We start from the raw sequence: 62,900 nt of genomic DNA on the forward strand, positions 1-62,900 counted from the left end.
TACGTACTTCTGCTGTACTGGGTTCTGTTTAATTATGATAATTCGTATCCATCTGCTGCAGCTAGCAAACAGAAGAAATAATTAATAGCTTGAAATAATTGAACCTTAGAAAAGAATTACTCATGCACCAAAAGCAATGAAACACTCCTCCTTCCGTCACCATTTATGTGATGCACTTTGACTGGATGCAGAGTTTGAGAAAGAAAGGAAGAAAGATCATATATGGACCGGCCGAAAGACTGTTCCCAGCTTTTGACATTATAGATCATCTTGGACATATATTGATTCTATTCTTCTGGCTCTACATTCATCAAGCTCGTAAATTTGAAATTGACTTGAAACTTGTGTTCTCAAACAAGGCACATGTATATTTGTGTTGACTATATAAATCATTTCATAGGGATGAAATAAAAAGTTTAAAGTTAAACTGTTTTTAAATACAGAAAGGTGGAGTATCAGTTTTTTGGGACAGGCTCAAAAGGACAGTGCATCATAAAAGTTGGGACAGCGGGAACATTAAAAAAAAGATCGAAAATGCATGCAAAGACTTTTCTTATAAATCAAGGACTATGTAATTATATATGTTATAATCTTTTCATAAGTTGTTTCTACATTTCCTACAATGATAAATGAAAAAATCACAGCAATATCCTCTTGACTTCTCTGAGATCAATATAGTTCTGCAAAACAGACATTGTGTCACTATCAAAAAGTCTTATTCAAATCCTAGAAAAATATTCTCTTTTTGGAGGGAGCGAAGCCGTAAGATTCATATATGCAAAAAGTGAAGAACTGGGTATCTGTCAATACATGGGGCTGAGTGACCAAGCTAGCTAAAACTGCCCTCACATTGCATATCTTGATCGTTCTCTTTTTTCGATTTGTCGCATTGTACAAGCAATATTCTTCAAGGAGCAACATCAATAAAGTACTGTCGAATATAATTTGCTTATACCTCATTCAATTGCATTCAAATGTATAATTGAGTTTAAATTGCCAAAGGGATGTTAAAGAAATATGGTTTTCACAGGGGATGGGACTGCAGGGAAGCAGAACTACTGCAGTATAATTAGTAGTATTAAATGGCAAATCACATATGAAATTTAAACATGACAACCAGTCTCAATCTGTCTTCTTATCCCTTAATCCTTATATATTAGGCACTATTTAGTCTTAGATCACAAAATATCACAACATCAAACAAAAACAAAAAAAGAGTAGAAAATTAAAGGAAAGGGCTATACACTCATTATGCACACACTCAATACAGCATCAAGAAACCGAATGATGTCTTTTCCTGTGAAATGGAAACCGACTTTCTGAATTTGCTTTTCCGATTAACGGCTTTGAATCTCTTATGTGGAACATTGCGTTGAGTTTGCTCAATTTCTTGGTGAATGACTTGAATAACTTATTGGCAGGATGTGATTTTACTAGGCCTTGTTTCATAGACACGTGATCTTTTTCTAAATCCGTAAGCCTCATTCTCATTCTTGCTACCTCAAGCTTCAATTCTCTATTTTCTCTCCTGACTGATGCATAATTATCTCTCGGAGACATGCATCCGCTTCCTACTCCACTGCCTGAACGATGAGGAAACTGACTGTTCATTGACCCAAAAAATAACTGATTTTGGCCCCCATTCATTGCATTTCTCAGTCTGATTTGTTCAAAATACAGCACTTGAACTGCCATTTGCACTGGCAACCGCTCATTTTGTGCAGCATGACTGCAGGCTTCTTGTGATAATTTCTGGCAATCAATAGTTTTGCACAGTCTATACCGTTCAGAGTCCTTAATGTTCGGATGAACCTGCAATAAAAAATTTACATATGATGTTCAAACACATTAACACGTGAAGGTAAGAAATTAAACGTGCAGAACTGGCAACCTGATTCATGTATATAGAGGGAACAAGAAAATTTCACATATGGTCACTGAACTTTATCTAATATAACAGTAAAATCAGAAAACAGCATTGAAGTAACTGAACATTATCCACTATAATAGTAAAGTCATAGTAAAGCTTACCTTAAGGAAAATATCTACAGCTCGATACAGTCCATCATCAACTAGACGGGCATGGTCTGGAAGTAACTCTGCCAGTGCTGTAAACTTTGATGGTGTTAGATTTGAATCTAGTGCAACTTCTGTCAGATAACTGTCCAATAATTTTGAAACCTTAAGGATTGAGTTTTGTTTGGGAGATCCAGGGCTGTCAAAGTCATAAACCATTCCGTTTTCATCTCTTAGTTGGTTATTATCTTCTGCATCATCCTCGTCCAAATTCAAGAAAAAGGAAAAGATCCTTAAGATTGAATCAGTGTCATATAGAGGGCTATGGTTGTTTCCATTTCCAGGTATAAGAATATCCTCGAGAATCGCCTGATGCAGTTGAAGACCGATGCGCCTCTCTAGATCAGATCTGCAAGAAGTAGATGCTAATGCTCCTATTGCAGATTTTAACAAACTTGAAAGAAAGGCCATTGGAACTGTACTTTTCCTCGACGGTGTTGGTAGCAAGCCAACTATTGTTTCAACAGTGACTCTTTGTTTCTTTTGTAAATCCAAATCCAAGAAACTTCCTTTAGCTAAATGAGGATCCTTAACAATGAGCCCCTGAAGAGAATTTTGTGCATAGTTAATCAAAATTCTACTTATAATGTCTTGTTTAAGACCTTTCGTCTTAAATGCAGATAAAACCCTCTGAAAAAATTCCAGACTCAGCACTACTAGTGATTTTCCCCACCAGTCCGACGCTGTCTCTATATCAAGGTTTTGAATAGGTTTGGATGGGAAATTATGCTCCAGCTTCAAAAAACCAGATGTAAGTTGCTCTTTACAGGCATTATTTGCAATAGCATTGATTAACCTACTGACAAGGTTGACTTCTTCTGATATTGGTAGTAGTTTCTCACAGCTGTGAAGAACAGATACTGAGTTGGATATGCTTGGGAATACTGTGTCCTTTAAGAAAACTTCGGTTCGTATTTCTAGGTTCTTATCGGCGATGTCTTCTGTCATTTCCAGGAAACTGGCTGCACATCTTAACATTGCAACATTTGTTATGGTAATCTCAATGTTCACTCCATAACAGAACTTTGCAGCGAGTTCAAATGCATCAGATCCACCAGGAAGACCAGAAAGATTCAGTCTTGACATCTTTGAATCTTTTGCCTCCAGCAGCAGCTTTCTAAATTTTCCACTTCTAGAAACCAGAGGAAACTGAAAAAAATAGTCTAAATACATTATAAACGCGTCCAAGTGGTTCCTATAGGAAAAACTCAATGGCTGCAGATAATGGCATTACTTTCTGTTATTTTTCCTTTTAAGACGGTATGACACAAATTGATTTCATCTGGATATGGTAATTACGTGGATTGACAACTTATACAAGTAAACTTTTAATAGTGATTTTTAAGCAACCTGTCTGTAGACAAATCATTCATTGGGTTCCGCTGTTTTAGCTATACTTGAGTAGTTCAATAACTTATGAAGGGATCGGTAGATCAAAAATAAAGGAGCAAAGCAAATTTAGGTACTATGTTATTCATACCTTGTGAAGAGCAAAACTGGCCGCTCCTACTTCTATTGTAAGATCACTAGAAACATCAGAAATTGGCCTGCCACAGGAAATTGGTCAATGGTAAAAAGTTGCAAGAGAAGTCATGAAATAGCACATACGTTGCAAATTACATGTCAAGAACAAAAGACCGGAATATTTTGGAGTCTGAAAGTTATCTTGATTCTGCTGGCAGATTAAAAGTAACCCCAAAAATCTGTAGGAAAGCATAAAAGACCAATCCAAAGCTTGAGAGGCAACAAAATTTGAAGTAAAGCTACAATACTATCTGTGTTCTGTTTTTAGATTCCATCTAGCTAGTGGCATTAACTTCTGGTTCATCCTCTTAAATCTATTCCAATGTTGCGTGTGATGGAAAGGTCTATCATAGTCTAACAGGCTACAGCTAATTATATGAGACATCTGAACTTGCCTAGGGCCCTCTGAAGGTGAAAATTATTGAAAACACTATAGATGTCCCCATACCATTAACACCATACTATGTTGAAACAAGAAAACAATCAGCATGGCCGAATTGAATGCAACCTGTGGTCAATGGTTTCAACTGAACATTTCAGCAATAAGTTGAGTGCCTGTGCTAAAATTTCAACAAATATTAAATCACAAAAGTAGAATAAGTTGAGTGATAAAATCTTAAAGATTGAACCCTCTGTATGTTGGATCCTCTTTGATCTGTCATGTCCAATGAATGCAGCCTTAAATTTCAACCTAAGCTGGAAATTTTCATTTTTTTGTAAGTCAAGTCCTATTATGTTACTGATCTAATTAATATGGACTTTAAACCTTTAATGCACCTTGTTACAACCCAATACAATCAGATTTGTGGAGAATTTATTAATTAGGAAGAGTAAGTAATTAAGAAGAAAGAAAAGAGAAAGTAGTACCATTGGGGTCTAGAAGTGGGACGAAAAGACCTGCTCTTCACAGATATGTTTGTCTTCAATTCAGCAACTCCCATCTTCTCAGCCTGCAAATTGAGTCCACCACTCCAAGCAGCCCTCACGAATTAATACTTATGCTTTTAATTAATTAATAGCTATTCATTTTAACAACACATCAAAGTTGTTGTATGTAGTCCGAAACTATGCTTAATAACTTTATTTGCTGGCATGCTATCGAGTGCGTGTGTGTCAAACGTCTACAGGGGAAGAAACTGGTCCTCTCTCTTGAGTAAGGAGAAAGTCTCATCAACCCATGCAAATGGATTAGGATTCAACTAATTATTTTTATGCTATCAGTGTATTGTAGCAAATTACCTACCTTATTTTTACCACGATTACACGTATGTAATTATCTTTAAGTGAGCTGACATAAAAATTCATTTGGACTGTCAATGTGTTTCAAGTTAATCTCTTAATTAAAATTAATAATGATGGTATAAAATAAAAACTTCAAACGTTAATTATAAATAATTGTCTAGTTGTACATTTAGGTTAAGTGAAAGGATATATAGTGCTACTTTACGGTGGAAAAGTGACTTTTTCATTTTTCACCATGTTTTGTTTGTTTTCAACGATGAGTAAATTCCTGAATGCTTGCGGTGTAATCATGAGTGGTGAAAGCTACATGACCTCTTAAAAAACTTAATTATGGATGAAACTCAATAAAGTAGAAAGACAGATCATTTTGTGATTGTGCTTTTATAGGAAAAGTAGCAGTGAATTAAGGTAAGTATATACTATATGTTTTGACAGAACTCTCGAGACAGTTTGGTAATAGTACAGTAAAGTGGTTTAAATGGGATACAAATTTAGCTTAATTTATAGTTTTTGTTAACTAAAAAACCTTAGAGGATGATGTTTCAGGTGATTTATAATTGGGGCATTGCTTGCGTGAACGCGTAATTTCAATGTGAAGCTCCAAATACCTTTGAGCCACCCACGCAAACTTCTTTCTTTTGCCACCAGATGTAGCTTAAGGGCAAACGTAAAAAATATTTATATAATCTGGTCACTAATAAGGTAACAAAATCTATATGAGAAGTGTCACTCGATAATTTAATAAAAATATAACTAATCTGATATCATAAATTAAATTGCATTGATAGTGTACTCATTATAGTGTTGGGATGAATCATGGAGTGGTCCAACTAACTCAGTGTTGTTCCAACATTGATGTGTTATGGGGGCAATGATTGAAATGACCCCACTAAATTCCAATTCTTATTTTGGAGCTGGCAATGGCTGTGGGTTGGGATCATATGATGGGATCTGCAAACAGCATAGCTTTGAGGAATTGCATATGATAGTGGATCTTTTCTTTTTCTGAAGCTCCTCTTTGTTTGACGATAAAAATGTACTTTCAGTTTGTCCAGGAACACATTGCAGGCTTTCTCCCAACAGGAAACAAACCAAGCTAAGACTAATTAATCTTTAAGTTCTCAAAGAAACAGTTACTTTATATGAATAACTATTATCTGTGTATACGGTAAAAATCGGGTAAAGTTTGTCCGGTGCAAACCGGGGCAGGTAAAAGGAAGAAAACGAACGATAATGTTTGATCCGAAGAAGCTCCGCATAAATTTGTTGTATCCGGAGATAACTCCTCATCGTGGTTGGTCCGGGGTCCGGTCCTTACATGGCCGAGTTGATCGTGGCCGTTCGCCCGGTTCGAATATAGCGGAATCAGTCGTGGCCGTTAGCCCGGTTTCTTTGTGACCGTTCTGATCGTGGCCATTGGTCCGGATAATCAGTTATTCACCCTCCACGTGTGAAAATCTTGTTGTCACACGCATTTCGACGATCAAATGTACGGTGTCGACCGTACGACCTAACCTTATCCATATTAGGTTTTCTTTTTATCCTAAAAGGGCTCCATGATGTATAGAAGGCCCATATAGAAAAACTATAAATAAAGAGTCATTCCTCACTTTTGGAGGTTGATTTTTCGATCCAAGAGCTTTGTACTTTGAATATATATATAAAATTCTTCTCTCGCTTTGATTTCCTCAGGCTTTGGTCCGGTTTTACAGCTTAAACAATTCATTGAATCACTTCTTTCAAACATCGCACGAAACATATATATATATAAGATCTTAACTTAAGCATATAATCCCCATTATCTTTACCTATTCTTTAGCACACTAACTCATATTTAAGCCATTTCATAAGCAAAATATACATTTACATCTTTGTTCACCAAAAAATAGATTAAAGTGCCACGTATCCTATACCTCATTTACAAATTCAACTTATTATCCGATTTCGGGGAAAACAATCTGAACTCTGCTTTCTCTGCCATTATGATAACACTATGGAACTTGAGATCTAACAACTTGGGTGCTTACTTCCATAATAATCCACATACCTTTTCTTATTGACACATTAAAAGCTTTTCCTGATCCACAGTCGATAATAATCAAAATATACGTATTACTAATGAGTTAATACTTGCATATTACAATGTAAGATTTTACAAAATGTTTCCTTTTTTCTTGCTCTTCCATTGAAGGGGTTGTTAAGATTTTGGATATAATGAAGAGCAAGACCCAAAAGGGATCTGTCAAACGATATTTTTTAACATGAAAAGGTCCAGATTTGACCCCACCGCAAAGGTTTGTCGCTATAATGATGTGTACACAAAAGATGAAACCCCACAAACATATTAAAATTTTAAAATTTTCGGAAGAAACAACTAGATAATGCTCCTATTTTTTTTTTCGTCTCTCTTTTGTGCATGTGAGATCCATAGATTTTAGAGGCAAATAAAACTTCCTCACATTTTCAATCGAAAAAAACATCTAGTCTAGAGAAAAAGAAAAGAACAAGATGTGACAGATCTGTATAAAACTTGATATAGATTTCTCAAATGGTACGGTCGAATATCAACCTCATACGTATGCCAAACGTTTGCAAAGCAAATAGCCGACACCATTAAGGGAGAGGGGAGAAGAAAAAAAGAAATCGTTTTGCTGCATCATATGTTGCCCGGATTTATAGTTAGTCTACTCCAAAAATTTAACAACTTTCTCTATCTGGGAATTCTATCTATATCTATAAAACATATCTAGGACCCCACAAATAAACCCTTACCAAAAGGGTCTACTTAAATTTTGTACCGTACAAATTAAAATGGATGTAGCAAGCACAATCGGATAAGATTAAAGAGCCCAGACTTGACCATGAGCGAGCTGATCCAACTTGAAGAGTGAACCTGGGGAGGATCAAGACGCTTGATCTTAATCGACTCCTAAAGTAAAATGCCAATACAAATGCAGACGTGCTTGGGCTGGGGATTTTCAGGCGTCTCCAATTTTTACTAGAGAATATATCCTTTTAACATTGCATAGACACAGATATTCATCTGGTTAAGCACTTTCTGGGAAGAAACACTACCATCCGTCAAGTTGAACAAATGATAAAATTTACTCAAAATAATTTCCAAGTTACGACTATAAGAAAGATAGGAGCCTTGTGAAAATGCCTTACAATGAAGTAAAACAATTACTGTCATTTGAAATTAATTGTTCAGTAGAAAACTAGCAGTACCTTGGACAAGTTAATATTTGGATGCACATATAGAAACACCAAAGCATAAGATTTATACAAAGATGCGGCACTTAAGTGGCAATCAACATCAAGAAAAAAAAAAGTGCACGGCTGAGATATATACTGCAAGGAATTCAAGTGCCACCTACTTCTGAAAAAGTGTGGTGATATACTAACAACTGCACAAGTTGCCAACTCAGGCAAGGTCAAAAAAAAATGCTCTGCTATTGTCCTTAGCTAACAATCAAAATCCAGCTGTACTCACTTCAATGTAGTGCCAAGAGCAGTCAATATCACCCAGGTATCCGCTTGTTGCCTCAGGCCAAGTACTTAAACAAGTTTGGGTTCTCTTTGTCTCTTTCCAAGTAGTCACGAGTGATCAGATCTTCAATCCTCTTCTTGATTGCTTTGAAATCAGGCTACAGATAAAAAAGTTATTACATTAGGATAGGCACAATAGAATATTCAACAATTAGAATAGACAAGCTAACACGTCTCTCCAACTAGTCTAACTATTTTTCGGGATAAAATCATTTTGAAGGCAGAGAAAACACTTGGGAAGGGAATATGATAAGCCATATTGGCAATCTTGGATTTTAAGGACGACACCTCAAAGCACAAAATTTCCAGCACTCTGCATATCCTACTAGATATATCTAGCACCGATAGTGTCTGGCTATTTTCTACTATCAATTAGATATTGATACCTCTCTTTAGTTTTGAAGCGGTCACACATTCCCCGATCTAGAGGAAATATACATACATACATATACATAACACCCTAGAGGTCATGGAGAAAAGTGAAAATTTCAATATTTCCTTCCTAGACACCTATGAAGGAGGGCAAGTGGTTAAATGCTTAGTCTTTCCTCAAAAGGTTACTCCATTTTGGAGTGAAATTGCCCTTTTTCATTTAAATTTTGACGAAGACGAGAAAGTTATTAGAGAGAGAGAGAGAGAGAGAGAGAGAGAGAGAGAGAGAGAGATAACAGGACACAGACAAGTCAATATCCTCCCATTGCCCCTCTGTCACATTGGTAGGTGAGAAATGGAAAATGACAGGAAAAGAAAGGTAAAGACAAAAATAAATCTAATAAAGAAACTGAAAGAAGTATTATGGGTATTTCTTTCATTCTCGCCATCTATATCAAAAAATTAGATTGAACTCGAGCAACGGTCTCACTTCAATGCAACCTTCAAAAAGTTGTGTATTCAAAAGTCAGGAAAATCATGCACTGCCAATGCAAAACTATGTGGGTAAATTGTATTTAATCCGTCTTCTATTTCATCATCACTTTCCATTTTTTCCAATAGTCAGAACTAAGAGAAGCAAAACAAGTGATAAGAGTCGGAGATATTCTATCAGCAAACCAATCCCTAGGACATTAATCACTTGTTCAAAAAAATGGAAAGAGGTTTCAAGTAACACGCACTTAGATAGCAAGAAAGAAAATGAAATGTTCCAGCGTGGAACAACAAGATTCCTCCATTTTAAAATAATACCATGGTTATTTAGGCAAGCCAAAATCAGCAAACCAATCCCTAGGACATTAATCACTTGTTCAAAAAAATGGAAAGAGGTTTCAAGTAACACGCACTTAGATAGCAAGAAAGAAAATGAAATGTTCCAGCGTGGACCAACAAGATTCCTCCATTTTAAAATAATACCATGGTTATTTAGGCAAGCCAAAATCATGTCCACTTTCGTAAATGGAATACCTAACCCGAGGAAACCCAAATGGTTAAGATGTGGCATACCTTAAACATGCGGCTCAATTGCTCAACACACTCCAACACGAGCTGCTGATGAGGAAGCACCTTCCGGCTCTTCATTATGCGCACAATACAAGCATCAATTGCATAACGCCTATCCTTGTCAACATCCTCAACCACTTTTTTCCTCTCATCCACCGGAGGCAAAGGGATCTGGATGGTACAATGAAGTCACTGAGAAAAAGTGTCCCACATGCATATATAAAGGAAGCAAGTGAAATACAGGTAAGCTCTAAACAGTAAATATACCCTAATCCTCCTCATTCTGTCAGTGAACTTGGAGTTGAATGCAAAATGATCCGTTGACGAAACAGTTCTATTGCTAGGCTCTTTAGTCAGAATTTTATACTTGGCACATGATAGGGATTGAAGCAATCTAACCAAGTCATCGTCTGCCAAATTTAATTGACTTTTGATATCTGAGTAACTCAATCTATCTGAAGCATTAAACAGTAATAGAGCAGCAGCCTGAAAATGAGAACATTAATCAGTAACCATATTTGGTATCAGACAGAGATCTGCAGCAGAACTATTTCACAAATGATCACCTGGTAAGTTCCCACAATCAGTTCAATAGTTTTTGCGTCAAACTTGCCATTGATATTACATGTACCCAGTGAATAAATCCATGTCAATTTCCTGTGCTTCGTTTTTGTCTGATAAAATTCCTTGAAGACTTCTACACACTTCACCTGATACCAACAGCAAAGAGTAAATCACCCATAAGAACAAAAGGTAAATCACCCATAAGAACAAACGAGAAAAGATCAAATCAGCAGCAGAAATTGAAACATTATATCACAAGATCAGATCTCACCATTTCCACAGGGAGACTCAGATCAGAAGATTTATAACTGGGCCAAAAGCCAGTTGTAAGAACTGTGACAGTCAAATCAATTCCGGGACTAGCTGCCGAGTTGTTGCTGAGATATTCTTGAAAGTGGTTCTGATTTTCCTTCGCCAACGTCAAGTCCGTCACCTGTTTTGTTATTTCAAACAACTAAGTTTTAACAAGATAATTTAAATGGGGAAAGATAAAATTTAGAAGTATAATATATTCTCCTCACCATTCCCTCCATCTTTGAGGTAAACTGTCCACCACACTGCTGCTTTAACTTTGTTAAGATAAGTCTTTCGTGGTCGTCATTGGCACTTTTATCAAAAAGCAGTCGACGAGAAAGCTTCTTCCTACATAATTATGAAAACAGCGAACATATCCAACGATTAGAGATGTAACAAGAAACTAGTTACTGGGTCAAAAAAAAGTTTGATGGAGCTTCCAACCTGTAGAACTCAGCAAAAAGGTCCTTGTCACTAATATACGCAAGAAGCTTGACCACCTACATAAAATATAAATGAATATGATCCTATACTAATAGCTGAAAGATCATGACCACCAGAAGACGAATCCAGATAGTGCTACCTTATCCAGTGTCTCCTCAATAGCATCATCACTGAGTTTTTCACTCCCACCCTTCTTAAGGATATTATCACAATAAGAAGCAAGAAGCTCTGCACTAGAACAGCCAGCAACAACCTTGTTACAGAAGACCTCAAATGCCTCTTTCAAAGCCTATAAAAGTTCAGAAGTTAGAAATCAGAAATAATATCTCAAATTATTCAAGGTAAAAAGTATAACCACACAACTGTGAACGACTGGCTGGATATACCTTGTGAAAGAGAGAGTTGTTTGCAAAACTGTCGGTCACATATGCCATATACTTGTCATGCAGCTCAATAACCTTCCTAACAAAGACCTGAGGAAAGAGATGGGTACACAGTTAAAACCGTCTCCTGTGCTATTATACAAAAATTCAACTTAGTAAAATTCAGAGAAGTGGATTTACCTGCTCCTGTGAGCCACTGGAACTTTCAGCCTGTAGAATTATATATAATGAGTTACTATCCAAAGGGAAAAAACTAGCTCACAAATATTAAGAACAGCACGTGGATGCAACTTCACATAATATTCTTATTTCTGCTAATGCTTTTCATTCCACTCAAATTCCTTGTTCTCTATAAGAGTTGTTACTTTAGGCATACTTCCCCTCCCCCTTCCCTTGTTTTTTTCCACTCATACACCTAAGATGAAACCTTTTTTCTTCTAGTTCTAGAACTATGAAAATTGATTAAAACAAGAAAAAAGGTCCAAAAACCATATTGTCAAATGAAGCGCATGCTTAATTGACTGACCTTGTTACTTGCTGAGTCTTCGGCCTGTTGAACCAAGATCATGCCTTCAGCAGTGACGTGCTGCAAAATATGAACCAACACGAAGTATTTAACCACAAAAAAAAAAAAAAAAAAAAAAAAAAACTCAAAGAAAAAACCTTTGGTTGCTAAACAATGAAATAGAAGACCGTACCTGCTTAAACATATTTGCCACTGGTTCCAACCCTTTAGGTATTCTGTGGAATAATCTATACATTCGAGATAAATCCTCTACCTGACATGAACAGAGGGTGGAGGAAAAAAAAAAAAGACAAAATCATCAAATAAGAAGTCAAATATATATATACCGACTATTAGACACGTAATATGACAGGAATTAATACCTTATCATCTCTAAGCAAAGCTCGGCATCCAGAATGCTCCTTCTCAAGCAATTGATTGGTATATACAACCAATAACTCATTTTGCACTTTTACGCGTCACAAGTTTAGTCAGTTGGTAAATAGATTCAACCAAAGGCACTTTTAACATAACTCATTTCAAAGCTGAACAAACTTAGCCAATAACTATCAGGTAACAACTTAGAAAGTAACGACACGATAAAAACAACATGAAACAAATTTATCAACATCAACTTTTCTTTTCGTAAGATATGTCTCTTAATAAAAATAAAAACATCACTGACTAACAGCCCTATCTTGCACATTGGTTCAACAAAGAAAATGCGTTTTAAGTAAAAGAATATGAACGAGGAGATTCATTAATGGTGCACAATCATGGAGAAACACTTTTCATTTAAAGTGGAAATTTTTTACAGTTTCCCTGTAAATTCTGCTCCAAAAGGGAAGCAGAATATCGACCAAAAGGGAGCACAACATCTCACTGATAAAGCTAGTTGTGAATCAAATGACTCAGTCAGATGCTCTTGGCTTCTCAATACACCAGATGCATCCTCTCTTCCTACTCTGAGTACAACTAACAAACTAAATTAGAGTTTTAGAAAGAAGATTTTTTCCATTTCGTAAGTATCCAGTTTATTAAAAAGAAAGCATAACAGAGGAATGACGTTAACTATCAGACAACAATTAATGGGAACTCAAAACAGCTTATTTTGAAGTTCTAAATGGCTTTTCTTCAGTAGTTAAAGTGCCACGAAAATACTAATAGTTCAATTTTGAAGTGCCTCATAGAATACCAATACTGACCTCCAGAAGTTTTGTCTCGCTGCTAGAGTGTAAATAATGAGAAACTCTATCCTTCTCCTTTTTCAAGCACTCCTCTGCCTGTTTTAGGAATAACAGGTATCAGCATTCATTCTGGGATATAGCTACAACCAGCTTATGCACTAAAACATTCAGACGGGATTTTTACCTTCAACATATAATCTGGACAAGAATCTTCCACAATCCAGTTTGATGCTTTTCGAGAATAATAAGCTGCAGTATCTTTAAGCATGGCATCTTCAAAGTCACTTTCGTAGTACTCCATCTCCCCCATTCCAATTTCGACAAATATACCTAGCACATTCTTCAATAAAGCTCTATCAATCTGCTCACCCTCACGTTCTTGATCAATCTGATAAAATAAAAAAAGCGGTCAATGAGACCCTTATTCATGGAGCATAAAAGGATACAAAATTGAGTCAAATGAAGAAGGCATGACACTTGCCAGTGCTATAACTGCATCTCTAGCTTTACTTTTCAACTCTTGATAAACCTATTTTCAATAATCACAAAAAGTAAATATCAAGCATAACAACTATATGAAGAGTATTTATCCCAAAAAGTTGAAATATAAAAGATCTGGAAGAAAATTAAACCAAATATCACATAAAATGCCAAAGACTAACCAAATCACGGAAGCACGTGAGGCCAACTTCATTAAGTGCCGGGAGTGACCTTCGAGCAATAAAATACCGGTCAAGATAATGGAAGAACCGTGAAAGCCACCTAACCATAAGTTTGTGATTTGCCCATCTTTTCACAAGCTCCCTCAGCATAAACTCATCGTGCTTCTCTCTCAAAGAAGAGAGAACCTAAAAAATAATGCAATGACTGATAGGAAACTTGAACAGGAAAAAATGAGCCATGAGAATGCATTGTGCTAACTCAACAAGTATTTTAGATGAACTTGCACCATTTCACTATTAGCGATCAATATAATATACCTTTACATGTGAGTTTGTGTTGGCAAAATGAAGTATAGTTACTTACACAAGTAAATCACCTCAATGACATAGGAATTAGGTCCATACATATGTTTTGTTCAAATATTTAACGAATTCTGAATTTTGTGAACAAATAATCATGGCAAGAATTAACCCCACTTAGTGCATTACAAGTTCATAGACATTATCAGCCCACACTTATACCGTCAACAAAACTTCAACCCCTATGAGCCATGTAAGGCTACTTTGATACATAAATCTTATAGCAAATGGTTCTTACGGTAGAATTGATGTATTCTTCAAAAGCTTCCTTGTATTTCTCATATAGCTGCTGAGAGTAATCATGAGGGGGCTTCTGTGTACACATGTTATAGATGGTGCTATTCTTCAAATTAAGGATAATTCAAAAAGAAATACCAACCAAAATGATGACAAGTTTAAAGCAGTAAACGTGATTTAGGAAAAAGAAAAGGAAATGTAAGCACAAAGAATGTTATGGATACGTGTAGAGCATCATGTACTCTTCAGAGCTGAATGAATCTGGAGACCCTTCCAAGATTTTCTTTAATTTTGTGATTCCCTTCTGCATGAACTCCCATCCTTCCTCCAACTCGATAGTCTTCATCTGGTTCATCGTCATTTCCGGTAACTCTTATAACCACAATCTGCATATGAGCAATTGAAAACCCCATATTAGCTTATCCGGAAAGAAAAAACACCACATTAACATGACAAAGATAAAAGTAATTTGTAAAATCTAATCACACTCCAAGCAATAATCTATTAAGAATATAACTATTTAATTTTCTACCGGAAACAATTAAGATCACAATGCAGGCAGCAAGCAGCCTGCAGCAACTACAACAACAACAATGCCTCAATAACAAACTAGTTGGGATAGGGTACACATCATAACTTAACTAGTAATTATTAAATTTATTTAATAACGACGAATCCAAGCCCACAAGACAACAGTATAAAACTACTTTGTAATAGCCAATCCCGCTCCAAGCAGCGATATTAAAAATATAACTATTTAACTTTCAACTGAAAACAATTATAATATAACGATGCCTCAACCACATACTAGTTGGGATAGGTTACATCATAACTTGACTAGTTTTAGTCTGTAGTTACAGCATTATTACATTTATTTAATAATGTAATTATGTATATCTCCATCACCGTTCATTATGTATCAAATCATAGATAATCAGATATTATTAATTGTTTATTGCTAAAAGACAAATTAGTATACAATGAGAAAGTCAAGCGATTATGGAAGCAAATAAGAAGGTATAATATTGACATGTAAAATATCACAAAGAACAATAATACATCGGAAGGAAACAAAAGCATTAAATTACAATTCAATAAACTTTGTATTCTATCAATAAAGGGCTAGGGTTAGGGTTTGGGTCAAATTATAGATATAGCGAAAGGAAAATACGCAGAGTGCGATGAAGACGTACGGTGTTGTTTCCTTGAGAGAAAGAGAAAACGAGGAGATCGCGCAAAGCTAGGGCAGATGAGAGCAGAGCCAAACTTGTTGGAAAATATAACAAAAAAAGAGTTTTTGAGGGAGAAAGAAACAGAGTGCGGGAAGAGAGAGAAGATGAGGCATTAATTGGCTATATAATTGAGTCCATCTGTTACCTTCTCATTCGGGCTACAACTATTTTGGGCTTCAGCGGACTCGGCCCTAAGAGCCCGTTTAGATTAGCTGAATAACAAGTGTCTTTTAAGCACAACTTTTTAAGTGCTGAAAGTTATTTTATAAAGCAGATTTTTTTACATAAATAAAGAATTTGGGGTTTGATTTGTATATTTATAAACATATGTATTCAATTTTCTTTTTTAGCCGTATTTATGAATACAATAATTTTTTTCACGTATTCAAATCCGTATTCATAAATTTCATGAAAAAATAATAACAAAAATACATTATTTTCCGTATGTAAGATACGGTATAAAAAATACGGTATAAAACATTCATACACCAAAAAATTAATAAAGATGCCATATTTTCCGTATGCATACGAGAAATACAGAAAAAAGCATTGTATACACGGTAAATATACAACAAAATAAAGTTGACTTTTTCCGGATTAAAATGGAAAAAATTAAATCTAGATGAAATGAAAAAATTCCGAATAGTTAGTAAAACCGGTCCTAACCTTTCTTTTGGCCATTTTTTTGTAGCGAAATCTCAAAATAACAACTTTGCTATTTGTATTTACGATGGATTCCTCGAAGCAAAAATGTGACTTTCTTTGACAATCCTAGATGTTTTTTCACCGACGGTGGAAAAAAAGCCTCCCCATTTTAAAAAGAGAAGAATGGGAGGGATGAGTTGGAGCGAATAGTGGAATGAGTATTAATTTTGTGTGTGTGTATATATATATATGTGGTTACTAAATGGTATTAATACACAAATGTTTGCTATGAAAAGTAATTAAGTTAAACTATAGCTACTAAATGTCAATACCCACCATATGTTTGCTATATCATGTAGTTATCCCTTTTATAAATAAACAATTACGTATTTACATAAAAGTGCTTAAAAAGTTTTTAGAAGTAAAGATAGTATTGAAATTAATAGAAAGTGTAAGAGATGAAATGACAAAGTTGTTGATCAAATTAAAATGGCTTTTAAGTCAAAAAATAAGTTGGGGTTGAACAACTTCTTGGTTTTGACTTATTTTAAGCTCTTTTTAACTTAATTTAAGCTGTTTTCTATTTTTAATAAATACTTAAATAAGTTAAAAAGAGCTTATAAGCTGATTTGACCAACTTATCAGCCAATCCAAATGGGCTCTAAATAGAATTTTATTCCTCAAGTTATATGCTGATTTATGCAAATTTCTCTTTTAGGCCACCATTTAAATTTTATTAGAAAGGCCACCATTTAAATTTTATTTCAAATTTTAAAGATTGACAAAATATTAGACATTATCTAATATTTATATTTTAAATCATACTGCAACGTTTTCTCGTAAGATTTTTAATTTGTTCAAAAAAAATCTTTAGACTATGATCTAAAATATTTATAAGTTATAAGAGAAATAAAAAAGATATTACTAACAATTGTTTCAAAAAGAAATAACTCATGAAAATTTCTAAAAGGTATATATAACGCACAAAAACTAATTTCGGAAATATTTCTACTATATTAGAAGAGTGGGTTTGGTCGGCAACCCACTCTTCTAATATAGTAATAAAAAAAAATTAAGGTGGCTCACTCTTCTATAATAGTAGAAATAGAAAAAATTAAGGTGGGTCCACTCTTCTATAATAGTAGAAATAAAAAAAATGTGGGTCCACGTGAAGAAGTATGAGACAATTACAAAAAAAAAAAAAAGATATTTAAATAATGATAATAAGTTCTGAAAATGGTAAATTTAAAGAAGAGAAATTCATGAACAAAGAAAAAACGATTTAAATTGAACACAAAAACTGCTAAAGAAGTCATAAAACCAAAAGATTTAAAACTTATACATTTGGGTATATGTTTAGACACATACGTCTCACACAAATAATGAAGAATAACATCAAGAAGAAGGAGACAATTGCAAAAAAAATAAGATGGGTCCACGTGAAGAAGTAGGAGATAATTGCAAAAAAAAGGACATTTAAATAATGATAATAAGTTCAGAAAATGGTAAAAGTACGCTTAGAGAAAATTTAAAGAAGATAAATTCAGGGAAAAAAAATAACGATTTAAATTAAACACAAAAATCGCTAAAGAAGTCATAAAACCAAAATATTTAAAACTTATACTTTTGGGTAAGGATAAAAATGCACTAATTTAGACACATACGTCTCACACAAATAATGAGGAATAACATCAAGACGACAAAATATAAACGGCCAAGAAATGTATACACATATTTTCTTAAAATGATGAAGCTGGTCTATACTTAAAAATTTAAGATTACAACATATGCTAATACATGAAAGCGTTTTTTCAGTGTTGTTGAGTAAAAAGAGATGATGGCATGAAACTCGGTAGGAGAAGGTGTATTTCAAATGGAGAACCAAATCAGAAAATTCATATATGGGAGAAGCGGACTAAGTAAAATAATTTATTTTCAATTAATTGAATTATAATGCTTTCTATAATAAAAATTTCATAATTATATTACTAAAAGGTACTCTCTCTGTCCTAATTTATGTGACATAGTTTGATTAGGCACGAAATTTAAAAAAGAAAGAAAAGATCTTTGAAACTTGTTGTCTAAAATAAGTCATAGAAATTTATGTGAATTTAAATCATTTCATTAAAGGTAAAAGGAGAAGTTTCAAATTAAATGATTTCTAAACATAAAAATATATCATTCTTTTTAAGACAGATTAAAAAAAAAATATGATACTATTTTTTGTATTGGGCCCGTGTTAGCACGGGCTTTCATCATCTAGTCTGATAAGAAAAGTACAAAAGAAACGCGGTTATGCACAATAATATTTGTGTTTGTTTCTGGTGCGGCTGAAGTCCATCAAAGTGAAGCTTTTTAGAAGAGAAAAAATATATTGTATGGTACGTCACTGGCTCGCTCTACCTTTAAAACCTAGCACTGTTTTTTTGACAGATAAGCTTCTTTTCTCTCTTTTTTTTTTTAAAAAAAAATTATTACATAGGGGTAAGGGGAAGCAGATTACAATGTGAGGATTCGAACCCTCGTACCCTCACCAACAAGGTGAAAGTTTATGTAGCCAATCAACCGAGTTACTAAATTCTTTTCTCTCTTATAAATAGAGGGTACATATATTTAATATAATTGGGTGGCCATTTTTCAGATTTCATCCTTCTATTTAATTTAGAGGAAATAAGATCTATTGGCCTCTTACAATTTGAATAAAAGAAAATGTCTTTTTCGGATCTCTTATATATTTTTTTCCAGATCTTTTATGTGTAAAAAATGAAGATCTCTTATAAAAAGGTCATAAAATTAAAAAAAAAATTGTAAAAAATCAAAAATCCATTTCTCCCTTTAATTTATATCCAATTTACTTAAAATTATTTAATTTATAGTTGAAATGGATAAACTTCAAACAGAGGTTTGCTCCTTCTCCAATTCTTCTTCTTATTCATTATGAATAGTGGCTAAATTTTGCTTCATTGCTACCTGCATAGAAGAGCGAGACTCTAAATTATTTCAACAGACTTCATTTATCTCATTGATAATTGATTTTTCATAATGGAATTTGGATCTATCACCGAACTTTTTTTCAATGATTTGGTGGTTTTAAATGCTAAAATCATCTTCATTTCACATTATCTTCTAAAAACTTGTTGTACGCGAGATTCCGAATCTCATTATTATAAGAGAAATTGGTGAATTTATCCGCACTTTGCGCGGTCATAAGAGAAACCAATAACTTATTAAATTTAATATAGATAGAAGAGATATTAATAATATATTTTGTATAAATTAACTGAATCAAAAATATAGAGCGTTTTCATTATATGGTGGCAATTTTCATATTTGAAGAAAATTTATGTCCTTGTTATATATAAATATATTTCTTTATCTAATATATTTAATAAATGCATATCTAAGTCAGAGTTTTTAAATATTTTTCGAGAGTTTCTCCTTAGATGAAAAAAGAATGTAAAACTGAAAAATGCAAAAAAAAAAAAAAAAAAAAAAAAAAAAAAAAGAAGATACTACACCCATTTAGCCGCGCTTCTATATAATAAATATGACATACAATTGATTCTATGGAAGAAAACATTTGGTTAGTAGTTTGAAGACTTCCAACAAAGTCATAAGTTTGAACTAAAAGAAATTACAGACGTACAACATGAATATAATACATCATAAATATAACAATATTACTATTTAAAACATTGAATTAAAGAATAACCTGGGTAGGGTCTCACAAAACAAAATATATGAATTTACAATATCTGATACTCAAGAAGGGTTGACATTCTTGACTAATTTAATCATGTCTTCTTGCAACAAAGTCTTACAATGCCTCCATTCTAGGACTACCAAAAGAAAGGGAAAACTTGAACTGAGGTTTGCTCCCTTTAAAAATCCCAAAATTCAAATAAAAAAAAAACATCTACAAATAGAAAAAATGCATAAAGAATACTAAACAAAACCTAATGCACTTCATAACTAACGACATCAATTTAATCATTCAAGTAATAAGCATAAAATACATTTTTTTTTTTATAACGGAGATCACACAAACATCAGCAAAGGCATAATGAATTAAAGGGAAAATAGAAAGCAGAAATATTTCCATTTAAGAAGGAATATAACATGAACAGAAAAAGAAAACAGTAACCAAACATTAAGATAATAGCATTGTTACATAATGAATCAGGAAGTTCACAAAATTCATAAATGAATCAAAAAGCAGAGTGCAAATTACTTGATTTTAAGGTAAGCAGGAAACGGAAGTGAGTTTTAAGTGACATCTTCTTCGCTTCTTCATCCACTCACGGTTGGCTCGTTGCAACAAAACTGACTTATAATCCATAATGCTTCTACCGATTGGCTTGCGGTCATTCTCTAACTCTATATATAAGATACCTTGTATGTCTTTTTGCTAAGATTGGAGAATGTCAGAAGCCAAACGTTTAGAATTAGGAACGGAAAAGTTGTGGTTATGATAAAAAAAAGTTGTGGGAGTAATGAAAATAAAGACCATTAAGTTTTTACATTAAATAATGTGAATGAATGAAGGAGTAGTAATTAATATATTTTTTGTACAATAAAAAATAGAGAATAATAGGAGAAATTGTCAAAAAAAATGAGAAAAAAAATAAATAGGATTCTTGGCCAAAGAGAGGTGTCACATCACTCTTCTTTTGCCTAGCTTTATGTTATATATAGATAGTACATTCGCTATCAAATTTGATCAACGTGAATGCTAATAGTGGTGAAATGCATAATATTAGGTGTTAACCGGAACCTCTGGTTTTCACTCCTTCTAGCTCCCTTTTAATGTATTTAATGGGTTCATCGGTTTCACCGGTTCGTAAACTACACTTCAGTGATAGGTTTGAGCTTGAAGTTGGTTTGATAGTTCAAACTTCATACATTTTGAATTGTCATGCCAAACCTCGAAATAAAAAATGTCTAAATTTTGGGACTGCATTGCTAAACTTTTAGGCAAAAAGGATTGTGGTTTATTTTGCTTCCAAATTGTCTAGAGTTAGGCTCTTGCAAGATAAACTTCAGACATATATGTCTAAAGTTTTTGCAACTCCATACACGGGTCGAAAGATGATTATATCTCAACTATCAATGTAGGACTCTGTTCACATCCATTTATAGCCCTTTTCCTCAGGCATTAAGGTTCTTGCCCTTCTTGTGTCACGAGCTTCCAACAATTCCACCCTTTAACTAAGTTCTACATCACTTATCATGATTTATGGGCTAAATTTGAAATTAACTGTGTACCACACCACATCGTTTGAGTATTACTTTATGGCACCAAAACTCACTAAACTTTTTTGTGTGTATACATCTTCAATGCTACGAGTAGAGGCATCAAATCGCCTTGTATATGGCCAAAGGTACTAAGCCAGACCCACGCGATCACTCTGTCATCACCGCACTCGTATCATCGAATCACTGATTTTAATATCTAATGTTGGATTAAAACAACCCAAAAGTACTCTAATATAGTGGTATTGTGCGCTTTGGGCCAAGTCAGCACAGTTGTTTTCAAAAGGCCTCACGCCATTAACAATATTCCCACACCTTATATATAACTTCTTATTATTGTCAACTATAGGGTGAGACTTTGTTTCACACCCAACACTATAGACTCATATATATGATGATTAACAACATTATCACATTCAGCTTTTCGTAAGGTAATTGAGACTCACCCTAGGATTTTCTTTTCTCCCAGCCATGGGATGAGGACGAAAACTGAAGAAATAGCGTATAAATAAAAATACGTCAAATTTCACTAGCAGTATAATATGTGGTTAAATTAATTAAGATTTTTTCTTGATGTCTCGCTAAATATGGTGAATGAAGTTTTCCCTCAATAACTTTCTTCCCCAAGAGGGAAACCTTCTCTGATCTTGTTAATTTACCTCAATTTTATTATTTTTCTGCCGATAAGACATTAATAAAATAAGAATGACTATGTTGAAATCAGAGCACACTTTATACTTTTGAAAAACATATAATCTCCAAATTAAATATCATTGTCATTGCTTTCTACTTCTATTAGCATGTCTTTTTAGGAATAACAAGACTGTTATTACTCATCACAAGTTTCTTTTCAAGTTATTGCAAGCATCCAATCAGTACTCTGTAAGTATATGAATTGCTTGTCCGCAAAATTTGTATTCTATTATCAAATGAACTAGTACCACAGTTTCAGTGAATCTATATCTTCCTTCTCAACTTTAATGTTGTTACTACCGGCCAGATAAACTTTAAGTTCTCTGTTTATACGAATTGCATGTTACTTTTTAACACTATTGAAAATGAAAAAGCTCATCTTATGAGTTCATTAAGTCTCTCCACCAGTAACTACTGTTGCTCATAACCTCATCATTATAATTACAGGACACTAAAACACAACCACACTCATATCTGACATAGTCAATTATAAATTCACAAGAATGTCTCAAGATTCAGCATTACCAATTCTTTTAATAGTCTTAAATCCATGATTAAAAAGTTTTGGCTAATGTATTTAATTATTTCATACAAAATTGCGTCAGTCAACCAAATTAATAAAGCAACTCGCGAGGTGGATGGGGTTATCTCAGAGGTGAGAATTTGAAGATTTTGAGTTCCTACAATGACCTCAACTAAAAATACAATAATTAATGGGTTCATCATGAAAATTTATAGATACTCGGTGAACGTATTAATTGAAATATAAGGTTTGCACAAATACTACCGGGTTCACGCTCATAACAAATGTATTATAACCACCACTCGGTAATCTATAGCAACAATGAATTTGAATAAAATGTTAGATAATATTTCGTAAAAAAGTGATGAGCAAACGCAAAGTAGCCGAATGTTTTCAATCCATAAAAAATTCAATAGTTTATTCTCCTCCTAACAAGAGCAAACAAAGAAGACATGTGAACATAGAGGACAGAGCTTGAAATAAAAAGAAGCACCCTCGATCAGTAATTCAGTACCGTGCATGGGAGGGTACTATGATACCACTATGCGCTATGGCTGCATCAAAAATAAAATCATTTTCACAAGTTGGAGGCCAACATGGAAAATGGTGTGATCTGAGTTGTGTACTTGTCTAATAATTAAAATATCTCACATAACATCTGATGGTTTATTCGATACAAGTGAAACTTTTTCCAGGTTAGAGATTATGTTTATGCATAATGAGGTTAATCCTGTAACTTAGACAAAATTCGAATCTACAATGTTACATGTTGGTATTAAACAATATTAGCTATAGTGTTAATTATTGCTCTGAGGTCAATGTCCTAGCTATGCATGTGACACTCGGAACAAGTTTTAATGGAGATGCCAAGCTAATGATTGCAGCCACTCACATCTCATCTATTATTACTATTATATTAAAATTAAAAGAAGACACAGTATTATATTAGTAGTAGTTACTACTAGATATATTATTAGCAATATTGCATGTGTGGTTTCTGCTCCTCATGTGTCCTGTTGTTGCAAGGTTGACTTATTAAGTCTTGCCACTATGCAATACGAGATAAATATATTTCATATAAAATATTACTCCATTTGCCAAAAGAGAGAGACCGTATATGTAGAATTTTATGGATAAATTATTAGTCTTGCCATTGGAATCATCGAGCAACACAAAAGAGTTTCCCAAAATGACATTCCATGAGCCAAAAAGCAAAAGAATAAAGAGAAGAGGAGATAACATTCCCGCATGCTCACAGTTGGACTTCCTTCACATTAAGATGTGTTGATTGTGATTCACAATTTGTGGACACTACAAGTAAATGAGTTTGTGGGAGTACGTACATGTATTTAAAGGTTAAAGTAGGCGTAGTTCAAAATATTTATTAGAAATTAGAAATTAAAGAGAAAATAAAACAAAGAAGACAATATCGAGTTGGACGAGTTAAGTAGGAGTGTAGGACAAGTAATTCAATTCACCTATGTAAATCCACATAGCGACCTTATATAGTGAGTGACCAGATTTGAATTTACCAAAATTAGGAGTAGCTATTTTATTTGGGATTGGGAGTATTGGTGAAGAAAGCCCATGATTCAGGTTTGAGGGCCGAAGCCTATAAAACCATGATTCACCCAAACTAGTCGAACCTTGTCTCTTTATAAAATTATTACGACTGTTCCTATAAATTGAGTAGCATCCATCCGGCGGAGCTTCATAACTGATCTCCCCGCAATCATTCACCCCTTTCTCTCTCTACAAAAAAAAATCCACATATTTATATCTCTAAACTCAGTTTGGATCTGATCGAACATGGTGGAAACGAGACGAAGCTCCTCTTGTTCTAAACGGCCTCTCTCTTCTCCCTCCTCATCTCCTCTCCCTAACGGCAAGCGCTCCAAGGTAACGATTTCATCTATACACATGTTTGCATGTATCTGGAATAGTTTTATTTGATCGGTGGGTTTTATAGGCGGCGGAGGCGTTGTCATCAACTAATGATACCCTAGGGCAGAAAACCCAGGGTGCGCTGAATGAATCTGCTGAACAGGAGGTTCGATCGGCTGATCTGCCTCCTCCTACTCTTTTGAAGTCCTCCGATGCCGATAATCAAGTGCAAGCCGACCCTTTGGTATCACCCATCACTCTAGGTAACATTTATTCTTTGCATCTGCCTTCACTTTATCAAAATTCCCATCTTTTAATTTGAACTTCTTCTAGGTCATTCTGCGATTGATGTCGACAAGGCCAAGTTAAATGGGTCCGCATTGAATACTAGGGGGAAGAAGCGCCAGCTCAAATCTAATGTTGCCGCTGCATGGGGAAAGCTTATTTCCCAGTGCTCTCAAGTAGGTGACTCTTTCTATGTTAATCTTTGAGAACCAGTAGAGAAGATTAAAATTTACAACCTTTGGTCATAATTTGATACCAAAGTGAACTCTGCGAGGGGCAAAAGTGCAGAAGATACTGACCATGATATGAAAACAACAAAACTTGAAGCATTTAAGTTTGCACCCATTCTCGCCTTCCGCTTGTGAATTTCAGTTACTCTTCCATTTAAAATTGGATTTCTTAGTTTTCAATTTAGAGTATGTGACCTTTAGTGTTTAATAAAGGGAATACACTCGCTCAGTATGTTATATTTTTGTTTTCTTAAGAACAGAACATGGAAAAGTTGAATCCAACATGGGTCGGATGTAACTTAGGACTGTACAAACTAACCAAACCGAAAACCTTGGCTTATTCGGACCGATTTATGCTCTGTTTTTTCAGAACAAAAATAAAGAACCAAAAAATATGAAATAAGGATATATAATGTGGTGTTTTAGGGTTTGTCTTATACCCTTATTCGCTCAGTCTCTCATCTCTTTATCATTTATTTGTCAAAATATCTCTCTACCAAGTTACACAACTCTTCGCTACCACGAATTTAGACCAGAATAATCCGATCTATAGTGAAAATAGACTGTATCCGGGGGAGTATGTCTATAGACTTTGTTTTTTGATAACCGTGGTGTCCAGGCCAGCTTGCACACTTCGACTAGTTCCACGGGGTGCCTGTTACCTGCCACCAGCACAGGTGCCAGGTAACTCTAATTCTGTCCTCAAAGGCTAAGAACTCACCTAGTGTAGGAATTGAACCTCAGACCTCCTGGTTCTCAACCCACCTCATTGACTGTTAGGCCACACCCTCAAGTGCGTCTATAGACATTATTCGTTGAATCTGGTGACGAAATCCCGAGCATTCATCAACTCAGCCTCAATGATACAGCGTATGCAATGCTTAATACCACCTATGATTTAGGAGAAATTCTCGAACCAAACATAACTACAATTGAAATCAGCTACCTGACTAAACGGTGTCCTTGGAGGCAATTCATCAACTGGAAACTCCACTCTTCAGCGAATAGGAGAAGCTAAATGTTGGGCTGTACCATTTTTCAGTCGAGTCACTATCCGACTATCCGACAATGTAGAAGAGGGTGATTCATGTCTTTACCCGAGCTTTTACACATGAAGCATCAACCAACACATGTAATCCTCCTCTTTCTCAGGTTCTCAACCGTCAAAATTACCCCCCTCATAGCTAACCAGGTGAAGAAACAAACTTTCTCGGAACCCTAGGAATCCATACTGAGAGACGCGGGAAAGTGTGCTTCTCCCTGCCCAACAGTTTCTCATAGTAGAAATTGACAGAAAACACGCCATTATTCCCCGGTCTCCATTGTGCGTACCTCGATTTTGCAGGTTTTTACATGTTAACTTGTAATCTTGTGTGCATTCATTGGTGGTGTGTTCTTTAGCCTGTGCTTAAATCATATAGACATTGCACAGATCATCTTTATCTTTGCACCAAGGTCTATATATAGTGAATTTCCTTTAACGATTAACAAAAAGATCTATACATACTGGATTGCTTTACAATAGAAACAGACCCCTACATCAAGATGGTGATTGGGAAACAGGAATGGGAAGTCTGGAAAAGCCTCTGTACAAAAGATTCTAATTTTAATAAAGCAATTTAATGAAATCTATCATCTTATGTATTTCATGTACATCCTGGAGCTTGCACCGAAAATCTAACCAACAGAGGCATCTATAGTTCATCTCCTGTACAGTGGTAGCTTTGTCTTCAAGTTTAAAATAAAATACCCTATTAATTTGGAGGCCCTATATGTTATTTTAGATAAGAAGTTCTGTACCTTGCAGAAACTAACCTTCTCAAAAGTATTAATATGCGATGTTGTCATGTGTTATATTGGTGTTTGGATTAAAAATGAACAAAATTCAAGGAAATGGTTGGGTGGTATTGGATAGATGTTGAAGGATGTTGATGTTGGAGTGAAGAAGACTTCAATTTGGTGTCCATGCTTCCTATGTCTCAATTCAACTTAATTCTTGGGCACAGTCCTAACATCAGGCCCAATTCAGTTGGTTGTCGTTAAACTTAAGGTGGCATTTGAATTGGATTTTTTTTCTTCAAAAAGAGAAAGTGTTTGGTCTGATAAGTAATCTTGTTTGTGAAAAACCATCCAAAAAGTTATTCAGGAAAGCACAAATATATTTTTAGTTGTCTTTCAGGCTTTTGTTCAAAAACTGTTTATTTAATTAATAATATTTATTATACAAACAATCGAAACGTTATTTTTTTCCACCACCTTTTTTGAGAAACAAACCAGAAAACTTCCCAATACCAAGATTTGTCCATAGGAAAATAATACTTTTTTCAAAAGAAAATTGGACATAAATGTAATGAATCATTTTAGCTTTTCAAAAAGTAGGCTGGGTCATGTCTACACATTTATGTTACTGATGAAGAACTTATGCAGTTCTATTACTTGCTTAATTGTTTTTCCTTCTATAATGAAGACACTAATTGACTTCAATTTGTTTCTGCAGAATCCTCATTTTGTCATGCATCGTCCCATTTATTCTGTTGGTCAAGGTCGTCAATGTGACTTGTGGATAGGAGATCCTTCTGTTAGCAAATCTTTGTGTAATCTGAAGCACATTGAGCAGGAGGTAACTTGACATTTTTTAGATATTCTTTTACTGTTGTTTGAAGTAGTATAACTTAATTTCCTTTCTCTCCCACTTGTGACGTAAACTAACATTATTCATTCTATTTATGTGTATGTAGAAAGGAGGTTTTATCACTCTACTTGAAATTACTGGCAAGAAAGGTGACGTGCAAGTCAATGGCAAGGTCTACCCAAAAAATTCTACTGTGCCTCTCAATGATGGTGATGAGATTGTTTTTGGCTCGTCGGGTGAACATGCTTATGTATCCTTTTTCTCCAATATGTTTTCCCCTGTTTTTAGAGTTTATATACATGTAAAAAGTGTGCATTCCATGTTGATGTTAGTACTGGAAGAATCAATGGTTTCCTCTACTTACTCTTTTAGATATTCGAAAAAATCACCGACGACGACAAATCTAGTTTGCCACATTCAGTCAGCATACTTGAGGCTCATAGTGGATCAGTCAAGGGATTGCATATTGAGGCAAGGTCAGGGGACCCCTCCACAGTAGCGGTGGCGTCAACCCTCGCATCTTTGTCAAGCTATCAGAAAGAGTCATCCCTTCTCCCACCATCATCTCAAAAGGGCAAAGATGTGAAACAAGGTTCAGAAATGCCAAGACTACCAGCTGCAAATGGAGTGGCAGACAAACATGATTTAGATGCTGAAACGAAGGATGCTTCTGATCATAGTGATTTACCTGGTGTTTCACTGTGTGAGAAGACTGGTGTAATATCTCCTGAAACTGGAAATGAGAACTTGAATCTTGATAGTGGTGCACTTGATTCAGTCGATGCAGAGATAGGGAAGATGGATGCAGAGTTGGGGAAGATCTCTGGGGTAGCTCAGGAATTGCGACCTCTCCTGCGAGTACTTGCTGGATCTTCTGAGTTCGATTTAAGTGGTAGCATTTCCAAAATTCTTGAAGAGCGAAGGGGACGGGAACTACTCAGAGATTTTGACCCGCCAATTTTGACATCAAACAGGCGGCAAGCTTTTAAAGATGCGTTACAACAAGGAGTACTTGATTCAAAAAATATTGAGGTCTCGTTTGAAAACTTCCCATATTATTTGAGGTGAGCACATTGATCTCAAGCAATAAATAATCTCATTATCGCCCTTTCATGTTGTTTTCCAAGTATTTTGATACCTTTTTTGGTGCTTTTCCTTTCAAATGTTTCGGTGATATCAACTTATTACGAGTGTGACTGGAGTTGATCTTTTACCTGTCAGAAAATGTATAAATGGAGTTCTGATTTTACTAATGCTGTACTATTATTAATCAGTGGGAGTTATGTGTTTATCATTTTTCTTTCCTATATATGATTGATATGCATATGACTGTGTGTCTTTTTTAACATAGACATGTGTCTAGACAATATGTGCATGATATTACTGTTTCCTCATATTGCATCATACGTGAACAAATAAAAAGAGAATATAGGTGCAATTGGTATATATTGCAATGCAGTACTCGTATCTTCTATTAACATCAGTACTTTGTGTTGCAACCTGTAGTTTTTTCGTTTCTGTATGGTATTTTCAGAAGTACATGTGTACTTTTTCTCCCTTTTTGTGTTGCTGGTGTCTAGTGATAGATGCAGGATGTGCAAAATGTACTTTTGGAATTTGTTTTATTGAGGTTTTTTTTTTTCCATGATCCATGACAGTGAAACCACGAAGAATGTTCTGATTGCTTCCACTTACGTTCATTTGAAGTGTCACAAATTCACAAAATATGCATCCGATCTCCCCACGTTGTGCCCTAGGATTCTGTTATCAGGTCCAGCAGGTAGTTTTTTTTTTTCCATATATAATTACGGAAATCTCTATTTGATATTCAATATAGCCATTAATATTACATTTTTGATGCACTGCTCACAGGTTCAGAAATCTATCAGGAGACATTGGCCAAGGCTCTTGCAAAATACTTTGGTGTCAGGCTACTGATTGTTGATTCTCTTTTATTGCCTGGTGTAAGCCTCTTATTGTACTCAACTTGTGTTGCTGTTTTTGTATGCTCAATTTCATGAAACACAATAATTTTATTGAAAGCTGTAAGGGACATTTGCGCTAAGCTAATTGATCCTCAAAAGAGAAAAAGATAGGAATCCAAATTGTAGGTCAAAAACATCATTAATCTTCACTCGGTTGCAACTTGCAATGCTGATAAGATCAGTTGAGTGTGTTTATATAACCATCGGCATTTCCTGCTATTACATCCCCCTTTGGTTCTAGCATACAACACAATGTTGTGTCACCGGAAATGCTTGTGGATACATATATTTGTGCTGCACATTTCAAAATACATTTATTTGTACTGCTGCTTGAAACTAATCGACTGCCAGTTTTCTTGTTTCTTTCCTTGGTGGAACAAGGAAATATCTATAACTTGACAATTTTCTCGTTCCCTAGTAATAATCTTGAGTTCAATGTTCAGGTTTTTCAAAAGATTAAGTTCTGATATCTTATTAATCATTTTTTTACAAGTCTGACATCTTATTAATCATTGATCCTCCATTTATTGCCGATATAATATTTTAATGGGAGGCAAATAACTATAAAATCATGGTCAGTATCACCTGAAGAATTTTTGCTTTTTTCACTTGTCCTGCAGTCGAACCAGTTGGGTTTATATTGGGGTGTTAAGTGAAACTGAGAGGGTGGCACTCAAATATATATTTTTTTCTTTTCGAAAGGCAGTTTCAATCGCTGAATCCTGCATTTCATTGTTTTCTTGAACATCATGCAGGGATCAATTGCCAAAGTCATTGACTCTGTAAAGGAAAGTTCAAAGCCTGAGAGAGCAAGTGTCTTTGCTAAACGTGCAGCCCAGGTGGCTGCACTACATCTTAATAAGAAGCCAACTTCAAGCGTTGAGGCTGATATAACTGGTGGTTCTACAATAAGTTCTCATGCTCAACCTAAGCAGGAGGCATCTACTGCATCATCCAAAAACTACACTTTTAAGAAAGGTAATTAGGTGTTCCTCAGTGACTGTACTTCTGGAAGATCTCTTCCTTATGTGTGTGTCTGTACGGTAGAGTTACCATCTCAAAAGAAAAGGAAAATTGAGAGAATTGGGTTGAAGTCTTGATTTGTTGTTGTAGTTCTATCCTGAATGTGAATCTGTATTTTTGACAGGTGATAGAGTGAAGTATGTTGGTCCATTACAGTCAGGCTTTTCTCCCTTGCAAATACCTTTGAGGTAAGGGCTTGAAGTTTGGTTAAAATTTTCTTCATCCTAGATGTTGGTTCAATAGTTCCCATTTATGCTCAATTCACATCCGACTTGCTAATGCATTTTCAGTTGTTTCCATTGGAGAATTTAATTCTTAACAGTGATGTCTTGTTCAAATTTGCATGGAAAAAAGAACATTCATGTCTTTCTTACCATATATGCGCGCGCGTGTGTGTATAATACTAACAGACACATAAATAATGTGTGTGTGTGTTCGTTATGGTAAGAAAGAAAGTGGGGTTTTTTATGGGCCTAACAAAAGAAACAATTGGGACAGGACTCTATAGGATTCCCCCCTCCCTCCAAAATTACGGGGTGCAACACATGCATGTGTGTAAATCTCTGCTGCTTTTGACATTCGATATGCGATGTGGCTATTAGCTTTGGGCTAATTTAATCAGGATAGCCTATAAACAATGATTGCCAGGAGTTAGTGAATTAATTCGTGTTAAGTGGCATAGGAAAATTAATTTTAGGTGTCTGTAATTATAAAGAAGTTAGTAGCGTCCGGTAACTAAAACCTCCTTAAAGTTCTAAGAGTAATACTGCACATATCTAATACTCCCTTCTTTTCAATTTATGTGAACCTATTTCCTTTTTAGTCCGTGCCAAAGAGAATGACCCCTTTTCATATTTGGAAACAATTTACGTTTATGGAATGATTTACAGCCACACAAAATATATGTGCCTCATTTTACACCACAAGTTCAAAAGTCTTCTCTTGTTTCTTAAACTCCGTGCCCATTCAAATGGGTTCACATAAATTGAAACGGAGGGAGTAATTGATAAGTCTTTGAAAAAAATTAATGATTAATAATGTCACGAGTTCGAACCCTACAGGCAAAAACCTGGAATTTAAGTGGAGAAGGGTAGATGAGCAGGTCCATTATTCACTGATCTTCCAACCGTCCGCGATTGGACCTCGGGGATTTGTCGGTTATATATATATCTATATATATTTTGAAAGTTTATTTAAAATATTTGTTTTATGTAGGAAATAGAAATGGTGAAAGTATATTTCAATATAGTCAAATACTTTAGCAGTTTTAAGTGTAATTTTGTCTTAATATATGTTGTTACTACGTAATCATTCAAACATCTTAAAAAATAGTATGCCATTCAAACTCTTCAATATTTCCCCTCAGACTAGTTATTTTTACTTTGCAAATGTTAAAATAAGATTTGAGTATAGACTTGATTCTGAAATATGACATAACATGGTCCTTTATATAAGAAGTTGAAATATTCATGACTATTATTTTATCATGTAAGTGTGTTTAAATTTTAAACTGTTATTTAACTCTGTGGTAATCGAGTTATGGTCTACATGATATAGTTTTCAATTTCTAACTAACTTTGAAGAAGACGATGCAAATTTGTATTCATTCAGATGTTTTATAGACAGTGCAAATATAATTTTCCGATTTAAAATAGTTGAGAGTTTCACTATTTATTTCAATATTTTGGGTCAATCAAGCAATCATATGGTATGTAAGGGCATGTAAATGCAATAAGGAATTGCTTCTGTAGGTTGATTTGTTTAGATAAAAGTCTTGTTATTTTTTATCAAGTAAAAGTGGGTGTGTATATTGTGATTTGACTCTTTTCTTTATCTTGCAAATCATGGCATGCATACACAATCACAGGGGTCCAACATATGGTTACAGGGGCAAAGTGGTTCTTGCATTTGAAGATAATGGGTCCTCTAAGATTGGCATCAGGTTTGATAGATCAATTCCAGAGGGCAATGATCTTGGTGGTCGCTGTGAGGAAGATCATGGGTTTTTTTGTGCTGGTAGTTTTCTGCTACCTGGTTCATTTTAAAAGTTTCATCTGTGTGTTTCCCAGCAACGTGGAATAACCGAGCATGTCTTCCTGCTGAAACTTGACCTTTTTTCTTGAACAGCTGACTTTCTCCGCCTTGATAGCTCAAGCAGTGATGATATTGATAAACTGGCCATTGATGAACTCTTTGAGGTAATTTTCACGTATTGTGGTCCCCCCCCCCTCCCCTTTTTTTTGGAATTGTATGCAATTGAGTTGTCCTTATATTTACTTTGTTTCATATTTGTAGGTTGCTTCAAAAGAAAGTAAAAATAGTGCATTAGTTTTATTTGTCAAAGACATTGAGAAGTCTATGGTGCCTGAGGCCTATGCTGCTTTCAAGATTAAGCTCGAACATTTACCTGAGAATGTTGTTGTCATAGCTTCCCATACCCAAACAGACAACCGAAAGGAGAAGGTATGTAAAGGCATAGTTGTCTTTTATTTTCTGTTGGAATCAAATTCTTGCTCGCAAGACTAATAGCATTTCCTCTATGCTTTCCAGTCACATCCTGGTGGACTACTGTTTACAAAGTTCGGAAGTAACCAGACAGCATTGCTTGACCTTGCCTTCCCAGTATGTGAATCTGCTTATCTCTTTTATGTGTTCTTTTTCCCTCAATTACTTGATCTCTAGTTGTTTTCTCCTTCTAATGCAAGGAGGTGTGTCTGGCCTATAGTAATAATAAAATACACTTTACGTTCATAAAAAAGTTACCTGCGAGGCGATGCGTGGCCCTTTCTTTTCCTTTTCTGTCTTCTGTATTCTTCTGTCTTGTTGAGTGGTTGTGGAGAGCTGGGTTGTAACTGGGGAGACCTTAAGATGACATCTACATACTCTGAAGATGCATTGCATTATTTTAACATGGGCTGCCTTTGTTTTGTTGTTTTCCCGTTCAGCACTATGTTAATCAAGATTATTTACACTAGTGTTTTTGACCCAGTACAAAAACCTCTTTTTCCATCATGATCTAGAGTTAAGGAGTTACGGATACTCGGTCTCTTTACTTTATTGGAATTGGCTTTTTGTTGAAGCTTCAAGGCTATTTACTTAATCATGGATTGCATTCTAGAAGCATATACACTGGTAAGATAACTGATGTCAATGCATTGCAATGTCTTCGCTTTTCCAGGATAATTTTGGTAGGTTGCATGATAGAAGCAAAGAAACTCCTAAAATGATGAAGCAGCTCACCCGTCTTTTCCCCAACAAAGTTACCATACAGCTACCTCAGGTAAATTCCTAGTTCATGCATACTCTTGCCATCTGTAAATACTGTGATGGAAGCATTTAGTATGTGTTTTATTGTGGCAGGATGAAGCATTATTATCTGACTGGAAGCAACAACTAGAGCGAGATAGTGAAACTTTGAAATCTCAGTCAAACATCGCAAGCATTCGCAATGTGAGAGCTCCTTCTGCCCCAGCTTAACGCACCTTGAGTGCAAATACCTTTTTTGTCTTCTCCTTTTATTGCTTTTTGGCTGTATAATACAGGACTGTTCATGGACGATTCTTCCCCTATCCTCAAATTCTACGGGATGTTCTTTGAAGTTCTCATGGACACTGTCATTTATAGAACCATGAAACATTTATCTAGCATACCCAATTTTCATTTTCTTGCTGTTTTGTTCTGGATATCACCTCATTCCACCTTCTTTTAGGCTTATCTCTTTTCAAAAGAGCGTAGGTTAATTGATGAATGTTTTCATCTTTTCTGTCTATTGGAGATTCGCCAACTATAATGATTTTGACTGTACCTTCAATTGATCGACAGATTGAATTATTCGAACTGTTTGTCTTTTCAGGTTTTGAATCGTATAGGAATTGATTGCCCTGACCTCGAAACTTTATGCATAAAAGATCAAGCATTAACCAGTGAGAGTAAGTATTCCTTGAAGTTGGGCTTTTTATGTTTGAAACTGAAACATGATTATAATATGTTTTCATGTTCTCCTTGTGTGTGATAGGTGTGGAAAAGATAATAGGCTGGGCCTTGAGCCATCACGTTATGCACAAATCTGAATCGTCAGTAAAAGAGGCCAAGCTGGTTATCGGCAGTGCAAGGTCAAATTAAATTTTACTGTCTAATTCATAATGTTGGAAGATGTGCACTATTAAGTCCTCTTATTTTCCTACTTTGGGGAACTGAAGGGTTCTTCATGGTTTTTCTGGGGGTTGGCAAAAGGAGGCATCGCACTGACGTATTTTTTATTTGATCTGACAGCATTTCTTATGGAATCAATATTTTGCAAGGCATCCACAATGAAACAAAGAGTCTTAAAAAATCTCTTAAGGTTAAGTATCTTTTTTTCGCAAATTTAATTCGTCAAAAGGTTGCAATTTGTTCTGAACTTCCCGAAGCAGAGTACTAATGCTTGAGTTTTCAGGACGTGGTTACTGAGAATGACTTTGAAAAGAGACTACTCGCTGACGTAATCCCGCCTAGCGATATTGGTGTTACTTTTGGTGACATTGGAGCCCTGGAAAATGTCAAGGATACTTTGAAAGAATTGGTGATGCTACCACTTCAAAGACCTGAATTGTTTTGTAAAGGACAGCTGACCAAGGTGAAAATATTTTGTTGTATATATGGATCCAATTTTCGTTGGACTTCAATTTTTTCTCTCGCCATAGGGGGTGGGGTTTGTTGAAACATGTTCATCATTTATGCACTTCTATTTCTGAAGAAGCTATCATGTACAGCCTTGCAAGGGAATACTGCTTTTTGGCCCCCCTGGTACCGGTAAAACAATGCTTGCAAAAGCTGTTGCAACTGAGGCTGGTGCGAACTTTATTAATATATCAATGTCAAGCATTACTTCAAAGGTATGTCAACTTTTTCTTGTTTGTGTGTTCCCATTTTGTCTTTTAAAGCCCTTCCTTTAATGCCTTACAACTTTTTCTTGATTGTAGTGGTTCGGTGAAGGAGAGAAGTATGTCAAAGCAGTCTTCTCATTAGCTAGTAAAATAGCGCCTAGTGTTGTTTTTGTTGATGAGGTTGGTAAAATTTACTTTGTATTTACCATCTCGAATATAATGATGTTATAGTTAAAGTATCTCCCACATACGTTGTGTATAAGTGTGCGCTCCTCTTTTAAGTTGAGAATGTTGCTCTTTATCTTATATGTTATGTAAATGTAAATGCCATTCTCTTTACAGCAAGTCATCTTTTGCTTTATTAAAAAGACTGTTGTTTACCCTCCTCTTACTTCCATTCTTCTGGTCTATTAGGTGGATAGCATGCTTGGAAGACGAGAAAATCCTGGTGAGCATGAAGCAATGCGGAAAATGAAGAATGAATTCATGGTGAATTGGGATGGCTTGCGTACAAAGGACAAGGAACGAGTGCTTGTACTTGCTGCAACTAATAGACCATTCGACCTTGATGAAGCAGTTATTAGGAGACTTCCACGAAGGTAAGTTTTAATCAACTAGTGGCTTGTTAGCTGATCAATCAGAAAAGAGAAGGGGAAAAAAGAAAATTCGCGTGTTACTAGTTTATGTGGAGTCATAACTTTTAGTGCTCTCTGTTGATGCAGGTTGATGGTAAACTTGCCAGATGCTCCGAACAGGGAGAAAATTTTGAGAGTTATATTGGCTAAGGAAGAGTTAGCACCAAACGTTGATCTGGAAGCTATCGCAAATATGACTGATGGGTATTCCGGGAGTGATTTAAAGGTCTGGTAGATGATCCTGTAGTTCTATATTAACGGACTTTCTAATGTATTAGAAGTTTTAACGCCCCAATGACTGGTTTTCCCCCCTTTACATTTTCTATGATATCAAAATTCACGCTTATCAACTTCTAAATTTCCATCCACAGAATTTGTGTGTCACAGCTGCTCATTGCCCAATTAGAGAAATTTTGGAGAAAGAGAAAAAGGTCAGTTGAGTGAGTTCACTCTAGTGGTTTCCTATAATTCTGTAACCTTCCAACACATGGTTAAATTTGTGACTTCAAGCTTTTCTAACTTTTCTCTACTAGCTCTTTTCATAGTCCTTCAGAGATTAGTAATGTTGGCTTTATTGGAATCAGTATCATCTTGTCTTACATACTGTCATTCGCTTGTCAAGTAACTGGGATGTAACTTTGACTTATATGATTTCAGGAAAAAGCATTGGCAGTTGCAGAGAGCAGGCCAATCCCTGCATTGCATAGCAGTGCGGACGTTCGTCCTCTTAACATGGATGATTTTAAATATGCACATGAACAGGTATGTTTTATGGCTTTTGTGATTATTAACATGATACTTTATGCTTACTTCCTCAGTCTCAAACAATCTTGTTTGAATTAGTAATTGCTTTTTTTTTTCCTGACAAGATAATTAACTGACGAGTAAATGCTTCTCTCTCAACTTTTCTCACATATCCTATTCTGCCTAGCCTCTTGCAAATTGTCGATGTCTTATAGATATTATTAAGTGCCAGATCAGTTTATCAACATATATATTGGTTGGTGAGCCCTGGCAAAGGTCAGGGACTTGTGACTTGTGTCACAGGTTCGAACCTTGCACCATTCGAGCCAAGTCTGGTATTTTAGTGGAGAAGGGTAGAGGGGTGGACGCCATTATCCCCTATTTCGAAGGCTGGGGTTTGTCCCACGTGTTGGCCCTAGATGGATTTCTCGGTCATAAAAAGAAATATTCGTTGGTCAGGGGTGCAGATTGATAACCATGTTGACTAGTCAAGTCTTGTTTATCTGTCAAATGTCAGTGTTTGCTGCTGATTAAGTACTTTGAAATGGATTTTTGCTTGACTGAATAGAAATTTTGGAGATCACAATTGATGAAATAGCTTGTGCTGTCGCGCTGGTGTCTTGTATGTAAGCTGAAAAATCAGCAGCTTCTCAAATTGATAAATCCCTTGTTTCCTAGTCACCTTTCTTTTTTCGCCAAACCTAAGCAACTTTGAAACCATGTGAGAAAGATGACCTTGGGTCTAACTCAGCCCCAAAATCTAGCTTATGATGTGTGACCACACATCATCTACGACCATCCTAAGACCATATAAGGAGACAACAACTCATTTCTCAACCAATAATGTGGGACACTTAACATTTCCGCACACCCAGGGCTGAACTTGCGTAACATGGTAGCCCTCAACATTAGGAAACTCAACATAGTGCAAGTTGGTAGACGATTGTTCTTAGTGTAATGCCTCATATAGGCCAGTCTAAAGCCTAGGCTTCTATAAAACTAAGCTCCTCCCTTTTATCCTCGTAGTTACTGTGCTTGAATGCTACATTGTTGATGTCTTGATGACCTCTTACATGGATGATAATGAACTGGCATGTATCCTATATTTTGATTTTGTTTGAAATGACTTTCCATGGGTCTTCCTTGGGTTTGGCCTATCCCTCTACGATCTTCTGCATTCTTAAAATGCACGTTCCTTTATTTTCCTCAGCTTTTATATAGGTAGTTTGTCGTAAATAGTCAATTTCGTTTGCCTCGTGGGATTGTTCTTACAACTTAGGCTCTGCCTCTGCAGTTTAAATATATAAGCATGATTATCTGATCATATGGCCTTCCTGCCAGTGGTAAAACTTGTTCTTGGAATTAGACTAAGTTCTAAGGTTCTCTTTTATATCCTCAACCATAAATATAGCTATTCTTCACTTTCCACGCTCTTCACATCCATTAGATGCCCTGCTACATGGCTTGATGTTACATTTTAGCTTGTTCGGTAAGATTAATGGTTAGTGTATCAATTGGAACATAACTGTAACTATTACTCCCTCTATCTCAATTTATGTGGCACACTTTCCTTTTTAGTCCGTCCCTAAAAGAATGACACCTTTCCATAATTAGAAACAACATGACTTCAAAATTCTTCTTTTACCCTTAATTGAAATGATTTATAGCCACACAAATGTTTAAGGTTTGTTTTAGACTACAAATTTCAAAAGTCTTCCTTAAACTTTGTGCTAAGTCAAACGGTGCCACATAAATTGGGACCGCATAAATTGGACGGAGGGACTAGTAGATTAAGCTTTATCATCATAGTAGAGTAGCACTGAACATCATGCATTTATGAAGGAGCTTCATGGCTTGTTGCATGTTAAAATGCAGGTATGTGCTAGTGTATCATCAGAATCGGCAAACATGAATGAGCTTCTCCAGTGGAATGAATTATATGGAGAAGGTGGATCAAGGAAGAAGAAATCTCTCAGCTACTTCATGTAGAGACATTTTAACTGTATAGTTGCTTTATTTATCTAGTTCTCAATCTACCCAAGATGGTAGCAGCGGGACCTGCTTTCATGGAAATCCATCTCAGGTTCCCCCGAGTCCAACTTGCCTCCCCTCTCGCTAGTCAAACGTGGCCCATGTGTATCATAGTTAGTTTTATAGGTATTTATCTCAGCAAGTGCAGGTTATGAAATATCTTTCCGAAGCTTGTCGCCCAATTTTCACCTTATTAGGTCTCTGTTCTGTATATACAAATTGATTTATTTAATAAACATCCCCATGGTCTGTTTCTCTCTTTTTTCAATATATAGATTCCTTTCTTGAATCTTGTGAAGTTTGTTTCGCTGTACGATGCGAATGCCGACTGAAGGAACAAAAGATATATTTGTGCATGACAACTTCGGGATGGCAATGGGCAGGAAATCTCGCCAGTGCTGTCCTGCTCCATTTAAGTATGCGTCAATTGCTTCGGATAATTCAATTGTCAAATTTACACCAAAGGTTTGCTAAAGTAATTCCACAGAAAGGGAAAAAAGATGCTGAATTTCTTTTTCGGAGGGTCCCCAAAACGAGAGTTGTTGGTATTTTACTAACCTACAATTTGTGCCTCGACATTATTGAATCTTAATCATATTGGTTGGGCGAAGCATCTCATTGAGAAGATGAATCCTGTGATATCTCAAATCTCAAGAACAAGGAGAGGGAGCACTAATTCCCCTGCTTTGCTTCTCTTAACGTGATGTGATGCCAACATGACAATTGCATTAACCACTGTGTTTTCTGGCTAAAAGTTTCTAATTTCTTGTTTCATAAGTGAAAAAACAGGACAAATTGTTTTTTAATACCGAATTAGAAGATTAACTTTTAACACGATAACCAGTAAATAACTGATACTCAACCTAAGATAAGTAAATCAATAGGTTTCTCTCCCATACTGTTGCTCTAGTTTGTGCATCTGAAGTAAAGACAAGCTGACAGAAGATAAAAGAAAATTCTATTTGACTAAACAAAATGGGTTCACAATTGGAAAAGACAACCTCAGAGTCGGGGAGGCAATTGATTTAAGCTTAATATTAATGGTAGTCAAAGTCAATCCTTCTAGCAACAGGAAATAAAAGAAGGAAATCCCACTCCACGGGCCAGGCATGGAATTGAAGATTTGTTACTCTTACTGCCCCATTATATATACATCATTTTAGCTTAAAAAATTGTCTCAAAATATTTTAAAAATTTAAGATTAAAGTTAATAATTATTTCTAACTATATAAGGTGTTCTTCTAATATTGGTCAATTTTCAAAAAAGACATGTCATAAATGGGGTGAGTTAGTAAATTTTTAAAGTGAGCGTGAAAAGAGATGAATCAACGATTAAAATGAGACGGAGGGAGTACTTGAGAAACAAGTGATGGACGAAAAGGTGATGGGTGTCTAGATAAGACTGACCCAGAAAATGGGTCTAATTAAAAATTTGTAGCGCAGAAGCTTGTGCACGTCGCTGTCTGTATGCCGGGCTGCTATGCCTAGACTAGAGTACATAACACGTTTCGTTTATGCTACAGTATTAGTTGAAAAATTCATTTTTGATTTCCCAGCCATCATAAGACGACAAAATCACACAGGGTTATATAGAATAGAAGAAGAGACAAGTTTGTGTTCTTTTTTGGAAAGACGGAAGATTCTTCAAGTTGTGCTCATCTTCAAGTTTGTTTCTGCGTTTCAAAATTTATGGCGGAAAAACCGGTGATGGTGGTGGGGATGGATGACAGCGAACACAGCTTTTATGCATTAGAGTGGACTTTGGAACACTTGTTTGGTCCTTCACCTACTCACGCTCCTTTCAAGCTCCTCATCGTCCACGCCAAGCCTACTGCTACTTCTGCTATCGGCCTCGCTGGTCCTGGTATTCTTTTCTTCCCCCTTTTTGTGTGTATATGAGTATCGAATTGTATTTATATTTTTGCTGCAGGGGGTGCTGATGTTTTGCCGTATGTGGAGGCTGATTTGAGGAAGATCTCTTCCAGGGTTGCCGAAAAAGCTAAGCACATTTGTTCTGCTAAATCGGTATTCAATCTTTCCTTCAACTCTTTTCATTTTGTAACACAACTTTTACTCTAGAATAAGTAAGTGGACCTTTTCTCTTTATGAACCCATTAGGGATTTCACTATTTTGATTTTGCTGGTCTTGTGAAAAACCACAGCTACAGAAAGGTCCAACCAACAACAGAAAATATGATTATTTTCACTTCTTCGGAACATCTCCTAAATGTTTCTTCTTTCATAACAGAATGCAACTCCACATATCTCTTCTATTTTTCCCTTTCTAAAATTTTTCTTTCTTACAAACCCAAATATTCCTTCAGCATTAGATTCTGGGTATAATTTTTTCATTTGGTCATCAAGTAGTATTTAGAGGTGGGATGTTTTCATTGGACTAACTAAGCAAATCTCCTATTCTTTTCTAGAAAGAATAGTTGTCATCTTCTTATCTTTTAGCTGGATAAATTGTCAAAACTAGCTCCAAAACTGATCAGTCATCTCCAATCTTATCAGTTCTCTTTTTTGATTGCATATTTTGCGAAATTCACAGTTTATGATCTTTAATGCTAGCAGTTTTAGTTCTGCCTATGGGGTCTGCATCTGTATCTTCTCATTTTCCCCTAACCGAAATTATTGTTTTCAGGTAAACGATGTTGTAGTTGAGGTTGTGGAAGGTGATGCTAGGAGTGTCTTGTGCGACGCTGTAGAGAAGCATCATGCCTCTATGTTAGTTGTTGGTAGTCATGGTTATGGAGTTCTCAAGAGGTTAACTTTCTTTATTCCACATATTTATGAACCTATCTCTAGTTTCAGAAACATTATTACACATGGTCACATTGTTCTCTTGTTTGGCTTGGGATGGAAACCGACTAATATAGTATTTGAAACATTTATCTTCGCCTCAAAAATGAAAAGGTTACTCTGCTCAAATTACACACCCTCCGGCTAATCAATCAATCAACTACTTCTTAATCCCATATTTAGTTGTGGTCATATGAATCTTTTGTATCCATTCTGTTTTATTGAAATCCATTTCAATTCTATTAGAGCTTCTCCAAAATTAAGACATACAAGCTTCCCACTTCTTCCTACTAAATTATGAGAGCATTTTCTGGTAATTATTTCTTAATGCACTTTTTCCTGCAGGACTGTCTTGGGAAGTGTAAGTGACTACTGTGCTCACCATGCCCATTGCAGTGTGATGATTGTGAAGCGCCCAAAGGTCAAGGCTTGAGATATATCTGATTCATTTTCTGAACAAGTTCTAGAGTTATATTACTTTGTTATCGATTTCTCCGAGCGGAGGACTTGGTTGATTGTGTGTATTAATTATTGTCTGACCCTGTAACCATATCTATATATCTTCCAATGTAAAAGTTCTGCTGCGTAACATTTATTGTGGATAAGTTTCAGACTATGAATAATAAATCATGATTGTTATCTCTTGCATCAAACAAATCTGACTGTGAATGCAGTGGACCTTGGCAGCTAGTGAGCCAGCCTCATCACAAATAAATCTGATTCTTTCTGATTAACACAGGTTGAATACGTAATGCTTTCATGGACAGAATCTAATTATTATACCAAGAATTCACCCAGATAAACTCTTCCAGTTCTTCATACCCTTTTCCAGAGTGTCTGTAATTTGTCAAGTTCACATTATCAAATAGGTAGACTGGTTCTTAGTCCTTGGCAAGCAAAATTTTCTTTAATTGATACAAGATGGGATTCATGCAATGGCTGAGCATGCTCTTATGCTCAAGCAACAGTTCAGCTACCTCGTTTTCAAAATACACTGGAGTAACAGATGAAATATGATCCTTTATCTGACCCATATTTCTTGAGGGGCGCGAATTGGTGACAGCAGAGACTCATTCTTACATCTTATTCATGCAATCCTCTTAATATAAGAATAACTTCTCTAACTTTTCCTCTCTTTGATCAATCAAAACTACTAGACTTCTAAAGCAGCGAACCAAATGGTGCTTAAAATACTCACTCCGGTTCAAAAAGAGTGTCAACTTAGCCATCCCTTAAGAAAATACTAACTTTTAGGTAAAAATAGGTAATTTGACTAAAATGCCCCTACTGAAATAGGCATTGGGATTTGATCACCTAACACTTAATAAGGGCAAATTTGGAAAATTAAGGTTAATTTTTTCTTAATTTGGTAAGCGGACACTCTTTTTTAACAAAAAAATTAAGGCTAAGTGGATACTCTTTTTGAAGAACCAGAGGGAGTATCTCAAATTGGCGCAAGGCAGGGGAACTTAGTGCTAATTTCTTGGCAAATGCAGGAGCGTTGCAGAAGAGGGATGAGAAAAGATCCATAGCCGGGGCTAACGAGTTTTCTACAAGTTGATATGAGGTGGTCTTATTGACGAAAGAAATATACTAGCTTTTCGCCAGAATGGAAGTATACATTTTTTCCCATGTAACTCCAATAATGCCTATAGGTACGCAAACCAACTGACCACTTAGAATACGTCGCAATTCAAAATTTATGATTCTTCTCTTTCAAGTATCAATGACACTTGGACCCTGCAGACTTTGTATCCCATGTATAATATCATGCCCTTTTGTCATGTCTTAGGATTCTCATGATTCTGTATCTTATTAAGTTACTTGCTTTTCCAAGTTGTAAACTAAAATCGTAGTCGAGGCTTTCTCAAATCCACAAAATCAATTATTTTACTATTGGGATTGATCTTCACACTGTGAACTAATGGCAAAGTGAAAAAAAGAATAGCATATCACCAAAAAAAAACAACAATTTTAGAAGGAAAAGTCAGCTGATGGATTTATTGCCTGCAATGATTGGTAGAAAAAACAACTCGGATCCCCTAGTGGGGTCGAGATACAACCACGATGTACTCATGAAGAAAATGCAGATTGAGAAGAAGAAGATACTTTGTCTGCAATTACAAGATCTACAGAAGATTTGCAACATTTTCCCTTTAAGAAATTGGAGTACCAATGTTGAGAAAGCTTTGGATATCTTCTCAAATTTTTGTCGTCCAAATCCACGTAGTATAGGCCAAACCCTGATTTATATCCATCCAATAACTCCAAACCATCCAAGAAAGACCATGAGAAGTAGCCTCTGACATTTGATCCATTCCTAGTATAAGTGTATAACAAGGGATTGAGGGGATAAATGTCCAACGTGTTAGAAAGAACACCCAGAAACACCTAATATAATTGTTAGACTATTAAAAGCAAATCACACAGTATGTGAGAAAAAGAGACATCCTGATCAATCTCTAGAGTGTGAAGATTAACTTCTCAAACATGCAACTTCAGACCAAAGTTCATTTTCATTTTTAATTCCATCTTTTAACAAAACCGAACACATAAGGAACAAGTCTATAGTCCTGCCGTCAATGACTAATAACAAATGTTCCATGTGGGAGGGGCTTACCTCACAGCATCAAGCAAATTCCTGATATAAACATGCATATATTCTACTCTACTCGTATCATTTAGTGTCGCGTTTCGTGGTGTCATCTGACCTGCCAACATAAATCATGCTAAGCTTCTAAGAAAACGTTGGTTCATGAGGTTCAAAGAAAGTTGTCAAAGCCTATAAACCAACTTTCATGTACTCAAAAATACATATTGTTGAGAGAGAGAGAGAGAGAGAGAGAGACGAACCGTTTTCATGAATGTAAATTGGTAGGTTGCCACAAGTTTTCTTAAGGTGCTCCAATACAGCTTGGAGACCCGGTTGTGTCACTGGAAACTGAGTCAAAACAACTTGTGAATAACAGATAAAATAATGGCAAGGTTCATCTAAAGATCATGCATGTCGCAAGGGTCAGGCCTCACCTCGCCTTTTGGTGTATCACTAGCTTGCTCAACTGTTTAAATCAGAAAACCCACAAAAAAAAAAAAAAAACACATAAGTAAGAGATAAGTTAGTCAGTTTCTTGATACAATCAGATCAATAACAGAGAGAGGCTGATGACAGCAACTGGAAAACTGGATTGGTCCCTCTCAATTGGATTTTCTGAATTTATCTAGATCAGCAAAGACACCTATGATCTTCAAATGCCAAATAGATGAACGTAACTCTATTCTGGTAGCATCAGTCACTTACATACAGTATGTGCTCCTGAATCGGCAATGAAGTCCCTAAGATCTCTTTCAAGGGCATCGGGCCAGTCTTTAACACCCAATGTATTATAATGGTTTAGGCCTATGAATTCAATAGCACCCTTAACTTGCTTAGATTCTTCTCTGGTAAAGATGGGCATCCTCGAGCCGACCCTCCTCTTCATTGTGACAGGATAGTCTCCAAATATCAAAGGACTGGTAAACCTGCAGTGGAGATGAAATAAAATGAACCAAATAAGCACAGCCACACAGTTAATGAATACGTAGTTCCTTAGTGCAGAGTATCTTATATTTGTGGAGTTGTTATGTTAATAGGCCAACAAAATTGTGCTCTTACCAACCAAGGTAGAATTCATAAGCTCGCAGAGCTGCAACTTTATCAGCTGTTGCATTTGTATGAGGAATAAACCGATATGAAAAGAGATTTAATCCAACAAAACCATGTTGAGTCGACTGCATTGCAACATATGTTAGTAATTTTTTTTTGGTTTTGGGAACACAGTAATACTCACAAATTATTTGGAAATGAGCTGAATGATGAAACCTTGTAATTTCTCTTGTACAATCTGAAAACAGATGAATGAGTAAGCAGCATATTGTGAGCTGCTACGTATGGCTCGGTTGAGGAGTTGCCTCTAGAGCAAGGTCCAATTCCAAAAGGTGGGGAACAACGCCCTGGGGGTGTAAATCCTATATCATAACCACCCAAAGCGAATACGTTGGCCTCATTCACAGTAATCCAGTGCAAAACCCTATCACCAAATTCCTTGAAGCAAACATCCGCATAAGCAGTGAAGTCCTTGCTAAAGGGGGAAAATATAAACTGAAATCAGTCAGATGTACAGGTATCATCCCACTTGTGGAATTATACTGGGTATGTTGTTGTTATATGTCCTACTTTACGAAGAATTATAGGTGGAAAGAATTCAGCATACATTATATTTTGACTTAGCCATCCACCGTATTCATCTTCAAGTACTTGTGGTACATCATCGTGACATAGTGTAACATGTGGTTGGATTCCTACAAGTTTATTATATACAATAGCATAACATGGAGCCCATTAGCCAATTGTTTGATGTACTATGTACCAGCACTTTGAAAGTGCGATTTCAGATCTCTTAACAGCAAGAAATTATATTCGAAACTAGTGTACAAGGAAATGTATTAACCATGACTGACGAGTTCATTGATGAGATTATTGTAAAACTGCAATCCCTTTGGATTGACGGGTCCCTTTCCATCTAAATAGAACAAAAACCAACCATGAGAAGAAAGAAAACATGAGTATAAGATAATGTAAGGTTTTCCTAAGCAGTGGGATAATAAAGCTTACTAGGAATAAGTCTCGACCACGAAATGGAAAATCTGTAGGCTTCTAATCCAGTGTCTACCATGAGTTGTACATCTTCCTGGAACACATAATTTTCTAAGGGAATCAAATCAATCATTAATTTATGTGAACTCAAAGTTGAAACATTTAGATACCTTGTATTTGTGGTATGCATCGACGGCTACATCTCCATTGGCTCCATTGTATGCACCTGGAAATTATAAAGTTTTGGTGATATTGGTCTTGGCATGTTTTTGGTCTGTACACGTGGTTCTTTATTTTTGTTCCTTTGTTTAGCGCTGCATTGATGGCACACTGAAGCCGACAGCAGGTTGGCTCATGGCGCTAAACTTGGAGCAGTACAACCAACTACTCAATTTATGTCATATGCTATACTATCAAGATTGTCTAAAAGGTAATTGCAGATAATTTTATAAAATAAGCATTGATTAGCGATTGGAGTCAATGATTAGTCGGTCATGATAAGTTAAGATGCATCGTGTAGAAATTTAGTTGGATAAAATTATGCAGCAGTCGCATTTAAAATTTTATTAATCCTTTTAAGTTTTCCATTTACTCATTCAATCAGCATACTTCTTATAACATCATTCATTTATCCGGTTTTTATCAGATAGTGAAATTGGAACAAGCAAAAAACTGATTACGTACTACTTATCATTTATTGTGAGAAAAAGATGAACATTTTCGCTTGGAAAAGAAGGGAGGGGGAAAATTATTTTAAAAATCCTCTTGTTTGGTTTCAGGAAAAACGTAAGAGTAGTAGTACTTAATAGATAAGGAAAATGAAAGAAGAGATTTTTTGGGTTCATCGAATTTAACAATACATAATATGTTGTATGCAAAATAAGCATAAGGGTGCAGTTAGTTCAACAGAAAACAAACCAGCATGAGAGAAAGTGTCCCAAATGCTAGGCATGCGTCCATCTTCAAGTGCGGCCCCTTCAACCTTCAAATATGAGTATGTGTTTGTGAGTGTGAGTATCCATTTTAGAATCAACCTTACATATATCTGTGTTCACTGACTTGATAAGCAGAAGAACCGGAGCCGAAAACGAAAGCAGCAGGGAAGTCCTTTCTGCTCAAATCATCATCATTGGCACCAAACACTAGAACAACAGCAAAGTGCACTAGTGCCACCAAAACAAGCATCACTGGACGCTGCATCCTTCTCTATCTTATGCCTCAAGGGTTGGTGTTTATTTGTGGAGTATCTTATTTATTTATTTGTGAACTTGCGAATAAAGTAGCTTTTAATGAACATGTGGCCAATCTCTGTGTGGAGCCCAAACTGGCACGACTCTGTTGTCTAGAATATGGCCAGGGACCATCCCACTCTTCCTTTTCCTCCTCCTGAGGTGGCTTTCCGAATTTGGTAAATACTACTCCACTAGTAGTCTTACATATCACTCTTTTACTTTTTGACATTGTGAACCACGACCCTAGGAGGAAATCATTAGTTGTAGATTAATTCATCCACTTCAATGATAACAAATCGATTTGGGGATGAAGCCAAATCAATTCAAATGCGGAAAATTAAAGGATACAAAGGAAAGGGTTGAGAAATAGAGGGACTTGACCCGAATGGGGGAAATCCTATAGACAAATTTATGTATATTAAATCTAAAGCCTTCTAATTTGAATTCAAACACCCAAAAGAAACAAAGCAATATGAATCAAGGCAAGAAGTTCACTTGAAACCTATAACTAAACAATCTTCATGAATTTATTGGAAATAAAATGTTCTACAACCAATAATGGAATCCACCATCATTCTAACACTAAAATTAAGCTAATCCTAACTAAACAATCTAAACCCTATAAATGAGGCAGATCCTCCTACTTGTACTGCTAGGAAATTAAGAGACAACTAGCTATTACATATTTGCCCTTAATGGGTAAGGGCCTTGTTTGGCTAGTTGGGATGTTGACTTGGAATTCGAAATGTTTTTCCTTGCACAAATAGTCAACTCCCGATCTTGTCCAAGTTTGCAAGTGTAGCCAATTTGCAAAAATGGCCCTGTTTGCATGTTTGGCCACTTTGCGTTTATATCCCTCTTGCACTTCTAGCCACTTGCGTATTTGGTCCCCTTTCTAGTAGCTTCTTCTTCAATCAACTCCCAAGCCACCTTCCACACATCATAAGCCATCTTGTGTGGCTTGTAGGAGCCTCCAAAGGCCTTCAATGCCTTCCTTATCATTCATGCTGCTTGTAGAGCTTGAAGTTCCATAGCTTGGCTTTGGATGTAAGTCTTTAGATGAAGTGTGCCATGTAAGATCATATCACACTGCCACATAAATATCGGCCACTGAATCATATACTTTAGACTATTCTATTAAGTGCCCTCTTCCTTTTATCTTTTTACAGATTAATAATTATATTTGGTAATTATATTTTGTTCAATCATTATATTTTCTTCAAGAACAATGTTTTTGCCAGGGATAGATCCTTATCTTGCTGTTTTTTCGCTTTTTAAATATATTTAGTACGACTAAAATATTCCTGAAGCATTCATACTTGTCTGTGTCTATTTGAAGCACGTAACAAAAATATCAATTCCCACTGCTCAGATCTTTTTTCTCTTCTTTTAGTGGTAGTCTAAATCAATTAAGTAGTAATATCACAAAGTCTCCTTCGGACCATAATCTGCAGATGAGGAGACGCCTCACATACCCACGCACTATATCGTCTCGTTGATTCATCATCAAAGATGAGCTATGTGGCCCTCCTTTGTTATTTTCATTTCCAAAAGAAAATAAAGTCTACTTTGACTTGTTTCACATAATCCAAATTTTCACTTAAACTTCCAATATTTGTGCTCCTATCTAAGATGGTGGTTTTCGCCATCAATCCATCTTGTAGACCAAGATTTGCTGCATTGCATTGCCCATAACAATTTTCCTGTTCCAGCATCCAGAGAAACAACATGAGTGACAGATTTTGGAACATTTAGCCCCTAGTTGCTCCGCCATTTTCATCTTACAACCCGCCAACTGCCATTTTTGTCGAACAGTTATATTTAAGGGACAGCTTAAATGGAGCGAGATGGTCAGTGAGTTTTTTTTATTTTATATTTTATTTGGGTTTTTAAAAGAAGAAACTGGGGGAAATAACAGCGGAAAATAGAGATGACAGGGAAATAAGAGAAGTATACTAGATGCAGCAAAGGGAATCCACTTCACTTGATCGATAGGCTTGCTCTTAAATAAATGAGAAATCAAAACTGAATTTGTATTAATCTGCTAAAATACATCAGTCTCAATCCTATCCTAATAAAATTTAAACTGCCTAACAAACTCCTTATAACTGTAGGAGTAATTACTGACTAGGAATCCTAATAAGAAATCTAACGTACAAAAAAAAAAAAAAAAAAGTACGGGGAGCAACTTCTAAAGCATATTTCTAACACTCTTCCTAGCTTTCGAAGCTGCAAATTCTGAATTTATGCCTGGGAAACTTTTAACTGGAAGTGATCTGGTATAAACACCGACCAGAAATGTTATTGTAGTTGTTACCCAGGTCATTCAAGTTATAGTTCAATTGCAGGAAAACCATAGAAACTATACTTTCTATGAAAAGAGTGATCATAAGTAAATATGGTAAAGGGAATTACTAGTGCACTAAACCAGTTAGTCCACTCATGGAGTCATAGCTTAGAAACATATTGTAAGTGTATGGAAGGAATCCTTGGACAAGGTCAAATAAGAACATGCAATGGAGAAAAAGAACTATTGTGGTTGAACAAATAAAAGAAGATATATAAAAGGTATATCCCAGACTGAAAGGTATATCCACTGACCTGTATTTGCTGGTGATTACAAGAAAAGCATTATTAGAACTCCTTAATCATGTTAATCAGTGTACAAATCAGAGGGAGTGGACAGAGATGGGGATGGTTTTCAGTAAGATCATTCTATAATTGTCTAAAGAATTTGAATATAAGTGCGAAGTGTCTTTTGCTAATAATATGGAATTTGTACTGGAGTCCACTTATCCTATACATAATTGAGGGATAAAATCCAGATACTTCCGTGCCTAGAGAGTTCTTCCTAGGTGCTGCTAATAAGATTACTTATCAATAGTCAATCACAATAAATTCAACAATGCAACAAAAAGCTAAGAGTAAAGTAAAAAAGATATACAATTCTTATTGAACAGCTTTGCAAATGTAACAAATGCAAGTATTGTTACGTTTTGATCTCGGACTCCATAACATCAGCATATGAAATTATCAGGCAAAATGTTTAACAAGTACATAATGGTCCTTCTTGAGTGAGATAAGTGTCTGCACAAGTAGCCGTAATCACTGCGGTTTACAATTGAAGCCTGGATACAACCTGCTTCGTCTTCCAACTCTACGTTAATAACATTTTGCACCTAGGCCGTGTATTTGTCTTTATTATAACATTCTTGCTATTCAGTTTCATTAATGCATTACACAGACAACTAAAATGACCTGCTAGAAGGAGATAGAATTAATGTAGTAGCGGAATCAAATGCAGGGTCACAATATTTGCAAACTGAATATCATAAGCCTCAATCCACTAGAGAAAGCACTATTAGAATTTATTAAATGGGATAACATCCATACATCATCCAGCAGCCAAGATTACAAGATTACATCAACAAGCCACGATTACAAGATTAAAATGAAGGAAAATAAATAGATAACTTAACTTTAGAATGATAATCCCGAAGTAAGTAATAAATAACCAAACTACAATTCAAAAGTGAATATGAGTGAAACCACATTATGAGAATGACGGTGTGACCCAATTTGGTGGGCAAATACGACTTAGTGATAATCTAGGATAGAAAGATTCAATTTTTCCATCTTCAAGATTGTAAGCCCCCATATCTCTTCCTCAACCCAATCATCGGTAAAATATATGTGATTAGGCTTGATTCCTGTAAACTTAGAAGAGTCAATAGAATTTGCTCCATTACGGCCCACAAAAATCGTTGAATCTCCCAAACTGTTAATCTCGCTCAATTCACGTTTTATTAAATTTAGATCAAATACCTTAAATTTATAAGTATGATAAAAATCTCCGTCTTCATTGGCAAATCGGGTAACAAGTAATAGTGCATCGTATAACTCAACCAGATAGAACTGAACCGAGTGGTTATTGAAGATGCCATCTCTAAGATGAACAACCAAGTCTGACTTTACAATTGGTTGAGTAATACTAGGCCCTGCAACATCAAAAACCCAGACTTCAGACGGCATAAAATTGACCCTTATAATATATCATACTAGTGACTGCACCGAATAATTTTCTATTGTCAATACAAGTCCAATTGAGGTCTCCAAGACGCCAAAAAGCCAAGCGATTATATTTTGTAAAATAGGAAATCACCAGTACATAGTCTGATGTAAGAGAAGGATTGGCGGATAAGATAGCTTTATCGACTCAACGGTATCTCTCTTCTTCATGTGGTTCAAAGGCGGAGAGACCCTCGAAATCCCCTAAGCGTTGTCTTGAAGGAAGTTGAATTTGTTGACGGGAGAAAGGATGCAACAAGTTAAAGTCTCCAATAGTTGACAAAGTCGCCCTCTAGCTTCCGGGCGTGAAACGTTTTCGTTTGAAAGAGAGTAAAATTCTCGATAATCATCGACTCCGTCAGCAATGGAACTTGGGGAGAAAGCACATCAAAATTATCCTTAGTGGCAGCAGTTCGCCATGAGGTGCAAACAGCACCAAAAGCAATGTAATACGCTTTGCAATCGCAGCAATGACATCTGCCCAGTTCACCATGCATGGAAGAGGAATATGAAACAGTTCGCGTGTAATTAACAGCTAAGTACAGAATGTTCCCATATTGACACGGATTTGGATTACCAGTGACAAGCCCAATACTTTTGGACTTTAGTCGTAAAAACTCAATTTAAAAGTTTAGCAGAAAATGGAAAAGATTTTCAATCGGGTCTCTCTGCTTTTTCAAGCTAAGAATGTTTTTGTTACATGTAAAAAGTGGTTATTTTCAATTATTTTTTAACTTAAGCCTTTGTCTTGATTTTTAAATAGTTAACGAAAAAATTAGAATATATTGAATGGAGAATAGCTATTTTAGTCCTTGAGTTATAACTATACTGCAGTTTTGGTCCCTGTGTAATCTGACTGAGCATATTTAACCTTCAATTAATATGAACGTGAGATTTTTGTCCCTCAAACTAGCGGAAGTTAAAAACTTAACGGAATTAAACAAAAATGGAGATAGAAGTTTGATAAGTAAGTCAACACGCCGATGAGGAGACTACATTGGGAGCTAGCTTTTATGTGATCAATTATTTTCGAAAAGTTGTAGGTTGGAGTGTGCGTGCTAAGATTATTCTCGTCCATGTTTTCTTTCATTAAAATTTCATCTATCAAGGAAGTATAACAACAACAAACACAAAAATCATAACAAAAGGAAATGAAGAGCAAGAGGGTGAGGAAGAAAACTTTTGGATGGATTTCATAATTTGTATTTGAATAGGATGAGTTCACAGTGGAGGACATCGTATTCAATTGTTGTCAATGGCGGTCTAGCTTCCACAATACCTAGCCTTCTCTCTCCTTTTTTTTTTTTTATAATTATTTTAAATTTCAAACTTTTTAAAAATATTAATTCCGTTAAGTTTTAACTTCCGTTAGTTTGAAGGACTAAAATCACACATTTATATTAATTGAAGGTTAAATAAGTTCAGTGACATTACACAGGGGCCAAAACTGCACTATGGCTATAACTCAAGGACTAAAATTGCTAGTCTCCCTGTATTGAATTATTGTGGTCACAAAATTAACGCATGAATCTTCGTATCAATTAATCGTTTAGAATTATGAATTCGTATATCTACTCGTGAATTCCTTTCCAAGATCTTAATGTGAAAGCTATTTCTTCGATAAGAACTTCACTAATTTTGGGTCCTGTAAATGTAAAGGGATAATCATTTACCTAGAATTTTACATGTAAGTTACCACATTAATGTTTTCCATTATGAGGACTTTTCGGTCATTTAATCAACCTGTTATAGATATAATTTTTCAAGCTCGTCAAAAAATTAATGGATGACAAGGATAGAGCGAGTTACTACTATATATAAGGAAGAATCCTCATTTTTTGTAATTCTCACCTGAATTTTTTTATCCCTTTTTATCCTTACTTGAAATTTTTATGACTTTATAATTGTCACACAATTTAATAAATTTTAAGAACTTTTAGGGCTTTTTTTATGCCACTAAAAAAGATGATGTCATGGAAAATGTTATAGTGGCCCCCACAAAGCATACTCATATATATTTGAATTTTTTATGGGAAAATATTATTAAATTTTTTTCAATATATCATTGTTAAATACTTTTAAAATTTATCAAAAATGTAACTAACAGCCCTTCCGTTTCAATCGAAAAATGAAATCCGAAGAATGGTAGTTAATTAATTAAATTTTACGTGAGCGCACTTTTAACATAAAATTATCTAATAAATTACTATATTAAAAGAGGAACTATATTATTTTTATACATTTCTAAAAATGTTTGAAAAATATTGTATTTAAAGAAATATAATTTCGATACAGTAATAATACTAGACAAATGCAATAAGTATATTTTTTACTATTAAAATATTTTGTAAAAAACCGGATAATATATTTTTTATATAATTTAGGAGTAAGAATTTTTTTCATGTTAAAATTAACTATTTTGCAAAATGTTTTTGGTAAAAATAAGTTAGCCAATATGAGTTCTTTGTTCAATTCAAAGAACTCAAATGAAATTAATTTAACATATGAAAAGCTCAATTTGGATCATCAGGGACTTAATCTCAAAAAATTAAATTAGAAGAGCTTTCAACTATTAATTTTTTTTCCTAAAAAAATCTAATATATAAACTAAGAAAAATGTTTTCCGTTAACATGCATTTTTATACTTTAATATTTTAGAAGTTTGTCGAAAACGTCAAACTGATGTTACAAGAATAAAGAACCAAGAGCAATTTAAAAAAAAAAAATATCTACAAATTGAATTTTTAATAGTAAAACTTACACAAATAACTACTTTTTAACAGCTTCTAACAAGTTATAGCTACAAGTTGAAGATTTACAATTCGTAGCTGCTTTTGGCTGTATTTCAGTTGTATCTCGCGTTTTTTAAATACAGTGAAATACAGCGAAATACAGCGCGGCTGTTGAATAAAAAAAAGGCTATATTTATGGCAATAAAAATCTTTTTCAAATTATATGGTAATTTGTATTAATGGTTTCATGATTCACGCAAACCTCATGAGGTTCCATTACAGCTAACGTCTCTCTATCACAATTACTCCATTCAAAAGTTTTTTGCTGGTTTTTGTTGTATTCGCTTGTATTTCGCGTTTTTGAAATGGACGAAAATACAAAATTTGGCAGAGTAAAAATAGGTTGTATTTATGGAGCATATTCTCTTCTTTCATTTTAAATGGTAAGTCAAATTAAATCAACCATGTATCACGCATAACGGCTGAAGTTCCATAACAACCCACATTTCTCTCTCCAAATTACTCCATTCCAGACTTTTAGAAATACTTCCAAATACAGAAAAATATACACTGAAATACAATCAAATATGGTTGATTGTTTAAGAAATATAAAATTGTAGTATGTGTATATACAATGGAATACAATGAAATGTATCAGAAACTATTTCGTAAATTAGAAATACATTGAAATATAGCGAAATATCTTTTGAAACAAATACAGACCGAAATATCTTTGAAACAAGACATTGAAATACACTAAAAAAATGACGAACAAACATTTTCTCCTTCGAAATACAAAGCGAATACAAAAAAATACACTATAACAAAATAAAAATAAAAATACAACCTCCACAACCACAAACCCTACCGAACCACCACAACTCTACCTCGATACTTCTAAAAGCTACGAGTTTTTATGTGCATTGCAGTGCCTTTTTCTAACATGCTGCTTGGATAATTACCTATCACTAGCTTCACATCACATGCCAACAAAGAGACTTGAATAAACAAAGTTAATCTGAAATTTGTTGTAGATTTTTCCACAATTAAAACACTTCTAAGATTCACCAATTTTGCTGTATAAATCTAATATACTATCTGCGTCGGGATTATTGTAAAACTTGTATTTTACACTTTACTGGGGTTGGCATTTTGTTAACATTAATACCTGAAGCATATGGATTTCAGATCTGAAGAACTAGAAGCTGAAGGTTTTTTTAGAGTTTGGAGATGGAGATGGTAGTAATAGTGGTGGTGTTGACGGCGGCGTGGGTGGTGTAGATAGAGAAGGGATGGAGGGGTACGTGAGGGGAAGGAGAATAGAGGCTGGAGATAGAGAAAGGGAGGGAGAGAGGCGACAGTGAGGGGAAGGGGAAGGGGAAGGAGGAGAGAGAATTTTTTTAGGGTTTGGAAAAGATGATAAATCTTAAATGTGTAGTGAGGGAGAATAAAGAGGTATATGTATTTCAAAAGTTACTGGACCAGTTATGAAATGTAATTTTGGAAAAATAAAGCTACAAAAATTAAATAAAAAATAAGGTAGTTATTATTCATAAATAAGTCTTAGAGGTAGCTATGACAGGTAAATTTTCCTTTTTAATATCGGTTTGGGCCCGGGCTTAACACGGGCCAAGTGACACTAGTGTATATAAAAAAGATCTTTCCCTTCACCCTAAAGTATGATGTGGTAACCAGAACTAAGTGATATTTAGTGGGCGTTTGGCCATAAAAATTATTCACTTTTTTCCGGAATTTTTTTTCACTTTTTTTACTTTTAGCGTTTGGCCATAAAAATTATTCACTTTTTTTTCGGAGTTGTATTTCGGAATACTAAAAACAAGAAAAACTTATTTTTCAAAAAATTTTCACGTTTTACACTATATTTCACCAAAAAAATTCTATAATTTTAAAAAACGGACCCTATAGCTACTTCCAAACACAACTCCAACTTCAAAAAAATAAGTCTAAAAAAAATAAAAAGCTTATATCACGACCAAATTGAAGTTTTTGATATTTAACTAACGATGGATATAAATAGAAACATTAGTTAAACGGACCCTTAGTACTTCCAAATCAAATATTCAGTACAGTGGTCCCCATGTTCACTATAAAATGCTACTAGCTAAAAATAAGTGTTCAGTTAAAAAAGGATTAAACTGGCTTCATGTAGAAGTTAAAATAATTGTCGCTTATATCACGGACCAAATTGAGCTGAAGAACTGTGATAACTAACGATGGATATAAATAGAAACATTAGTTAAAAAGTTGCCTTCCAAAATCACAAAGTCAAAGAATGCATTGTTCATGTGGTATACCAGTCATTCTAATTAGGAAAGGAAACGGTTTGTTATGATCCAAAAGTTCTAAGAAGTTAGGCGAATTAATTAATGTAAGTATAGGGACAGGTATGCCATGTCAAAAGAAAATGAGATAATAGTCAAAAACACATATCAAGTATCATATTTGTTTGAGTTTACTTCTTGAACTATCATGTGTGAGAGTTTCCTACCTAAGTTATCACCAATTAGTTTGCAAAACACACCTCAACTATCAGTTGTTCGCTTTTCTTACCTGAACCATCATCAACTAGTCTGCAAAACACACACAAAACTGATAGTTGAGGTGTGTTTTGCAGACTAGTTGGAGATGGTTCAGGTAGGAAAAGCGAACATCTGATAGTTGAGGTGTGTTTTGCAAACTAGTTAGTGATAGTTTAGGTAGGAAACTCAAAAAAAGTGATACTTGAGGTGTGTTTTTGGCCCTTAACCCAAAGAAAAATAAATCAGAAACAAAAAAGTCTTGTCGTAGCCCCATACTTGGCAGCCTATTTAGAAAAAGTTGAACTTTCACTAAAGTCAATTAACTATATTTTTTAATACAAAAATTACATAACTTTGCTCTTACCAACAAAAAAATCACATATGCCCGAAAATTCAACTTTTGGTGGGTAATACTTTTTTGACATTTTTTTAATAAAAAATTCCAACCCGACCCAATCCAAAACACATAACCGATGGGTAGTAGTAATCTTTTATTCTCTTTTCTTATTTTTAGTCGAATAAATACAAATTCAATTAAAGATGACCGATACAACCCTAGCGTATCCGACCAAAACCAATATGCAGAAAAAATAATCAGTTTTATTTTTGAATTATGCGAAGTGGTTCGGATTTGCTCCCAAAATTGAATAACAAAAGTAGTAGCAGAATTAAATTAAATTTGGGATAACAAGGTTGAGTATATACGAGTGGGGAAGGGAAAGCGGTGTATGAGCTTTTTGACTTTTCAAGGAAAGTGAAGGTATCAAATCACTCAGTGACGTTTACATAGTTTTTTCCACCATAGTTTGGCCTTTGTTCTCGAGTAGCTTTCTGTTAGGTGCTTGCAGGTCACACATCACTCTCCCCTTTCTTTCCTAATGCAGATTAATTAAGGCTAACAGGTGGTCAAACTCTCATTACCACAAAACCAAAAAAGAGATTTAGTTATGATTTTTGTTTTATCCTCTCTTCTATTAGAAAGGCTAATGTCAAAATAGAGTGTATATTCGACTGTATATTAGGTATACTGTTGTACATCACGTAGTGGAGGTTATTAGAGTTAGTTAGAATTGTGATCATTAGTTTCTTAGGTGGTTTTGAGTGTAATGATCTGATGTATGCTAGCTGTACGGACTAACTACTCTACAAAAATCTCATTTTCCCTCCATTCATGTAATTCAATTCAATAAAGTGAATAAGAAAATCTTCTCTCTACTCGATCTCTCTCAACTGCCTTCTCCATGGTCTAGTGCAAAGCCTGATCATGGATTCAAATTTATTAATTATCACAAGTGAAAAAGGACGAGAGGAGGTCCATACTTTCTTGACACGAGCATATTAGTAAAAGTTTTAAATGAGCGACCAACTGTAGTAGATAATTGACCACAGAACCAATTGATTCGATTTAATGATAGCAAACATTTTTTAACGGAGTTCAGATACGTATGATTTGGAAAAGGAAAATCCATATGATAAGTTAGTGTACAAAAAATTAAACCAAGAGCATGTTAGGTTCGTAGCCTTGGCGTACACCATCTTAATCAAGAACGGTTGACTTGGTAATTTTAATAAACAACTACATGTTGGGTTTAAAGTCACAAAGTGATGGACTTTAAAGATGAAGTGTGAATTGAGAGAAATGAAATTTTGGAAAAGTAACTTTTTATTGTTTAATTTTCCTTTTCCTAATATTAATTCATGCATTATTTAATATATATATGTCTTGTTTTTTGAGGGGCCTAAAGCCGTTGCTTTAGTGGGTTTTGGGTTGAGCCGCCCCTGGCTAGCAACATGAAGGGGAATTTGATAATGTATGTATGTTAAACATATACGCCGATAATGTTCTAGAAATTAATACTTGAATATTGACAAACATTTTGTCAAAATGCTCGAGCAACCTAACAAGAGGAACATTACCTTGTATAGCAACCAAAGTAGTAAATTCTTACATATTTCGTCAAGAAACTCTGCAAAAACCCCATATTGAAAGAATAGCAACCATTGTTTTTTTTAAACTAGCTTTAGCGTACGTGTGTTGCACATGTCGATAAACTATAAATTTTGTACGAAAAAAATTATATTGTAAAATAGCAATGAACATCAAAATAGATGCAACATTCATTTAAATGACAAAATAATACTATTACATTGACTCAAATGTTGTGTTTGATGGATCTAACCTAATATCTGTGACATCATACAAAATTACATTTGCGTAGCCATATTTTTAAATTACACCCCGCATAGTCACTTTTTCACGGTATACAACAACAATATACAACTTTATGCGCCCGGAGTAGATAATGTATCAACCTTGTATAAAGGTGTATAATAATGTATAAGACTAGTATACAATATTATACAAACTTATACGAGAGGTGTGTATACATAAGAGGGGTTTATACATAATGTATAAGAGGTGTTTATACACACTTCTATACCATATAAAAATGTATAAAACGTGTTTATAAACGCTTAAACGAAATTCTTTTGGTATGGGTTTCTCATGGGTGTTTCTACCATGGATGAAAGGGCAAAATTCCAGTGAAGCATTTGGAGAGAAGCAGAAGAATTTAATACTCCAGTGTATTCCTCTTTCCCATTGTCCGTTGGTTTGAGCTAGGGTAGTGGGAAGGAAAAAACAGAAGAGTGAAAAAGTGGCTATAGCGGGTAATAAAATAAAGATGGGTTAAATCGTGTAATTATTTTGTCATAATTGTCATACAGTGTTATTTTCCCAAAATTAAATTGTGTTTAAAGTAAAAAGTAATAAAAAAAATTTGACAAAAATATCTAACGATTATGAACACCCAGAAAAGAAAAATTCTAACCCTTCTTTGCCTTCAACTCTGTGATGTAGTGATAGCTAAGGCCCTGATGTAGCAAGGTAGAAGAAAATCAGCAGGACATTTAAGAAAATTTATGCCACGAATCAACCAAATCCCTCGGAAAATGAGAAACAACCAAATCATCAATTGCACATCTAGCTAGTAACGATATCCTTACTTAACCTATATAAATTATAAAATAAATTTATATTTCAATAAGAAAAAAATCTAAAAAGTGAACTACTGAGTTGTGTACCATGTGTATACTCTACGCTATCAAGCCCTTTACTAATTCTTAGGTGATGCCCATTAAAATTATGACTATCACACCAAGGGGTTGGTGGAGTACTGGGACTTAAACGCTTATTTATGTAATTCGAAATACAAGATGATAACATTCATCAAATATCTTGCATTTACCCTACTCACTACATTCATGAGATTTGAAAAGGTGTTGCCGGTCAACAATGAAAGATCTACAGGATAATTAAAGACTCATTATCCAACAAATTAATCAATCTTACTCAAGTTTGACAAATCAAAAAATCGACAAAAATAAAATAAAATAAAATAAAAAACTACAAAAATCGAACTAATAAAAAATGACTTAATTGGTTTGATTAGGTGCTTGTACTTTAAAAAAATAACTAAAATTAAAGACTACAGGATAATTAAAGACTCATTATCCAACAATTTAATCAATCTTACTAAAATTTGACAAACCGAGAAATCGATAAAACAAAACCTATAGAAATTGAACTAATAAAAAATGACTTATATTGGTTAGATTAGGTTCTTGTATTTAAAAACGAATAATTGTTTAAGTGAACTAATAAATGCCTTTAACGATTAAAACCAAAAAACTCTAACCTTGTTGTCTTCGAGCTAGGTAGCAAGGTTGAAGAAATCAACAAGATGCAGCAATAGAATTTGTGGCATGAATCAACCAATCTGTAAAAAAAGTAAAAAAATAATAATTAGATCATTAGTCACACATGATAAGCATGTGCAATTTTAAACATATATAAATTATAAAAAATTGTATAATTACAAAAGAACACTATCTCAAAAGAAAAGACTTGTCGAACATGTTGCCAACTAATTTTTGTTTTTTTTTGGTTTGAGCCAGCTAAATTATAGGAATAGGAGTCTTGCATGCAAAAGTAATTAAATGTCACTACCATAAACTATTCCAAAATTTCTTAATGTAAATTTTCCTGTGTTACTTTCTTTTTCCATATATGTTTTATCATATATAAACCAAATAAGGAAAAAATAATAATTACAATTTTAGTTGATTTTAAAGTCCTAAATTTTAGGTGCGCAATTCAAATAAGGAAAAGTTTAATAATCAGATTTTAAAAGACTTTTAACTCCTAAATATAAATATTAAATAATTATTAAATTACTATTTTGTCTATTGTAGAGTCTTTTAATAAAGGGCAAAAAGTTCAATCAACATTTCTAAGGACATTCGAGCTTTTAATATAGTATAAATAAATTAGGCATTTATCAATAGTTTGGACGAACAAACAGAGATAATCTATGCATGCACGAATAAAGACGAAGAAGAATCAATCAAGGATGTGGTGCGGCGATAGAGCCCGATCACCAAAGGAACCCTTAGGTATGAGAAAATCCTTCGTAGGAAGCGCTTCCCCCGAATGGGTCCTGCGAGGCACGAATTCGAATTTAGTCGGGCTACAATGTGGGTACCGAGCACCTGTAAAATATTCAGATAGTTACTACATATAAAATGGATCCATTTAGCTTACATTATAAGTATATAGTTTAAATGGTTAAATGATGCCTAAATTATGGCTGGATTTGCAGTAGCACACTCATACTTTATGGGGTCTTATTAGGGTCTTTGACATATATATACATCTTAAGGATAAATATTTACGAAACGTGACGATAGTTTTATATTTACAAAACATAACATTACAAATCCTATACAAAATATGCTTTATATTTAAAAAAATAAAAATAAATTATTTTTAAATTATTTTTTATTTTTTTAAAATCATTTTTTAAAAAAATATTTTTTTAAAAAAAAATATTTTTTTTAAAATTTATTTTTATTTTTTTTAAAAATTAATATTTTTTTTTTGCTCAAAAACTTATGTATGAAAGTTGTATGAAATGTGTATATCTCGCTCAAGACTTAAAAAGTTTGCTCAAAATTTAGTGTATGAAAAATGTATGAAATGTGTATATCTCGTTCAAGGCTTAAAAAATCCGCTCAAAATTGTGTGTATGAAAACAATATGAAATTTGTATCTTGCTCATGTCTTAAAATTTCGCTCATTTTCATGTATAAAGTTCATGTTAGATTTACCAAAATTAATACAACTACAACAACATTGTATATAACTTTGATACAACATTCAAGACTTAAAATAATCGTAAATTTTTGTGTATAAATGTGTATATCTTGCTCAAAATTTTATGTATGAAGAACGTATAAATGTGTATGCCTTGATCAAGGCTTAAACATTATGCTTAAAATTTTATGCATGAGAATGGTATGAAATGTGTATATCTTCCTCAAGACTTAGAATTTCATTCACATTGTTTGTATATAAATTTCATATTAGGTTTCGAAAAATTAATACAACTACTATGCAACATTGTAACAATTTTTCATACAATATTCAAGGCTTAAAGTTTTAGCTCAAAATTTTGTATATGAAAATTATATTAAAAATTTTGCTCACACATACACATTTCATACACAGAAATATGAGGTAATTTTTTAAGCCATTGAGCAAAAAAAAATAAAAAAAATTAATATTTAAAAAAATATATATAAAAATTATTTTTTAAAAAAATAAAAATATTTTAAAAAAAATAATATTTTTTATAAAAAATATATATATTTTCTGGAAAAAAAAATAAAAAAACGAAAAATATATGAAAATCATAATATATCGTTATGTTT

The 62,900-nt window shown here is 34.7% G+C and overlaps 5 protein-coding genes and 1 pseudogene across 6 annotated transcripts; 2 read left to right on the forward strand and 4 right to left on the reverse strand.

Annotated features, from left to right (window-relative positions):
* Nucleotides 1–1,046: 1,046 nt before the first annotated feature.
* On the reverse strand, nucleotides 1,047–5,978 carry LOC132053117 (BTB/POZ domain-containing protein At1g03010-like). The gene is made up of 4 exons (XM_059444967.1): nucleotides 4,468–5,978; nucleotides 3,557–3,623; nucleotides 2,032–3,225; nucleotides 1,047–1,812 (listed from the first exon to the last, which is right to left on the reverse strand). The coding sequence occupies exons 1-4, from the start codon at nucleotides 4,539–4,541 to the stop codon at nucleotides 1,273–1,275; spliced, it is 1,875 nt and encodes a 624-aa protein (XP_059300950.1). The 5' UTR covers nucleotides 4,542–5,978; the 3' UTR covers nucleotides 1,047–1,272.
* Nucleotides 5,979–7,470: 1,492 nt separating this feature from the next.
* On the reverse strand, nucleotides 7,471–15,810 carry LOC132053118 (cullin-1-like). 2 transcript variants are annotated; one of them, XM_059444969.1, is made up of 21 exons: nucleotides 15,655–15,810; nucleotides 14,686–14,847; nucleotides 14,463–14,562; nucleotides 13,865–14,050; nucleotides 13,684–13,731; nucleotides 13,387–13,590; nucleotides 13,221–13,298; nucleotides 12,399–12,488; nucleotides 12,209–12,289; nucleotides 12,037–12,096; nucleotides 11,691–11,720; nucleotides 11,514–11,600; nucleotides 11,267–11,416; nucleotides 11,128–11,183; nucleotides 10,911–11,031; nucleotides 10,661–10,822; nucleotides 10,392–10,535; nucleotides 10,093–10,311; nucleotides 9,829–9,996; nucleotides 8,336–8,489; nucleotides 7,471–7,735 (listed from the first exon to the last, which is right to left on the reverse strand). In XM_059444969.1, exons 2-20 carry the CDS (start codon nucleotides 14,820–14,822, stop codon nucleotides 8,388–8,390), a joined length of 2,223 nt encoding a protein of 740 aa, XP_059300952.1. In that variant the 5' UTR covers nucleotides 14,823–14,847; nucleotides 15,655–15,810; the 3' UTR covers nucleotides 7,471–7,735; nucleotides 8,336–8,387. The 2 variants fall into 2 exon arrangements, with proteins under 2 accessions (XP_059300952.1, XP_059300951.1); XM_059444968.1 differs by lacking the exon at nucleotides 7,471–7,735 and having other exon boundaries at nucleotides 8,013–8,489; nucleotides 12,399–12,484; nucleotides 13,217–13,298.
* An 8,705-nt stretch (nucleotides 15,811–24,515) lies between these two features.
* Nucleotides 24,516–39,380, forward strand: LOC132053119 (uncharacterized). The gene is made up of 27 exons (XM_059444970.1): nucleotides 24,516–24,706; nucleotides 24,777–24,954; nucleotides 25,025–25,152; nucleotides 27,704–27,826; nucleotides 27,945–28,088; nucleotides 28,211–28,902; nucleotides 29,497–29,618; nucleotides 29,711–29,802; nucleotides 30,579–30,801; nucleotides 30,971–31,034; nucleotides 32,714–32,862; nucleotides 32,974–33,044; nucleotides 33,142–33,309; nucleotides 33,397–33,468; nucleotides 34,025–34,126; nucleotides 34,207–34,296; nucleotides 34,700–34,775; nucleotides 34,862–34,958; nucleotides 35,119–35,188; nucleotides 35,282–35,461; nucleotides 35,598–35,720; nucleotides 35,808–35,891; nucleotides 36,126–36,310; nucleotides 36,434–36,572; nucleotides 36,718–36,777; nucleotides 37,004–37,108; nucleotides 38,966–39,380. The coding sequence occupies exons 1-27, from the start codon at nucleotides 24,617–24,619 to the stop codon at nucleotides 39,077–39,079; spliced, it is 3,741 nt and encodes a 1,246-aa protein (XP_059300953.1). The 5' UTR covers nucleotides 24,516–24,616; the 3' UTR covers nucleotides 39,080–39,380.
* Nucleotides 39,381–40,778: 1,398 nt separating this feature from the next.
* Nucleotides 40,779–42,565, forward strand: LOC132053121 (universal stress protein PHOS34-like). Its single transcript, XM_059444973.1, has 4 exons — nucleotides 40,779–40,985; nucleotides 41,052–41,146; nucleotides 41,766–41,887; nucleotides 42,269–42,565. The coding sequence occupies exons 1-4, from the start codon at nucleotides 40,811–40,813 to the stop codon at nucleotides 42,354–42,356; spliced, it is 480 nt and encodes a 159-aa protein (XP_059300956.1). The 5' UTR covers nucleotides 40,779–40,810; the 3' UTR covers nucleotides 42,357–42,565.
* Nucleotides 42,566–43,985: 1,420 nt separating this feature from the next.
* Nucleotides 43,986–47,941, reverse strand: LOC132053127 (beta-glucosidase 11-like). Its single transcript, XM_059444986.1, has 13 exons — nucleotides 47,616–47,941; nucleotides 47,475–47,538; nucleotides 46,727–46,782; nucleotides 46,575–46,650; nucleotides 46,411–46,482; nucleotides 46,174–46,261; nucleotides 45,783–46,041; nucleotides 45,576–45,691; nucleotides 45,222–45,442; nucleotides 44,951–44,982; nucleotides 44,777–44,864; nucleotides 44,544–44,634; nucleotides 43,986–44,243 (listed from the first exon to the last, which is right to left on the reverse strand). The coding sequence occupies exons 1-13, from the start codon at nucleotides 47,754–47,756 to the stop codon at nucleotides 43,997–43,999; spliced, it is 1,551 nt and encodes a 516-aa protein (XP_059300969.1). The 5' UTR covers nucleotides 47,757–47,941; the 3' UTR covers nucleotides 43,986–43,996.
* A 3,516-nt stretch (nucleotides 47,942–51,457) lies between these two features.
* On the reverse strand, nucleotides 51,458–52,349 carry LOC132054750 (uncharacterized; annotated as a pseudogene).
* Nucleotides 52,350–62,900: the final 10,551 nt, after the last annotated feature.

This window comes from Lycium ferocissimum, chromosome 4 (genome assembly GCF_029784015.1).
Source record: "Lycium ferocissimum isolate CSIRO_LF1 chromosome 4, AGI_CSIRO_Lferr_CH_V1, whole genome shotgun sequence".
Lineage (NCBI taxonomy): Eukaryota > Viridiplantae > Streptophyta > Magnoliopsida > Solanales > Solanaceae > Lycium > Lycium ferocissimum.

What these genes read in the sequence shown, in the direction of transcription:
- LOC132053118 (XM_059444969.1), bottom strand. Translation starts at nt 14,822, where the DNA reads ATGACGATGAACCAGATGAAGACTATCGAGTTGGAGGAAGGATGGGAG. An exon ending in CTTTGCTTAGAGATGATAAG is followed by an intron (nt 12,290 to 12,398) that starts GTATTAATTCCT and finishes TGTTCATGTCAG; the next exon opens with GTAGAGGATTTATCTCGAAT. An exon ending in TGGCAAATATGTTTAAGCAG is followed by an intron (nt 12,097 to 12,208) that starts GTACGGTCTTCT and finishes CATATTTTGCAG; the next exon opens with CACGTCACTGCTGAAGGCAT.
- LOC132053117 (XM_059444967.1), bottom strand. Translation starts at nt 4,541, where the DNA reads ATGGGAGTTGCTGAATTGAAGACAAACATATCTGTGAAGAGCAGGTCT. An exon ending in CCCACTTCTAGACCCCAATG is followed by an intron (nt 3,624 to 4,467) that starts GTACTACTTTCT and finishes TTCCTGTGGCAG; the next exon opens with GCCAATTTCTGATGTTTCTA. An exon ending in CCAGTTTTGCTCTTCACAAG is followed by an intron (nt 3,226 to 3,556) that starts GTATGAATAACA and finishes TATTTTTTTCAG; the next exon opens with TTTCCTCTGGTTTCTAGAAG.
- LOC132053119 (XM_059444970.1), top strand. Translation starts at nt 24,617, where the DNA reads ATGGTGGAAACGAGACGAAGCTCCTCTTGTTCTAAACGGCCTCTCTCT. An exon ending in AAACTACACTTTTAAGAAAG is followed by an intron (nt 30,802 to 30,970) that starts GTAATTAGGTGT and finishes TATTTTTGACAG; the next exon opens with GTGATAGAGTGAAGTATGTT. An exon ending in CCATTGATGAACTCTTTGAG is followed by an intron (nt 33,045 to 33,141) that starts GTAATTTTCACG and finishes TCATATTTGTAG; the next exon opens with GTTGCTTCAAAAGAAAGTAA.
- LOC132053127 (XM_059444986.1), bottom strand. Translation starts at nt 47,756, where the DNA reads ATGCAGCGTCCAGTGATGCTTGTTTTGGTGGCACTAGTGCACTTTGCT. An exon ending in GGACACTTTCTCTCATGCTG is followed by an intron (nt 46,783 to 47,474) that starts GTTTGTTTTCTG and finishes TATAATTTCCAG; the next exon opens with GTGCATACAATGGAGCCAAT. An exon ending in CAATGAACTCGTCAGTCATG is followed by an intron (nt 46,262 to 46,410) that starts GTTAATACATTT and finishes ATAAACTTGTAG; the next exon opens with GAATCCAACCACATGTTACA.
- LOC132053121 (XM_059444973.1), top strand. Translation starts at nt 40,811, where the DNA reads ATGGCGGAAAAACCGGTGATGGTGGTGGGGATGGATGACAGCGAACAC. An exon ending in TATCGGCCTCGCTGGTCCTG is followed by an intron (nt 40,986 to 41,051) that starts GTATTCTTTTCT and finishes TTTTTGCTGCAG; the next exon opens with GGGGTGCTGATGTTTTGCCG. An exon ending in ACATTTGTTCTGCTAAATCG is followed by an intron (nt 41,147 to 41,765) that starts GTATTCAATCTT and finishes TATTGTTTTCAG; the next exon opens with GTAAACGATGTTGTAGTTGA.